At 41.2% G+C, this 60,948-nt stretch overlaps 2 protein-coding genes across 6 annotated transcripts; both read left to right on the forward strand.

Moving 5' to 3' along the window:
- The first annotated feature begins 1,365 nt into the window (after positions 1-1,365).
- Positions 1,366-28,503, forward strand: DAB2 (DAB adaptor protein 2). 5 transcript variants are annotated; one of them, XM_075739958.1, is made up of 15 exons: positions 1,366-1,533; positions 14,790-14,909; positions 16,031-16,170; positions 16,916-17,014; positions 17,332-17,463; positions 19,498-19,581; positions 19,819-19,842; positions 20,110-20,157; positions 20,339-20,401; positions 22,159-22,794; positions 23,613-23,757; positions 24,359-24,886; positions 25,370-25,461; positions 26,274-26,341; positions 27,046-28,503. In XM_075739958.1, exons 2-14 carry the CDS (start codon positions 14,816-14,818, stop codon positions 26,334-26,336), a joined length of 2,148 nt encoding a protein of 715 aa, XP_075596073.1. In that variant the 5' UTR covers positions 1,366-1,533; positions 14,790-14,815; the 3' UTR covers positions 26,337-26,341; positions 27,046-28,503. The 5 variants fall into 5 exon arrangements, with proteins under 5 accessions (XP_075596073.1, XP_075596075.1, XP_075596076.1 ...); XM_075739960.1 differs by having other exon boundaries at positions 26,277-26,341; XM_075739959.1 differs by having other exon boundaries at positions 1,399-1,533; positions 19,498-19,585; positions 19,826-19,842.
- Positions 28,504-31,230: 2,727 nt separating this feature from the next.
- On the forward strand, positions 31,231-53,341 carry C9 (complement C9). The gene is made up of 12 exons (XM_075740452.1): positions 31,231-31,336; positions 36,491-36,608; positions 37,266-37,413; positions 38,798-38,945; positions 40,997-41,135; positions 42,318-42,536; positions 45,641-45,881; positions 47,267-47,395; positions 49,798-49,976; positions 50,182-50,410; positions 51,245-51,424; positions 53,174-53,341. The coding sequence occupies exons 1-11, from the start codon at positions 31,251-31,253 to the stop codon at positions 51,403-51,405; spliced, it is 1,797 nt and encodes a 598-aa protein (XP_075596567.1). The 5' UTR covers positions 31,231-31,250; the 3' UTR covers positions 51,406-51,424; positions 53,174-53,341.
- Positions 53,342-60,948: the final 7,607 nt, after the last annotated feature.

Below are 60,948 nucleotides of genomic sequence, written 5' to 3' on the forward strand. Positions count from 1 at the left end.
CAAGACGCTTCAGTCCTGATTGTAGGTGTCTACCATAAGGTGTTCACAACAATGTACAGTGCAGTGCAAGCTGCAAAAACCGAACATTGTTAAACATAATTACAACAGTGTCCCAAGGAATTCATATCTAATCCTGCAAATACCATGCGTGTAGCCAGCAACCTGTTAATTGTAGCAAATGCCTCCTTACTTATGTGGCAAGCATTTCCTTCCATGAACACTAGGCTAGTGTATAAAAATTCATCCCTTGTGTCCTTTTTGGTTAAAATTAGCACTTTGGAAATGAAAGACAGATACAAGCGAGATGCAACTATCAGCTTTTAGTCACACTAGGCAAAGGGCTCCTACCATTTTTGCTATTCATTAAAAAAAGAGTATCACAACATCTCAAGGAAAGTATTGTATCATTTTGTAGATTTGGATGTGGATAATGACCAAACGCATCCACCAATTTTGAACCCTGAAATCCCCAGTGGTAAAATAATTTTGTATTAAATATTTCCCTCTTCCAAAAGGCTTAGAAGTATGTATCAAATGTACTAAAACTGCAGGAAAAGTCTTGCTCTTTTTTCTCTTTTTAAATTGGGTATTGCTGTAGAGAGCAATATCACAGTTTTGAACAGAACTATTTTGCACTGTTTTGAGAAAATAAATGTTAGGCTAAGTTTACAGCCTTGAGAAAAAAAAAAAAAAGTTCTGCTACAAGGACAAAAATGTGATTTTTTTTATCAGAGGCTCTTTCATACAAATTGGAAAACAACTGTACTGCACTGGGAAACAAAACATGATAGATGTTTGAATAAAGATGAGTGGGAAGTACAAAGGTCAGGCCTGGATGTTACCCAGAAATTGAATTGCACTGACCCAATATTTTAGTTCAGCTTCCCACATATTTTGGGGGGTGGGGGGTGGGGGGGGTGCGGGAGGGCGGGAGGAGGGAATGGGGTGCAGAGGGAGGTTTTGTTGGGTTTTTTATAAAAACAAGCTGTTGGTTTGGACTCAGACTTGCTAACACCATCACTGCACCCACGTTTATGCAGACACATGAGGGGACCCATTTTCTAAAAAGAGCATTTCAGGCCCATTGCTGCCTAAGAAGCATAAATACCTTTGCCCTGAGAACAGTGGGCTCCGTACGTTTCCGTGCCCCCGCAGGCTCCCCGGCTCTCCCACCCCACTCCCCTCCCGGCGTGTCCTCGGTGGGGCTCCGACCCCCTCCTGGGAGGGGGCTGTTACGGGTCCCAGATCGCCCCGCACCCGCAGCAGGGGCCGGAGTGGCGGCTCGCAAAGAGTTAAGCCTGTGAGCACCGACACGTTGAGGGGGAGTAGCCAAGACCAAGCAGCAAAAACATCATAGCACATTCCTGGGTAGTCCTCAGCTGCCAGCATCTGATTAAAACCATATCTCTCGCTGTGAGTGGCTAACTAATCTCAAGGCGAGAGTACAACTGAATATTTAACCGGGCCCCCGGTCCCAGCCAGGCTACCGGCTGCAGTCGTCGGATCATGCACGGAGCAGCACGGATCTAGCCTGTAAGTAGCTTTGCGATGCGGGGCTCGGCTCTTGCAAAGCTTACGGGGGAGGGGGGGCTGCTGTCACCGGGGAAAAAGGGGAGGGTGGGGATGGTTTTTTGGTTTTTTTTCCTCTCCCCCCTTTTTTCTCCCCCCCCAACCCTCCTTTCCCTCTTCCCCCCCGAGGACGTGACAGCCGGTGCCCGCGGTGGGGACTAACAAAGATGAGGCGCCGGGAGAAGGGCGCTCTAGCCGCGGCCGGGCTGGGGCTCAGCCTGACGGCCGCTCGCATCTCGCAGCGGCAAAAGGCGCCGGCGGGGCTGCGCCTCGCCGCCGAAAGCCGGAGAGGTCGCGGCGCTGGCCGGGCCCTGCCAGTGCTTGGAACGGCCCCGGCCTCCCAGAGGAGTCTCGGCCGCGCCGCGGGTGCGGTGGGGGGTAGCTCGGCGCTGCCCGAGCCGGACTGCGGGGGAATGCGTCCCGGCTGGGGCGGGGTGAAAGCCGCCTGCATCCTGCACCGGGCTCTGGCAGGGCCGGCGCCCTGGGGAAGCTTGGGTGCAAAGCAAAATAAATGTGTGTTTTCGTTTTTGAGGAGGGAAGTAAGAAAAAAAACAACCCAACACTAAATTTCAGATAAATTACTAATATGAAAGAATATCTCTAGTAGCAGAGAGGAGGAAAAAGTTAGGATGCTGTGAAGCAGGGATGGGGTTTTGGTTTTGTTTTAGATCCTTGCCAGGCATCCCTCTGTTTGCTGGTGAATTTCAGGATGCTGCTTGTGTCTGTGCTAAATATGTGTACTTAAGGATGTCCAGGACTAACTGGAATGAGTCTTTTACCCTGTCAGAGAAACTGACTTCTCAGCTGATGAGACTTAAAGTCTAATGATCATCATATGATGACACTTACGTTGGGGCAGTGCCTGTGCTCTGAGCAGTAACATAAAGGCAGGTGTTGCCAATACAGCTGGCCCTCCCTGTAGCAGACCTTCTACCCCTCTGATAAGCTGAGGCTGGTTACTTGAGCACTTACTATGGAAGCATGTAAATCCACTAGTAAGGTAGGATTAACCTGATTTGGGGGGGTTGGTGAGGAATTATTTTAATCTTCTCTTAATGAAAGCAGTTGCCTTTAAAATGCTGTATTTTTTGCCTCAAACTCTTCTGTAACTTCCATAAACAAGGCTGCCCAAAATGTACTAAATCTGAGAGTGGGTAGGCTTAGATTTACCCATTGTATGCTAAGGAATGGGCATAAGTATGCTTAGGGATGGGAACACCTGTGTAGATAGCAAAATAGAGATGTGGATCCAATTAGAGAAAAGTAATTATGAAGCTATGTATTCTGGCTGGCTGTGAAGACTTACCAGGCACTAGTAAATTGAAAATATGTTCTTGTGTCTGATAGTGACCTGTTAGGCAGTTATAATGCTAGCAGGTCTTTCAATCAGCTTCCATTAGGACCTTCTAGGAGGTGGGTAAGGCAGTAGATGGCTAATTGGAAAGGTGAATCAGAATCCGAAGAAAACCCTTTCAGCTGACAAGGGGATTGCCTGAGGCAGTCATCCACCCTGTTCAAAGAATCATTGCATTTGCATCCAATGCAATGTTTTTTAAGGCATAATCAAGTTTCCAAAATTCTGAGTGGTCTGAGGATGTGGTCAAGTCTAAAGCAGAAATTTCTATTAATAGTAACTCACTAGAGCTTGCATTTGGAGGAGGAGAACCAAGTGGCAGAAATGGTAAGGTGGATAACAGTGCTAAATGAGTGTTAGGTGAACCATCAGAACAGAAGCTTAACTAGCAAACCTCATGACTTGGAGTACAGGAAGGCTCAGGGTAAAGTGGAGTGAACGCCAGGTGCTCCACATCTTAAGTGAAGAGCTGGTTCTGCTGAGGGGAATCTAACTGGGTCTTGGGTGCTTGTCACAGGAGACTGGGAGAATGATGAGCACTAGTCTGATAGTCCTGTGACTTAACAATACTTCTCATTTCTTATGCTCTTACTTCAAAGAAAGCTATTGGCTGAGTACCAGAGGCCATGCTCAGCGCTATTATTTTGAAAGATCGGCCAAATGCCAAAAATCTGGCATCAGTTTCTTTTTGTGAAGGTAGAGATGGTTACCCATTCTAACATGTGCCTTCTGTGATGTTTCCAAGTATCTCTATACATCTGCAGTACACAACCCACTTTCTCACTGAGAAGAGCATTACTTGTCAGAGTCCCTGCATAACCCTGTTATCAGAAACTGCAGACCAGTAGCAGCTATGGATATACTTCTTGCTTAAGGTCTTTGTCACAAGCAGATATGGAAAGAAGCACTCTAACCAGGTGAATATAATACATGAAAAGGGTGGAAAAAAGAACTCGTAAGAGTTTTGTCTCTGTGGGAGAGCAAATAAATGCACTTAGTGTCAATGAAGGGGGAATCAGGGGCTGGTGTCTAGACAGGATGTTTAGGATAAAAACCATAGCTGGAGATATGAAGTAAATGCAAGTGCATAATATGCTGTACTCATTGAGTATTGTTGCCAAACCTACCGATCTTTCTCTCCTATTGATGCTCTTCTCTCCTGGTGAACTTTACACTGCTAGGACATTTGTGTGACCCGCTGGGTTAACACAGTTCTTGGGAATGTTTGTGGACTTTATTCAGCAAGGCTAGCAATATGTGAGTGCTACAGAAGCATAAATTTACTTAGACAATGAAGCAATAAATTCCACATCCAGAGAAAGCCAGCTTGTTCTGGAAGCAGTAGTGATGGTGGAAATCCTGCTTGCTTGCTGGCTAGATTCTGTCAAAATAAATGATGAAGAGGTAGCATGAAGGTAACTTGTAATCTGCAAGCATTTTGGAGAAAAACCTAGATCTTGCATGTAGACTAAGGGATTATTAGTGGGATCAAGACTCTACCCCCTGGGGAGGGGGAATGCTAACTCTTAATGAGCTTCTGCTGTGAAACACAACCAAGCATAAGCCACTACTCATCTACCTCAGCATGCATTCCACAGAAATACAACTTGGGGTTGTGTTAGAAGGATCAAATGGAATAAGATGTTTAAGTACCATAACTGACAAAACAGACTGACTTTAGAAACCTGATTTTTAAGGCTGTATCTGGGTTCAGGGGTCTCAGGGTTATAAAGAAGCTGGATGAAGCATAGTGGCAGGCCTAGTCAATAAACAAGAGGTACCAGTTTCAACAGGAGTAGCTTGTTTATACAAGCTGGACAGCTGAGTGCTGAACAAAGCATCCTCTCCCATCTAACTCTTGTCAGCACTGAATCATGGGGGCATAGACCATTCTGTTTTCCCCTTTTCCGAAAGGATGTGCCTTGCATATGCTATGGGGTGCTTAAGGATTAAATGTCTCAGCTGAAATGCCCTGCAGGCCTTTATTCCCACCTGTTTGTGTGATTATTTTTTTTTTTTAAAGGTTCATAGCTGGTGCATGTCACCTTAAATCTCAAAGATCAGACATTATAGGGACAATTAATGACAGACTACTGGCCTTGGAGCTGAATTTCCTGCTGCTCTGTCAGTTCATGTTGCATCCTTAAGCAGTAAGGTGAGAGGTGAAATACTTGATGAGGATTATCTCTTCAACAGAACAAGTCTGAGAGAGAGGATAATTGACCTTTACCTTGACAATCGGGAGGCTTCATGACAATGTCCCCTAGGAAGGGACAAGACAAGTTGCAAACACTAAGGATGTAGTGTTAATATTGCAACCTGTATTTCTGCCTTACAGACATCTTCTGTAATCTCTCAGAACAGGGTTATTCATCCTTTAAGGAAGGGCATGAAGGTCACTATATGAGTAAGAATGAGTTTTCTATTAGCTTAAATAGTATCTACCTGCAAACTGCTGCTAGCAGGGCTGATGGAAGATAAAATCTAGAGCAGGATAGAAGGCTGACACTTGTCCTTGCATGCTTCTGATGGATGGGGGGCATATGCATAATATATCATCAGGATCATCATAGAGATCAAAAAATTAGAGAGCCTGGTCAGGATTACTTTAGAGTCTGGATTTAGGAGCAATAATGTGAACTTCCTCTAACGTATATCACAAATATGTGTAACTACAATACCAATAGTGAAGTTACTGCAGAATAGTCATCTGTGAAACTTGACTAGCTATTTAGTAGGCCAGCTACTGAAAGAGCTGCAGTGGAGTTCTGAAAATCCTGGTTAGGTCTTTTTTTTTTAACATCTGGTATAGATCTTTCTGTACTACCTTTTTAGACTTGTGTCTTTAGTTATTCATTGCCTTTCTTGCTGCATATACAAGGGAGAGCTGGGGCCCTTGGTAATAACTAATCTTGAAGGTAAGAGTAACCTTTGTATTAAGCAGTATGCTTCATAATACCTAACTGAGGGCTGAAACTGCTATAGGAGAGCCTGCCCTCATGAGGTGCAAACAATTTCCATCAGTCTTCTAATAACATGTCACAAACATAACTTGTACCTGTTACAAGAGACAGTATGGAGTGACTCTTGTTACATAAACTTTTGTAGCAGTAGTTGTCACAAGAGGCAGGGTAGCTGTGGGCTAGGTGGAAGATTCTTCAAATACAGCTGAAATGAATGTTTAAGGACAGGTTTTGGCTGCTCATAGCATCATCAGGCTGGGAAAGCATACTGGGGTACGTGACACTAGGGTCATGACTACATGGTTTTAGCTTGGGTGAACACAAGAAAAATACAGCAAAATCCTGTTGCTCATACAGATACATCCGAACAGGTAGAGAACACTTACGGTTCAGCACAGGATATACAGAACATATGCAATCTCTCTCAGTACAGCTTGCACACACCCAAACTGTAAAGAGGGATAACTCCGCCAGCACTGGACAGTTAACAGCATGCAGCTGAAATAACCTATGATAACAGCTTCAATATGTGTCAAGTTCCTGCTCTGAGGAAGGGGGTGAAAAGCATGGCTATTGGCAAGAGTCCTTCACTACACTAACTAGCAAGAAGATCAGAAACAGTCCTGCTAGGCAGGAGGGAGTTAGGAGTACAGTTGGAAACGAAGTGTTTGAGGTGTTGTCTAGTTCAAACTAGTTTGCATCTGAGTAAACACTAGCTGCCTTGGTTAACAACTGCTTTGCTTCCAGGTTGTTTGGTATATCCAGTGAGTCGCAACAAGTAGTGACAGAAGATTGAGTGGTATGCACTGCAGGCACATGGCCTGAGATTCCTCATCTGGTGAGTAAGCAGGTGATGCTTTCCTGAGCAATAGCTAGAACGGCCAACTGAACTCTGGCTCAGGCACCACTGATCTATGAGGCTTCAGCACTGGAAACTGGAGTGAGTGGTATAGAGGAGCAGCACCTTAACATGCTGCAAAGCATGCTATCTTTCTGGAAGACTGATATGAAGAAACTTCTTGTGGATAATCTAAGTATATAATCTAATAATAAGCCTGTGTTACCAACTGAGTAGCTCTGTCCGGAAAGAGCATAGTGGGATACCTATCAATCCTTTTGTAAAAGAGGACTCTGGAGTTCAGATGCTGGTATTGCTCGTAGTAAGAGTGAAGGGGTTTCTTAATCTAAGAAATTAACTAATAGGTTGGAATGCTAAATGCTGAACAGAGATTGGAAAGGCTGATACAAAGACTTGTCGCAAGAAGCTGCGTTGTTCCTGGAACAAATCATAATTTGAGATGAACTAGTTCAGTGTCTGGACACTACCTTTGAACACTGAAGTTCCTGGCTGAAGAAAACTCTATCAAACAGACTGTGACAGTGCTAGTTCCCTTCAGCTTGAGATTAAGTCTTCAGGGAATCAGATAGCACTAGCTCATGAGAAGCATTTCATCTTCTTCCTTTAAAGTAAACAGAGGTCAATAGCTGCTAATTTATATCATTTCAAGTTGTGAGTCAGGTACAGCTTGTTTAAACTGGTCATGACTTCTCCTGAGCCCTCTGTTCTAATATTCCTGCAACAGCTGTATTTATGGCCATGACAAGTGGAAGAAAAATCCAAAATAGAGCTACTGTGATAGCTGGGTTGAAAAGTAACTGTTTATCTCATCAGAAATTATATTATCAAAAACATAGTACAATGGCAAAAAATGACAGTTCAATTGTACCACTTGAAATGAGTGACCTGTTTGGTTCCAGCTGTTAACCTTGTGATGTTCACTTGGCCATGATTCCTGTGCCTCAAGTTTGCAGAAAATACTTTGAGGAATATGGTTTTAGCAAGAACGTAGAAATTAAAACTCAAAGAGCTCAGAGGAGACTGATACACTGATATGATAAGAACAGACTGTTCTGTTCAACTGATGAAATAACAGTTGGCTGAAATGGTAAGATGTCTGGGTAGTTTCACAGGCATGATCCTGCACCAGCAATGGTACATGACAACATCTATAGCTGACATGACTAATTAGAGTACTAAGATCTTATCTACTTTGCAGTTGGTACTGGGGAAAGAGCTGCACGAAGGAGGTATTCCCTGATGTGTCCATTACCACACTTCTATCCTGTGAAGTAGATGAATGTTACCCTTTCCTGTTTCTCATTACTGGTCATGTATGATAAAGACAACTGGACTATGTGCTGTGTCCTGCAATATGTAAGTACAGTTGTAGCTTATTCCAAAAGGGTATTCCTGTTGGCAGAGGAAGCCCTTGGCATAAGGGTACATTAACACCTCAGCAAAGTATTGATCCATCTCTTAGGTGAGAGGACAGAACACCAAACAGGGCTTAAAGCAAGTTGCATGAAAATTTCCCTAAAGTAAAATCCTGTTAATTTAGAAATATTCTGGCCAACAGGCCAAGTGCCTGGCTTAACTGAGGCCATGATACCAAGCAAGTGATCTCCTAACCACAAATTATGTTTCTAACTACATACAGCCTAAACAGGACAGTTACACAGGTGGGTGCATCACTAACCTAGACAGTGGTGATTGTGGGAATGACAGATAGCTTCACTTGCCAGGCAAGGTAGGTCAACATTTCTTTCAGTTGTCTCTCTTACAATGCTAACCACAGGCCCTTGGGTTAGACTTAGCAGAATAACAGTCTGTGTTCAGTCATCTTTCTGGCAAGTGATGTTGCTCTTGCATTCCCAACTTGGCATAAACTGGAAGGGAACAGTTTCCAAGCTGTCTATGAACTCTCTTCCACCACTTGTCTTCAAGCAGGTACTTGTTATGTATAAGTGTGAATAATACATATTAGGTATAACCTACCTGTAGGTAAGGCTAGTATCTTTCATGTCTATTAGTCACCAGCTATGTGAGTTCCTAACAGACTAATTTGTTTGTTTTAATAAAGGAAATAAACTAATGGTAGTGCTTGCATCAGAACAAGCAGCTGGAATTTTCTATCTAAATCCTAGTAATCTTGTGTCATGCAGAAGTCTCATTCAGTTTGTACTTTTAGACACTGACAGATGCTTGAGCAATGGGTGTTCTAGTAATGAAACAAAACACTTAAGATAATATTTTATTTAACTTCTTAGCATGAATGATCCTGCTTAAAAGGCAAAAGTCTGAATAGCACATTCATGTTTCTGATTTATTAGTGCATGCCTAGTGCTTCTCAAGGCTACTTGGGCCACTACTGTTGCAGCAGAAACTAGGCAGAAAATGTGATATTTGTGCACATAGAGATTTGTTGTATGACTGACTTACATTTGCATCTAAAGGCTCACACAAATGCACTATTCTACTTCTAATGTGGGTAGAATGCTGCTAGTCAAGATAGTCCATTGTTAGTAAATGTATCTGGCTTTACAGCTTTGGCTCTTGCTAGCCATTATATGCATTGCTGTTTAGCCTTTAGTCTATTTCCTCAGCCTGCAAAACTGAAGTCCTGAATTCACTCAAGAGGATAGCTTGTCTATCAGCCTTCTGAAAACAGCGATTCTGTCAAGAAGTTGATGGCTGGAGATATTTCTAAGGATACATTGTGCAGGTCCTCATACAACCTTCTAACCAGAAGAACTTGACTGACTCTTCAAGAAAGTGTGGGGGAAGGGAACAACCTGTCTTGGAAGCACATGCAGTTCTTGAACTACTGTGCTTCCGGTTACTACTTCATCCTAACAGGCTATATTGCACTTGGCAGTAAAAGCTTCTCTTGTCCTCTCCTGGCCTCTCAGATTCCAATTTGAGGTTAATATTTACATGCAATGACTCTTTAAGCTGAATCATGTACTTGCAGTATGAAGGGACAAAGAAGGAGCACAGGCTGTGAAAAGGACAGTGTTAAACTACTGAGCAGATGTTTAGTTTATCCACCTTGACTCTGACTTTTTCAGTGTCCCTAACCTTTTCTCAGACAAGTTTTTGTCAACATTCAGGCAATTATCTTTGTCTGATGAGGGTAAAAAGCCTGTCTGTTGTATGACGATTATTGCCCAGTCTTTAAATCCCATGACAGACTACAGCCATAATGAAGATTCTGAATCCCTTGTGCACAGTAAAAAAAATATAACCATTAAGGATACCTACCATGTTGTCACCTCTTGCTCAAATAAGGGATAATTGTGAAAGCTTCTCTTATGGGAGACTAAATGTTGCTCAACAAAGTTGTTTGGCTTGTGCTTCAAGTCTTGCTGAGAAACGGGTATTTCAAGGATGCCTTGTCACTACCAACAGCTCTTGTTGTAGGGAGTTCAGAGAAGATACCAAGAGCATGGTATGCCCAAAGTCTTAAGAATGACTTTCCCATAGTAAATGTGTAGAAATAAAGTACAATGCTTGCATGGAGAGTTGGCTAACTTGAGACAGTAGGTAACGGCCCATACTTCAAGGCCTATGTGTGTTGAGGGCCTGAAATGGCCTTTCCCTAAGGAGTGATCAGTACTTGGTTTTTCACAGGATAGCTTTCCCTATAGCAAAGGAGGAAGATACTATTAGTGGTCTCTTAAGCTCTTTCTGGAGTAAATTGAAAAGTGGGTGAGCAAAATGTGGTGTGTATCTATAGATACAGGCAAGAATTTGGGGCATTTCTCCCAGGGTGGCAACATCCATAAATCTGCAGTCTAAGACTTCTGAAATAGTGCATTTAGCATAGTAGTTAAAATGGGCCATACAACTGCATAGTGAGTAATTAAGCTGTGGTGATAGCAATGGACTTAACTACATAGAGAAGATTCAAAAGGCATCACTTATCAGTCTGCTGACATAGCTGCTGTGGAAATGATCTTGGTTTTCGCTATGCCAATATAACTGAAGGCATGACTGTCCTTGCATAAAAGCTCATGCATATCTAGCCCTGCCATACTGCTGGCTGGCTCTTTTCAGATTAACTTAGAATTCAAGTATAATAGAACAGTTCTGGTCTCTTGTTGCCTTAGTCCCACAGTCTGAGTAAGGAAATACTAAGGGACTGAGTACTGTGAAAGGAAGGCTCCAAGCAAGGACTACAAACAGAAGATTTTAACTTCATTTTAGTTACTTGCAGGTTGAGCTCACCAGCATTTTCCAGTAAGATAAGCCAAACTTAAGTCTGACAAAGACCTTGCACAGCTTTAACTTGGGTCTAAGGCATTGAACCCAGAATTTCATGCTCCAAGCAGACTAGCAGACAAGCTAGCTCAAGCTATGAAATGTTGCTCCGCACTCCAGTGAAATTTTAAGGTAAAGCCTGGGGCAATCGTATCCTAGTCTGGTGGATTAACTAAGATGTCAAGAAGTAGTTACTTAAAATATGAACGTGTATTAAGGCAGCCTTTTTCTATCTTTGCATTCTTAGTTTCACTAATTCTCATGCTCCAGAGATATGATTCTCAAAGACAGAGTTCTCCAAAGGTATGATAAATAACTGTCATGTACAGTGAATCTCACCAGGTGATATGAGCTGTGCCAGACCTCAGCTAGGAGAGTATGTCCTGTAAACTGGCCAGAAAGCCCTCACTAACCTTCTCAAATTGCATTGCTAGCACTGAGAATGAGCTTCTCTGCAGTAAGACAGAGGGTATTTGCAAGGATTCAGCCAGACTTGTGTGTACGCCTGCCCATCTTCTTCCACCTTGGGGTTTTGTGCTGTCTGGCTCTATGCAACTAAGTGATCTGGTCCTCTGTAGGATGGAGGCAGATGGCAATAATGGAGGGATGATTAAAGTTTAGAGATAGCAACTGCCTACCTGGGTTTCTACCACTTTACAGTTGCCAAAGTGAGGTCTTGTTAGTGCATATTTGCTCCTTCCTAGGTTATTTGCTTATTCTTGCCTCTTTACTTCAGAGTGAGATACTTAACTGTGGCTGTACAACACCAGAACTGGGTGTAGTTCTACCAATTAAATTGGGGAAACAGGATCACTGACAGGCAGGACTCAGCGCCTTGAGGTGGTTGTTTCTTTTTTCCAGCATGGAGCTGGGCAGAATATCCTAAAGCTATGACTCAGCTCCTAGAGAGCATGTCTTAACTCTGTTCTTCTCCAGGCCTTTCCATTCTATTCTCTAAACAGTAACCCTCCAGATGGAGGTGGGTGGTAAACTAATGATTCAATCTTGATGCTGTCTTTTCTTCCTCTCTGTTTCTGAAGGCTTGATAGATCTGGGGAGAGGGTCATTATGCTGAAGCCTAAAGACTATCTCCACCCAAAACAATACCATCAGACAAGCTAGTCTAGTTAGTTTTAGAGCAGAATTCAGTTTGCTTCATTTTACCTGCTTAATGTGTGGTTTTCAATGGACACACTTCTTTTTAGCCTTGGTACAAGTGTCCTGAAAACTCCCTGTTGGCTGTAATAGTTTTTCCCCTTGCTCCTTTGTAAGAATGGGCACACAAACCACTCTTTCAGAGATAACACTTCCTAAATAACCATGACTTGCTATATCAACTCTTCTAACTTCTATTTCTACTCAGAACCACTTGAAATTTTCATAGCAACACCTTTGCTTCCTTGCATCAAATGTTCCCTAGCTATGGCGAGATAAGTTACTTAGAGTGGAACAGGTATAGCTGCCAGAGATTTTTCCCATATGAGCACTTTTATCTCTGTTGATTTACTTGATCAATGCAAAATGCAATTCACAATCCATATGGTCAGCAGCTAGATCTAGCTTTGCTTATATTAATAGTAAGTTCCCTAAAGGCCTCCCTTCTGTCTAAATGGAAATGGAGGCCTTCAGGGTGAAATTCTCTCTTAAAGACCTAGGAAGAACACAAATTCCTAGGTCAAGAATCAGTTAAGCATTGGCATCCATTACTCTGTTACTGGCAAGCTGGATGAGTCAGTCTGTAGCTATTGACTTAGTGATGAATTGAGGGAAGAGGGGAAGGCTTGAGTGAGAGCAAAACCCTGAAAGTAACTTCCAAGTAATGGATAAAGCATTAGCTGCAACTATGGCAAATGAGGAACAGGCTATTGAGAATTACAAGCTTCTAATGCCAGAGGATATACAATGCTTCAGCACTTGTATCTAGGTACATAGTAGGTCTCAAATGGTGTGCTGGATAAAAGGGGTGGCTTTGTCTGTGGCTGCTTGCCTGGATATAGGGGAAATTACTAGTAGAGGGTAGCCTGGCTACTTAATCATCTGAACAATCTTTTGGCTTCATTGGCGAACTGCATGAAGTTCAACAAGGCCGAGTGCAAGGTCCTGCACATGAGTTGGCACAATCCCAAACACGACTATAGGCTGGGCGAGGAACAGATTGAGAGCAGCCCTGAGGAGAAGGACTTGGGGGTATTGATTGATGAGAAGCTCAACATGAGCCGGCAGTGTGTGCTTGCAGCCCAGAAAGCCAACCATTTCCTGTGCTGCATCAAAAGCAGTGTGACCAGCAGGTCGAGGGAGGTGATCCTGCCCCTCTACTCTGCTCTGGTGAGACCCCACCTGGAGTACTGCATCCAGCTCTGGGGGCCCCAGTACAGGAGAGACATGGTGCTGTGGGAGAGAGTCCAGAGGAGGGCCACAAAGTTGATCAGAGGGCTGGAGCACCTCTCCTGTGAGGACAGGCTGAGAGAGTTGGGATTGTTCAGCCTGGAGAAGGGAAGGCTCTGGGAAGACCTTAGAGCAGCCTTCCAGTACCTGAAGGGGCCTACAGGAAATCTGGAGAGGGACTGTTTACAAGAGTATGGAGTGATAGGACAAGGGGTACTGGCCTTAAGCTGAAGGAGGGTAGGTTTAGATTAGATGTTAGAAAGAAATTCTTCCCTGTGAGGGTAGTGAGGCACTAGAACAGGTTGCCCAGAGAAGCTGTGGATGCTGCATCCCTGGAAGTGTTCAAGGCCAGGTTGGATGAGGCTTTGGACAATGTGGTGTAGTGGAGGGTGTCCCTGCCCATGGCAGTGGGGTTGGAACTAAGTGATCTTTAAGGTCGCTTCCAACCAAAACCATTCTATGATTTGCCACCCTAAAGTTCAAGGAACTAACTGCAATATCCCAGACAGAAGATTCATAGAACAGTTTTTGTAGCAGATGTGAATGTCCAGTTCTGTCTGGCTGGGTACAGATGATCTTCAGACCTCCATAAAGAAAATATGAGTCACTTTATTTGGTAAGTGTGAATAAATGCTTTGGCTGTGTAGGAAGAAAATATAGTGACTGCAGATTATTTTCTTTAATCTATCTTGTATCTCAGAGGCAGAAAGGGTCTCATGGCATAGAGGTAAGTCATACTAGTCCATAGTTCCAGTTAACTTGCAGGGTTTGGGGTCCTTTTTAATTAAAACCTAAGTTTACTTGATTACGGTTAAGACAAGGGGTTTGGGTTTAGGCTTTGTTGTGTTTCTTTTCCTGGAAAAGTCTGTCTGCAGCCTGAGGAATTTATTTGCTTTTACCTGTTGGGTGGTATAACCTCAGACTTCAGAAACATAAATAGGATCTAGTGGCTTCTCTTGGGTGTTTTGGTGTCATCTTCATGATGTTTGGAACAGATCCTAGCAAATATTTCTTGTGTTCTCTCCCATACTGTAGACATGCAGCTAGCAGTGCTAAAGGAGAATAGAGCAAAATACCTGAGGTTCTATAAATAGCTTTAAAGAGTAAAGAGCTAAAGGTTGACAGATTAAAATAGGGTGATGCAAGTACAGCCTGTGGATGTAGGTCAGTGTGATCTACTGATTAGGTATTACTGAGGTGGGAGTTCATCACCTAGTGGCCATAACTTCATGCTCCCTGTAGCCCAAGATGAACAGATGGTAAGTCAGACTTCCTATACGATCACTACTAAAACTTTCAAGCATTAGTGGGCTTCAGCATTCAATAGAACAAAACTGGACTAATATAATATTTTACCTTGAAGAAGAAATATTCTTATCTGCCTACTGACTGTTATCTGGATTTTTAAAAACTGCAGCAAGCACAGCTGACCACCATCTCATCATGTCTACTGAAGCTGATACTACTTCTATCAATAGCCAGCCTGAGCAACAGGCTCCACCAAAAGCACAACCTTCAAAGAAAGAAAAAAAGAAGGGTAAGAAATGCTGACCTCTTGAACACCTCCTCTAGTCAGTATCAATCTTTTGCATTTGCCTAAAACTAAGATCACTCTCACAGCCTAGTAAAAATAACTTTGAGGTTTCAAGCTGACTGAAATAATGAGTAAATAAGCTAGTAAAATAAATCAGAAGGTAGGCTTTTAGCTTGAGAGGTTTTTCATAGTTTTACGTTCTAAAGCTCTCAGTTCCACTTGTTAAATGAGTCATTTGCTGAGCCTGACAAGTTACCAAAATCCCAGAGAAGTGAAAACCTCCTGAGGAGGTGACCAGACACAGGACCATCCAGGTACCTGTCAATCTGAACCTGACCTCACTTCCTCCCCTCCCTCTAGGGAGGGAGTGATGTGCTGGACTCTGATACAGATTCTAGTCCAGAGAAGCTTGAAAACTCATTTAATGAGAGTTGTTGTAGATCAGAAGATAGATTTTTTTTTTAATCGATTAGGTCATGTAAATATAATTACCTCATACAGAAATACATACCTAGGTACACTCTTGGAGTATGTTAAGCATGCAGAGAAGAAAAGCAAGCAATTCTGAGTAGTGGGAATAGCAGAAATAGTAAATTAGCTAAAATCCCAACTGATTATATGGACAGGGTACCAGGACTTGTTGTAGAAATTATGGTGCTGATAAAAAGTTCTAGCACAGGAACTAGGAGATTCTTGCATGCCAAGAAGAGATCTTACTACATCAAAGCTAGGGGCTAATATCTGAAAGGCTTATTGAACATCCGGTATGGCCATGGGAAGTACCATTTCTGCTTGGCGTTTTGCTGAGCACTTATATCTACTTGGCTGTTGCCGATAAATATTTCAGTCTTTTATATGGCAAACAATTGTTCTGAAGTCCCCAAAAATATTAAGCACTGGGCTCTAGTCTTTGAACTGAGGCCAGATTCTGTGAGAGCAGCGTGACCTTAAAGGAGTAACTATCTTGCATGCACACAGTACTGGAAAGTCTAAGCATTGTTAGTCAGCTATACTCAAGGCACAGTTTCAATATGTCCTTATATGGTATATACATTTTTAAAAAGATCTCAAAACTACAACATAGACATATCTCTCTTAAAAACAAAAAACGTTTCTGTCTCCAGGGCCAGAAAAGACAGATGAATCTCTCTTGGCCAGATTCAAAGGTGATGGTGTAAGATACAAAGCTAAACTCATAGGTATTGATGATGTCCCAGAGGCAAGAGGAGACAAAATGAGTCAGGATTCCATGATGAAGCTGAAGGTAAGAGCTTGAGCTGGCATGTAAGGAACAACTTCTGGGTAGCCTTCAGAAAGCAGATCAAATAGTTGCTTTGGCACAACTTCAAATACAGCTTAATGGTAACATAACAGCACCATCCTAGATGGATGTTACTTCTAAAGCTGTAACCCCTTGTCCAAAGGACAATGTTTCTCTAATAGCTTGGGAATGCTCCTTTGGTTCTGTTGTAAGCATCCAGTGTGGACACTTACAAATATGAACTTGATAGCAAATAGTGAGCTTGGTTTTGGATGTGGAGGGAGGAACTCTGTGCAATTTCACGCTCACCTCTAAGCACAAGTTGGCATCCTGTGGCAATGGTGACACCAAGAGATATAGATAAGCCAAAGAATAAATGAGACCCTGCAGCAACAAGGATGATTACTTCTGGAGAGCAGAACGCTCACGTAAGCTTCAATGAAGCCAGGAAAGCTGCTAAGGATGCTGCTACTGCAGCACTCTTGTGAACTCAGATAAGAATTTTTAAAGCTCCAAGACATTTACAGAGGAAACACAATCTAGTTCTGAGGTATCACTTTAAACCTTGTCTGACATGTGTTACAAGAGGAATGCTGTTCTAACTGTACAGTTGCATAGGTATAAACGGACTAGTGCTAGTCTAGTCACAGCCACGGGCTCATGAGGAATATAAGGGAGCAAGTTAAAGCTCAGTCTAACAGAAGTATCACTAATACTTTATTCATCTTTTTTTTTTTTTTTTTTTTAGGGAATGGCAGTGGCAGCCCGTTCACAGGGTCAGCACAAACAGAAGATCTGGGTGAACATCTCCCTCACTGGTATCAAGATAATAGATGAGAAATCTGGGGTAAGATATGACTTATTCTCTTAATGTGGTTCTTAAAGCAAGTAAGTTACTTGGAAGCTAGACCAATCTGAACTAGATTCCTTATTGGCATCATCGGCCCCTTCCACATGTAAAAAATCGGCTTGTGAAATGGGTTGTAACGCTGAAGCCTCCTACCAGAAATATAGCCACATACTATTGTGGTTAGGCAAAGGTGGATCTATCTGAGTCTTGAACTGAAGTCTTCTAACAGTCTCAATCATTCCAACTACACAGCAAAGCAGCTATTAGGTCTCCAGCAATTTAAACCACTAGGGGCTTTTTTTCCCCAATTCTAGGTCATAGAGCATGAGCATCCAGTAAACAAAATCTCCTTTATTGCTCGGGATGTAACAGACAACCGTGCCTTTGGCTATATATGTGGAGGAGAAGGCCAGCACCAATTTTTTGCCATAAAAACTGCACAACAGGTATGGAACAGACACCCTTTTCCCCTTGCTGTTATATATGCTTGAATAATGCTGTTATATAAAAACTTAACATGTGATAAGGGTGTAGTGTTTTGCTGGTAGCCCTATGAGGTATAGGGGAATACCAGCACAGGATGGATAGACTCTCCTCATAGAGGAGGGCAGTAGGAATTGACTGTATCACCAATGGCTTTTATCTTTTTCAGCTTCTCTGTATCCAGAATAAGAACACTCAAGTAGCATTGCTTACTATGATTAACCTTGCTTAACATGTCTGTGCACCATGGAAGTCATTAATGAGATGAATGGAGCCATTATCATGGGCTTTCCTGTACAGTGGCCTGTTACTGTCAGTGAGAATGCTAAGTCTTGAGTCAAATAGCCAGAGCTTCACTTAGAATTAACAGGAATGATGTTAAAACCCTACTAGGTTAGTTCTCATGATGCTTCGTCTTGTGCAGCAGTGAAAACAGGCTTATTCAATTGCAATAGTGTTTCTGGGGCCAGTGAATGACAGGTCTGGCCCTCTTAGAGTTACTTCTGGGAAGGATTCTAATCCTTCTGTGATAGGCTTCGTCCATGCAGAAATCCTGTAGGCAGGGTTTGTCCCTCTGAAGAGAATCTTTACACAAGTAGTATTGGAAACAAGCTACTTGGAAGCTGCATAATACTCAGCAGTAATTTTTAAATGACCTGAACTTAATAAATGATAAATGTCTACAACTGAACTTATTATAATGTCTTTATAATAGTCACTGTAATGACCTGATGAGCCAAGACTTCAAAGCTAGTAATTTCTTCATACATACCACTGCCTGCTTTCCTGGAGAACCTGTTGGCAGCTTCAGACCCACTGCAGGTGGGACTGAAGGGCTCCTTCTTGGAGCATGTTACTACTTTAACAGCTGTCACACACTTTCCTAAGCCTGTGTTAGTAATTTATCAGAGTCCTGTGTTATATTGGCTTCACTGGAATTCTAGATGAAGTACAAAAGCTGTCTGTGCGTGCTCTGGAGTGGAGTTTGTTCTCTCAGAGCTTTTCACCATGGGGTGTTACTTGCCAGCGTATAAGCTTAGCCAAGCTGTAGACAGCTCTTGACTTGCTGCTAGCTGTTTTTAACACAAACTTGACTAGCTGAGGAGTAAGGACTTCTTCAGCTCTAGACTGCAGTCCTACTGTTTGTTAAAGTTGATAACTCTTGAAATGGCTTTTCCTGCAGTTGCTTGTCTAAAACCTTGATTAGGAGAGGATGATGCTTAGACATAAGCAGTGAGATGTGTTCAACAGATGCTCGGCTTGAGCCAAAAGTGGTGGCTGAACATGGGAATCTTTTGTCCTACTCTAGACACTGACATAGCTGCTATATGCCTCAAGCAAAAGTTCCAAATCAGTATAGCTGAACCTGCCACTATCATGGCAACATTCTCATTTATAGGTGTACAGGGAATGCAGTAAATTTCTAACTGTAATTTTCATCCTGATACAGATACCACTTAAAGCTGGTGTCTGCTCTACACATTTGAGGTGACAATAATCTTATCTTATGTTTGCCTTACTGATTTACTATTTGCATCCTTTTTAAAATAAATGTAGTATTAGCTGTGGAAGTTTTCTCCAGGATCAATGTTGGAGTTGGTAGAAAACAGATGGATGTAAAATGTTTTTCTTCTCCTAAGACTACCAGGGAGCTTGGATAAACTTTGCGCTTTTGAGGGGAACATGACCAGGACTTGCTAGGCACTTATGAAATCTTGCACTATAAGCTTTTTGGCAAAAAATAGCAGGCTTAGCACAAGTACAGCCACTTTCCCTGTGGGGTTAACAACAGTTCTAAGCTGGCTGTGCCCTGTTACCCTTAGATTCCGCATAAGTGCCCTTATGTTGAGACTAGGCAGTCCTTAAAACTCTTGCTTTTCCTGTTATCTCAACCTTACTGTTGCACCATTTAGATAAGTTTGGCTTGCTGCACAGCTTGCTTCAGTAGAAATCCAGGGAAAAGTAATACATGGCCTAAAATCTACATTCTTTTTCAGGCTGAGCCTCTAGTTGTTGATCTTAAGGACCTCTTCCAACTAATATATAATATGAAGAAGAAGGAAGAAGAAGACAAGAAAAAGGTGAGTAAAATTATAGGAACTGCATTAGTCTGCACAGAAATAAATGTTGCTTCATCTTTGGCTTCGCTTTTGGGCTCTTTGTAAGGCTTCACACTGAGATCTGTCTAAATCCAGGATCACTTGAAGCTATTGGTTGATAGGGGTGCCAGCAGTCTTATTACCTCATAGATCCAAAGTGAGAAGGTTTGGATAATCTATATGATGTTTAGGTACTAAAAGCCTTCTTTTCCTCTTTAGAGTGAAGAAGCCAGTAAAACTGAGGTAAGTTACTCCCACTCAGCCTCACTTGTTTAGGTATGCTGCTGCAACACAACTTTCTTTACTCTGCCAGCATTATGGAGGCAATGTCAAATGCTCAATTACATTGAAATGGGAGTAAAAGGTGCCTACAGAATTAATATTGAGTAGTAATCTCACTCATAATTCCTCTTTCTTTCCATCACTTGCTCTTTGAAGCCTGCAAGTCCTTTGCTTAAGGCAAGTTTTGATATTCTAATTACTGCTGACACTGTTATCCATCTGTTTCAGAATGATAGCGAAGCATTACCTGCTCATCAGGCTGACAAAATGAAACTGGTATGTTAAATTTTAGAACTTTATGCTGATGCCATTAAGGACTTCATAACTGACTGTCTTCACATTATGTGGGAAATGCAGTATTTATAGGTGTGTTTATAGTAGATCTGCATAATGTTTAATTCTTGCTCTTGTAAGAACTCTAACAGATATCAATTCTTTCAATATTTGTGGCTTCAAGGGAGTTGACCAGATGGACTTGTTTGGGGATATGTCAACACCTCCTGATATGAGCAGTCCCACAGTAAGTAGAATCTAGCTTAGCTGTCTTGGCTTTTGCTTTGAGAGTAAACTTAGTCCTAGTAATAAGATCTGGTTTTACTTTGTTAGTCTCGGTGCAACCAGAAACAAAGACATTTGTCTAGCTGTCATCAGTGTACTAGTGTCTTAGGGCTCCAATATCTACTTACTAACTAGAGCAGCTAATGTCATTCTTATCCAGCAGAGTTCACTTGAGACTGCATGACACCCTCCACTAGACCATGTTGCCCAAAGCCCCGTCCAACCTGGCCTTGAACACTTCCAGGGAGGGGGCATCCACAGCTTCTCTGGGCAACCTGTTCTAGTGCCTCACCACCCTCACAGGGAAGAATTTCTTCCTAACATCTAATCTAAATCGACCCTCCTTCAGCTTAACCCGTTACCTGTTGTCCTATCACTACACACCCTTGTAAACAGTCCCTCTCCAGCTTTCCTGTAGGCCCCTTCAGGTATTGGAAAGCTGCTCTAAGGTGTCCCTGGAGCCTTCTCTCTTCTTATGTTAAACAACCCCAACTCTCTCAGCCTGTCCTCATAATGGATGTGCTCCAGCCCTCTGATCATTTCTGTGTTCCTCTGGACCTGCTCAAGCAGGCCCATGTCTTTCCTGTACTGGGGACCCCAGAGCTGGATGCAGTACTCCAGGTGAGGTCTCATGACAACAGAGGGGCAGAATCACCTCCCTCAACATGCTGGCCACACTTCTTTTGATGCAGCCCAGGATGCAATTGGCTTTTCTAGGCTGAGTGTACATTGCCAGCTCATATTCAGTTTTTCATCCACCAGTACTCCAAGTGCTTATCCACAGGGCTGTTCTCAATCCACTGCCCAGCCTGTATCCACATTTGGGATTGCCCCAACCCACGTGCAGGACCTTGCGCATGGCCTTGTTGAACTTGATGAGGTTTGCACAGCCAACGTCTCTAGTCAGGTGTCTTAGAAATAGACACTAGTAGTACATGCCTCTGCTGCTGTGAGACCTACTACACTCTGCTAAAGAGCTTTAAAACTGAGGCTCATTTTAGGGACAAGTGAATCCTTAAGTCAGTCCCTCAGTGTAGACTCCTGGCCATTCTAGATGAGTAAGCCCTAGCTCAAGATGTGGCTTAATTCCACAAAAGTGTGCATAAACCTTGTTGTAGCTCACTATAACACCAAAAATCCTCCTGGTTTATTCTGGCACTGTAAGCCACCATCAGCCATGATACAACTGGTGCTGTCAATCCAGCTAGTGACCAAATTTTATCCTTCTATCACTTGCTTGGTGGAAAAATGACATGTTAATATCTTCCACTGGCAAATAGCTCTCCACTCTTACTCCAAAGCTGAGACTGCACCTTGAATTCACAGTAAGGCAATGGGATTTTACAACTTCTCAGAACAAAGAACTAGAACTCAAACAGGGGTTCTTGACTCAAGTGAAAGCCTAGGTGTAATTAGCGCAATGACTCTGCGGTCTATAGGCTGTAGAAGAAGCATCTGATATTTAAGGGATCTTAAGAGGTGCTTTTAATATGGAGTTTCTGAAACTAAGTAGCTGTGATTTTTACCACAGCCAGCAGTGCTTATCTGAATGACTTCTAAGATGAAGCTTTAGTGCAATTTCACTGTGACATTGAATACTTATTAGTATGATATATTGGATACTAGGATGTCTCCTTCTGCAGCTGTTTTCTCTGAGCTTGTGTACTATGCAGCAAGTACTACATAAAACTAACTTTATTTTTCTTTCTGAACAAATAGGAAGCTAAAGAGATTCTGTTAGTGGATCTAAATTCTGAAATTGAGACCAAACAGACTTTTACAAAAGAGGATCTCTTCTTGAATGGCATGAAAAACTCTCTTCCACAACCAAAGCCACAGCCACCCTTCTTACCTGAGAGTTCTTTCTCTACCAATCTCAGCTTCTTTCCCACACCTAATCCAGACCCTTTCAGTGATGATCCTTTTGCACAGCCAAACAAATCTGCACCACCTTCATTTGATTCTCTAAAATCTGCTCATCAGAAGAAGGAAAGCCTGAGCACCTTCACACCAGTGGGTAATGGTGCTTCAAATGGTGATATTGACTACTTTGGTAAACAGTTTGACCAGATTTCTAACAGAACTGGCAAACGAGAAGCACTAACAAGCCAGTGGCCACTTCAGAGTAAGTCACCTGCAGCAAGAGCTCCAAATGGAGTACCTGAGAGAGAACAGAATGGCTTTCTTAAAGCCCCGTCCAACCTGTTTGTGGAAGGTCCTTCTAAAGGAGTATCTCTGCAGAATGGAGTAAAGCTGGATTCTGAAAGCAATATCCAGCTCATGTCACATGAGTCTATAACAATTAGCCCACCGCCACAAAGTACCAAGCCAGGAAGAGGAAGGAGGTCTGTCAAGGTGAACAATGTTCAAGTAATTAATGGTGATATGCATGCTCTTAGAGAAGCTGGGTGAAGGAAGTATTTCTTCATACTGTGTAACTGGCTAAACAGCATCACAACACACTTACTTCTCTTCTACCTGCTGTGCTTACTCTAACCTCTCTGCAGCCATGGTACATTCTAACATTCATGAATGCTTTGTAGTAGCAATGTTCACTAAATTATATACTCTCTTCCTTAATGCTGCCATACTTCTGTAAAGGTCTGGTAAGTATGCTGCTATGTATATTGACACTTGATATAATGCCAGAACCTGTTATGATTGCTGTATGCTCATCTATTTGTGGTTTTGTAACTATGAGGTACTAGGCTAGCTTACAGAAATCTACATAGTTTCTCAGTACCTGCCTAGTGAGGGCAGTCTCAAAGATTTGCCTGATTAGACACAGGGTGGCTCTGGGTCAACTGCATTTTGTCTTGCACTCAGATGATACAAAACTCTGTTGCTGACCTTGCCACGACTGCAGGGGTCATGCAGACTGAGGAGGAATGTTTGGAGGGGTGGGGGCAGTGGGAAGCTCATAATTCAGTCACTTTAAGTCTTATTCTTCTGCTGTTGACTTGTGACTACTATATATTACTTCTACTTAATCCTATGCATCTCAGTTGGCATGAACAAAATGGTGTTTGAAACTCTTATACTTGGTCTCTAAAGGATACATCAAAGCTCTCTGCTCTAGCTGAAATAAAAGTTTGTAGCTCTGGACTAGGGGGTCTTGATCATGCTAGCATGTGTTCTGCCATGGCATCTCACAAAGCTTTTTTTCTTTCTAGACTGCATCGAATGACTTATTTAGCTCAGACTTCTTTGTGCCAACTACAGAGAGCCTTAGCTTGACCTCAGTGGCACAAACAGGACCTGTGCCACTGGACCTCTTCAAAACAAGTCCTACTACGGCACCTCCATTGGCTGGTCTAGGTTAGTTCACAAAGACTGGTCTTGTTCCAGTCTAAGATATCTAACACCAACAAAAGGGGTTCTAGTTTTCCTTTACTTCATGTGTAGAGCCATGTTCTTTAATTCATGTGCTGTCTGCCCTAAACTATTAAGTTCTGTGAAAAGAGACCTAAACTCTGCATCCTTAACTGGAACAGGTGGTTTTGGTTAACCTTTGACAGCAGATTGCTGCTTCAGGCACACAAGGTTCAAGTGAGCCAAACACAACTTGGGAGGCTAGGGTGACACTGCTGCACAGTATTAATAATCATTTACACAGAAGTAACTATATGACAAATGCACCTGTCACTTCTGTGCTAGGACTATGTATGTTCCTCCTTCTGTACGTCAACCTCAATTCTCTTCTTCCAGGGCTAAAATGGAGCAAAGTAAAAAAAAAAAAAAAATTTAACCCCTTTCTCCCTTCCCCCTGAAAAGACTTGATTTTTTTTAAGTGTAAACCAACAGATTTTTGCAAACAGTACATGAAAAGTGTTTTGCTGGTGTCCTCAGTGGAATTGATACACTCCTGCTTGAGATCTTCAGATCACTGAAGTGCTGTGTAACACCAATCTCCCCCTAGGTGGCTTGCCAGTAACTTCATCACCATGGAGTGCACAGACACCTGCCTTCACACAGGCTGCATCAGTCTTTCCTGGGTCTATGATACCTGCCCAGCCTACAGGATTTACTCAACCACTTGCCTTTGGTACTCAAGCAGTGCCAAGTTGGAACCAGCCTGCATCTTTTGGTCCAGCAGCCCCGCAGCCCTCTGGTCTCTGGGCACAGCCAGCTCAAGTTCCATCTAGTTCATGGGCACAGCCATCCAGTGCTGTAAATCCCTTCCAGAGTAGTGTGTTCCCACCTTCAACACTACCTGCTCAAATGCCATCTGTACTGCCATCTATGTCAACAACAACCAGCCCACCTCAGCCACCACCTAGAACTGCACCTCAGAAGGAGCTATCCAAGAAAGAGAGTGATGCTTTTATTGCTCTGGATCCACTTGGTGATAAAGAGATGAAGGATGTCAAGGAAATGTTCAAAGACTTCCAGCTGACAAAGCCACCTGCAGTACCAGCAAGGAGAGGAGAGCAACAAAACCTTTCAGGTGCTTCTGGAGCTTTCAGCAATTATTTTAGTAGTAAAGTAGGCATTCCTCAAAATAGCACAGCTCACGATGACATGGAAGCTAGCAAGTTTTCTGCCAAAATGAGTAGTAAAATCTTTTTTTTTTCTCTTGGATAGCTGTTCAGGGATTGGGATGTCTTTTCTGATAGAACTAAAACTGATTTAATGGTTACTGAAACAGAGTTGAAAGGTTGTCTCACCTAATGATGTTACATACTCGATCAATGTCAGTGGCTGAACACTGACACCTAGTGCCTAAACTACTTGGCTAGAATGAGGTAAACTAGGTCTGTCCAATATTAGAAGTCCCATCTAGCTTAAGTGTAGTGAGGGACAAGCAGGAGAAAATTGTGAGGTCACTCAAAGCAGCTTCCATGTGACCTTTTTTGTGTATCTAATTAAGCAAAGATGAGTACTTGATAAAGATGTTATGTGATTATAGCAGTATGTCTCTCTTCTGTAGAACCACCAAAGCCTGTTCCTCGACAAAGTGTGCTGCCAGCTGATGGTCTGTTTGAAAGTCAAGCTAAAACAGACTTTTTCAGTGCCTCATCTGTAAGTAGTAAAAACAAAGAAACAAAACCCACCCACAAATAAAAAAAAACCCAATGCACCACCAACAACCTCTCTACCTCTTTCTCCTTAAGAACAAGGGTGCCTGAGCACTGGCTTAGTTCTGGCTTTAGAGGCCATGGAACAAAACTTCTTGCATATCTGAGGCTAATAGTTAATCTAGCAGAGGGCACTTCTTGCAAGAAGGCTAACAAAGTATAATTCCATTTGGCTTGGCTCCATAGCCAGTTTCCCAACCTGCAAGCCCTAGCAGGAAGTTCTTCAGTACTGGGAGCTTCTACAAAAGACTGAAAAGTAACGTAGCTGCAGAAGTCTTCCACTTTGGTTATACTTACCTTTCTATGGAGTAGACTAAGCAGACTAAGTGTGGATGTGCAGCTCTTTTGCTGAACAAATGGGAGGCTCCCATGTTCAGTACCCTCCGGGGGAGAGAAAGTGGCTTAACCCCATCACTCCGTTTGGGAGACAGGACTTGAAGGCCTTGGACTTAAGACATTTAGGGTTTGGCTGAAACAGATCTCATCGTGCCTACACTGGCTCAGCTCCACATGACTGTTCAGTAAGCACACATGTATTTTCTGAAGGATACCTTGCCTCAGACTAGGGTAACTGCTAACACAGCTTTAGAGGCATTTTCTGTTGTTAAAGCAGTACAGTTAATATGTACTTAGCAGGGACTCCGTAGAATACTTTCTAGAATGTGTTTGCAACAGGAACTAACTGATATAGCCATTTAGAGTAAACCTGGTGAAACCTGGAAATCCAGTAACAGCCTATGATCTCTCTTTCCTTAGAAGGAATCTCAGAAACCACCTTCTGGTCCTTTTGGTGATCCTTTTGGCAACCCATTTGCATAGATCAGGTAAGTCTTCTGCTAATAAGACAACCTACTTAATTCTCTGAAATTGACTAAGAAAACCTTTGGCAAAGAGCTGGCTAAAAACTACACTAGCTTAACACTAATGCTCCTCTGAAGCATGGTAAACAGTCCCTAGAATAACACTTCTGCTAGAGTACCTCTACCCAGACTTGTAAATAGCTGCATTCTAGTTAAGCCTAGCCAGCTTCACTTTCTTAAAAATACAGATTTTATTCTTCCACAGACTTGTCTCAAGGCCACAACAGATCTAGATTTCCTGTCATTGAAGAAAGTTAACAAGTAATACGTGCTGCAAAACTCAGAGGCTGACTAAATTCCTTCAGATATCCCTTTAGGAAGGTGTTAGCACTCAGTGCACCATAGAGCTTTCTGAAGTTTGATCCCCTAAATAATTGTGGGTTTGTACTCTGGGTGAATTGGAGTAAAAATAGAATAACGGCTGTTATGAGAGCTTTTGTTACTAGAAACTCTCGTACCATTGACTACAGAACGTGAACTGTCAAACTAGCAAACCTATTCCTCTGCCACACCTCTAAGTCTTCCCCTGAAATACTGTTTGGCTTCTAACAGAAGACAAGTGTTGCTATTTATTGCTTTAGTTTTGTTCTCATTGGCTCTAAGCTAGTTAAAGCAATAAAACTGTAATTTGTAGCCACCCTAACCCTATATCCTTTTTCTCATACTAGGCATAACCAGAAAAGGACAAATGGAATAACTGGACCTCTTCTCAACATGATTTTTCTACATGTTTCACTTTGCTGTCTGCCACTCTTGCTGCTGTTCCATGATGTCTGTAATCTAAAACATGTCCAGGTGGATTGAAACACAAACCCTCAAAGAACATGCTGTGAAGACAGTAATTCGGGGCAAAGCAAATGGAGAGCTGGACTTGTACTGGAGACCCAAATTCAAATTGGTGGATGTTAACTTTACTTTAGTTCTTTGCAATCTTCCACTGAAAAGCTTAGCAACCCTAAGTCATGTGTCTTGTAAACCTGGTCACCCCAATTCCTCTTTCTGTAGCACTTACTGTCCTAAAATGTAGGAACTGAATGTGCCTTGGGAAGAAGTGTTGCCTCTGCATAAGGGAAATGAATTAGTAGCTAGAACTCCACACCTTAAACAACTAGGTCAGTTGCCTGTTAGCACAACAGCAGCCAGTTGTAAAGTTAAGTGGATACTACTCAGTTCTAATTGGTGACTGGACATATGACTTGGTCTCTGAGCCACAAAGATGTCAACTATGTGATGGCAGGGGGGAACCAATACTTGTCTATCTAACTAGTAGTAAAATTATCATTCTGCCATAGATGTGTAATAAAGGGACTGGAGTCTGTAAGAGAACTGCTGGAGTCCTGAGTACTAGAGTTCTACACTGTAGAGTCAGATAAGCTGAAATACTTCTTGCAGAACATAGAGGTAGTCATGGACATTAACTATTGTCTTGGTGCTAATATGGCTGCTTTTCAGGGAGGGAAATCTACTAGGACTTATTTTCTATTAAGGTGGCTTGGCAGACAAATGGAACAAGCAGATAGGCTTCTTGTGTAGATCTCAGTGAATGTCTCTAATGTTGCTCAGTTTGAGTTGTCACATGGTGTACTGTGGCATGTTTCCAGTATGTTAGAAAGCAAAAAGACAATCATGACTTCAATCCATGCCTAGATTCCTTGTGAAAAGATGCACCCCTTCTGTGCCATTAATGTGAGGTAGTCCTCCATCTCTTGAAAACCATACCTTTTCTGAAGAACCTCTTTACTAAAACATCTTTAAATCAGTTGGTTATGACTGACTGTTACAACTACATTCTTGGCCAGTGGTGATGGCTGATATGTTAGAGGTTTTTTCTGTTAATGCCAAGTATGAACTTGAAATACTATTGTTAAATCAAATGCCTAAGCAGTTGCTGAAATGGAGAGCTAAGTCAACTTGAATACAGCCTTAGTACCCAATTCAGCGAGTCATACGATTAGTCTTGTATATAAACTTCTCTTGCACTTTCTGTAATGCAAAAAAAAAAAAGCTATGAATTTAAGTATTTGTCTCAAACTGGAAATGTAGAAACTTATGGATGTTACACTGTTGTATCTCAAGTGATGTTACCTAATGACATTAAACAGAAGCAACTCTTCATAACAAATGAACATCAGTGTGTTTATTCTGTCTTCTGTAACTCGGTCTTGTGGTCTAGTTGACACTAGGAGTTCAGATTCTGCTGAGAATTGTTTCTCATGGGTTCTTACTCTAGCTGTCTGATAGCAAGACCTTAAGTATTGTTGTAGCTTCTTGTATTAGACTTGTTCAACAAATGCTGCCTCACAGTAAAAAATAAAGTCCCCAGCTGCCTTAGTAAACTGTTACTGGAAGCTTATCCCATTAGCTGCTCAGCCTGAGTTTGCTGCTACTAAAGATGCTTTCTTGCTCCCTTCTGCAGGACCACGGAAGCTGGGTACTTAAATTGCATTGCATTCAGAAATTTCATTAATTCAACTTGTCTATTCCAACTTTGTAGTAGATCTAAACTGATGCTGGGAAAACTAAATTAGAGCACTTACCTCATCCTCAGAACAAATTTTACAACTCCTTTAATGCTGATGGCTAAAAAGAATAAATCCATTAGAATGTTACTGTTTTAGACTAGCCTTTAGTGCTGGAGACAGACCTGTAACTGTCAACCTGATCTATCACCAAATAAATAGAAAGTCTGCTTGCTTGCTTTACTTTTAATACAGTTTGGTATGGTTAAGGGATTGAAAACCACTCATTGAAAGGGAGCTGGTATCCAGCTTGAAATATAGGTCTTATGATGCTTCACAGAGAATCACTGATTTTTTTTTTTTTTTTTTTTTTTTTTTTTTTTTGGCTGAATAGCAACATGTAATTTGGTACTCAAAGATACCATTAGAACTAAAAAAAAAAAAAGCCAAACAATTTGCCTGCCTTAGTGCTTGAGTAAGGAATATGTTTACCAGCATTTCAGTTAAGCATCTAAATGTCCATTTGCTGGTCAAGCTAAAATTAACAATCCTACTATGCTGAAGTTTTGAAACAGCTGTCAGGATGATCACTGAGATCTGGTAGCAGGATCTCGTATGAGGAAAGGCTGAGAGAGCTGGGGCTGTTTAGTCTGGAGAAGACAAGACTGAGAGGGGATCTAATCACCATTTATAAATATCTAAAGGGTGGATGTCTAGAGGAAGGGGCTAGACTCTTTTTGGTGGTGCCCAGTGACAGGACAAGGGGCAACAGGCACAAACTGGAACACAGGAAGTTCCATCTGAACATGAGCAAAAACTTCTTCACTTTGAGGGTGTCAGAGCACTGGGACAGGCTGCCCAGAGAGGTTGTGGAGTCTCCTTCTCTGAAGATACTCAAAACCCCCCTGGACGTGATCCTGTGCAACCTGCTCTGGGTGATCCTGCTTTAGCAGGGGGGTTGGACTAGATGATCTCCAGAGGTCCCTTCCAACCCCTACCAATCTGTGAATCTCTTACAATCTCTCTGCTTGCTAGTCTGCTAGCTTAGTTTGAATATCTGTTTACTCTGATTTAGTATTTGTCTTAAAGCATATGTATATAGCATCAATTGAAGAAGATACAATGAAAAAATACAATATTACAAGTGTCTCTGTCTTGCATTCTTGCTCAACAAATGAGTTAGTGCAACTGGACTCATCGAGCTGGACTGAGGCTGCATCAGATTTAAGCTCCTCACAATGAAAATATTTCAAGTTAAGGACTGAATAAGGGAAAAAATTGCCTGTCCTATTCCACACCCTCCCCTCTCCCTGCCACAAAAAGGGAGGGACAGAAAAAGTAAAGTTTTTACTTACCTGTGGCAATTTGCAATATCCTTATACCAGATGATTATTTTAAGATTATTTAAGATATATTAAGATTGCATACACGTACTTAATTCTTAACTACTAAACAGCAGGTTATTTATGAATTACTTCTGTCTTGTGACTGTGTCCAACACATGATGCCTTAAATCTGGATTACAGCAAACTACTGAATAGGAATGCCCTTCCAAAGAGCTAGCTTGTGGTTTGGGTTTTGGTGACAGAGTGAATGCTAGAAGAATTCTAGGCTCCTTCAAAACCACAAAAACGTTGTGTATTTTTCTTTCAGAGGAACTGTTTACAAGGGCATGTAGTGATAGGAGAAGCGGCAATGGCCTTAAGCTGAAGAAGGGTAGATGGAGATTAGATATAAGGAAAAACAATCTTCACCATGAGGGTGGTGAGGCACTGGCACAGGTTGCCCAGAGAGGTTGTGGATGCCCCATCCCTGGAAGTGTTCAAGGCCAGGTTGGATGGGGCTTTGGGCAACCTGGTCTAGTGGAGGGTGTCCCTGCCCATGGCAGGGGGCTTGGAACTAGGTGATCTTTGAGGTCCCTTCCAACCCAAACTGTTCTGTGATTCATATTAGCTGAGGGAGGAGGAAAAAGGGATCTTTGGACTTTATTCCTCCGATATTCCAACTAAGGATTCCAAGATGTTAGACACTGAACTAGCTCTTGTAAACAGCTCTGCTTTAGGAACTATCTGTTCCTGACATGAGTCACTGCTATGACAGCTTTTTTACTAGGCAGTTAACTGTTCTGTAATTAAATAGAAAATGTCTGTCCCATATTTAAAAGGCACTAGAAAACAAAAATGGTTTGGTTTTAATCTTGAAACTACATTATTTCCCAGTGTCCACATAGGAAAAAATGGAATTTTCAAAAAAGTGGACTTTAGAACACTTACCGTAATGCAGTTTTGGCCAGTAACTGGCATTTTTCAGTAAGCACTGCTTTTTGTTTGTTCTCTTGGTAATAAATAACAAAAGGAACAAATAAAGAAATTACAAATTCAGTCCTTGCAATTCTTGGTCTATTCAGCTACAAAATGAGAAGCATGCATGTCATCCTGCAGCTTATATTCATACTATGCATCTTAGAGATGGCTGCCTCAGTTTTGGGGGAAAGCAGAAGGTAAGTGTCCTTGGCATTCTGCATGTGTCTATACTGTTCCGTTTCTCCAATACCAGAGCATAAACCTCCAATGCAGGCATTTCTAATGGTAGTTTCCTCAGATTTTCAATGAAAAAGGAAAATAGTTCTTGCTATATTTCAAGGAGTCAAATAGAAATGGTTTATCCATTTATTTTGGATGTATGTGTCACAATAAAGGTGACTGATAGCAGTTGACGCCACTTTCTCGCAAGGAGGTGGAGCTTAGGCAACTTTTCTATTGCATGCTGAGTGTGAAAATATAATCTAATCTCAATCTGTTTCTTTCTGAAGATGCACAATTTTATGCTGACAGCACTTCTATTTATCGTTAAAGTCTCCTAGACTGCCTATTTCTAATTCTTTGGAAACATAGCCTTTGGTTTTTCACTAGAAGTATCACTAGAAGGAGAACTAAAGGCTATGTTTCCAAAGAATTAGAAATGAGAATGTCAGTACAAAGTAGTGAAAGAATGAGAGTCTCATAATAGAGATATGTATAGATTTCTATAGAATAAATTGGTATCCATCTGTTTTAAGACTTAAATTACAGTATGTGAAGCATTTCGTGATGACATGTGAAAACTATCTGAACAGCAAGTATTGCCTCTTGCACATGTGCCTAGGCCTGAAGTTGGCTGCTACTAATATTGCTTGAAATACCTGAATAGACTTTGAAGAGCCGCCTTCAAAACTATAAAGATTGCTGATTCCCTCTCTCCTTCTGTTTTAATGGTTGTTATTATTTTGGCATTCAGATCAAGTTAAAACACAGGTTTTATATACTCAGTTAGAAACAGTCCAGCCAGAAGATATGATTATTACAGAGCATCCACAGCAGGCAACATAGGCCAGCAGCTTGACTTCACATCATACCAAAGGCTGTGCAGCTTTGTGATGGTGCTAGCAATTACAGCTGGCAAAATTATGCCCTCATGTGATATCTCCAAATTCAAAAGACCTGTGCCTTCTCTCTTGGTCAGTGCTAACTGTCAAACTAAGACTTTTTCTGGAGTCATCAGTTTTGTAACTGATGAACTGAAGAGCTCTGTATTTTGAAATATGGATCAACAACACATCACCGAAGCTGTGTGGCCTGTGTACAGAATGTATTATGCAATCCAAGACAAGGTGCAAGCAATGTTGTGTACTGATTGTGAAATGGCTTTTCCTTTCCAAAGAGGACTCTTCTGTCCCTCAAACCTCCCCAATAATGGATAGCAAAGAAGGTATTTTGATTTCCACACTTGTCTCTGAAGTTCTTGCTCCCAAATGCCACCTTCAGTGGCATTCTTCAGTAGTTGAACTCCTTTTACCTCCTCTCCTATTTAAATTGTGTGACTTAGTATCTCCTGTTTCAGCATGGTTTTTCAGTAACCCTTTCCCCCCTGAGTTTAATGTGGAAGTAACAAGCCTGTCAATTTTCCTAATATCTTCGGTTTTTCTAAACAATGATGTTGAATAAAATGTTCTTTCCATATGTGTCCCTTTGAATCTCCAGCTCAGTCTGGATAGTGGATGCATTGTTGTTCATTAGACTCATTTACAATGAGCTTTTTATGATTTTTTTTTTTTCTTCTCTAACCTCAAGTAAATCCAAAACCCTAAAGCTGGATCTGCAACAAATCATGTGAACTTTGTACACTATCCTGGAGGGGGGCCAGGGGTATGTGTGCATCACTCAATGAATATTCTTGCAGAAATTGCTCAGTTGGGTTTATGTGAAAACCTGCGCCACCTGAAAGTCAGCTCAAAGACTACCATAAACTCTATTTTGCAGACAGTTGATGGCAAGATTTACATTTGTATTAGAAGTTCAACTCAGCCTTTCCTGCCTGGGATTTTTATTTTAGACTTAATGACTAAAGAACCTTTGGGAGACTTATGGATTTGTACAAGCTTGAGTCTGATCACTCCTTTAGGCACTCCTCCTAGAGACTGCTCTTCATGGTTCATTCATGCAAGGGATTTTGGCTGCATTTTTAAGACAATAATTTAAAAGTTCTGAAATGCATTTCAGTGTAAACTTCTATAGTACCTAAATACCTGATAATTGCTAGGAATAAGACATCCATCTTTAGAAATCCTATTAGGTGCCTCAACATATCTTTAAGGTCTAGTATCTAAGGGTTCCCACTCCTACTATTGTTAAGGACAACCTGTCAGTCTTCAACCCAAGATGCCAGAATAGATGTTGTTACTCAGAGGTTTACAATCCTACATCAGTAAGGAGATGGAAAGGTCATATATGCAGGCATCTTTGCAGATACAGGAAGGAACAAGCTGATTCTCATCCATTTGCCAGACCAGTAGATTTTCATTTCTTCCCTCAGTTGATGTTACTGTCATGCTGAATGGTGGAAAAATATTTAATAGAATACTGTGCAGAAACTTTTCAAAGCATTGCCTGCTTATTATGAAGTTACAGTAAATTGTAGTATTGCTGGAGTATTTGTAAGATGAGCTGATTACAGGTGAAGGAATTATTTGTGAAGAGGCTGGAGGGCTGCATCAAACTTCAAATATATTACAACTTTCCAGAATTTCATAGAACTGTGGAATACATTGAAAATTACAATGTTCTGTTCAAAGCAGGACCTTAGCTTACGTTACCCAGGGATCCTGTCAAGCAGTCTTGAATATTTCCAGTGAGGGACATTCTGACATTTCCCTGGGTAACCTATTCCAATGTTTAATTGTTCTCATGGTAAAGTTGGGTGGTTTTTTAATATATACAGATGGCATTTCCCCTGAAGCAACTTCTGCATGGTGCCTCCATCTTTTATATAACTATTTTGTAGGAAGCAGCCTTTTTCTGCAGAAGTTTCTAAGAGATGCTGTATACTTCTTTCTTTTTCTTTCTATTTTTTGAGTTATATACCTTAATCTAATACAGGGTAAGTGTCACTGCAGTGCAACTTCAGGTAGAATTATAATTTCAAAAACCTGTATCAGTTCCCAGGCTGAATATCATTCTGATGTATGTAAGCATGCATGCTTAGTCAGTATTTGAAATACACACACCTTGCAGAGTGTTTTGGGATCTGTAAATCTCAACAGCACTGGAGAAAGAAAGCTGGCCTCTAAGTGGGTATATGAAAGTAGAAGAAAAGGCTCAGATTACAAGTACCATGACAAATCTAATCACAGTCTTCCTGGGTCAGAACAAAGAGAACAGCTGATCCGTTACCCTATTCCTGATAGTGATCATTAAAAGATGCTCAAGTAGAAGTGTAAGAAAAAGCAGGTATTCAATGCCATCTTCCAAGTGCCCAATGATTTCAGCTGCTAACAAGTGGGTTATTGATTTAGGTGCTCAGAGTCCATGAATCAGTGAAAGGGAATTCTGTGTAAAAGGGACTTTTCACAAGGTTGGATCTGCATCCTCCCTCAGGTACTCTAATTCCTGGTGCCAGGCACACAGCAAAGCTTCACACTTCCCTACCAGCTAAGAGTTTGGGAGGTCCCTACTGCACGGAGAGAATTCTTAATTCTTTAGCTCACTTCTGTTCTCCATAGATATTTGGCATATTTGTGCTTTTTGCTCTTTCCTTGTTTTCATAATCCCACCTGTTAAAAGCAAGATCCTCAGCCAAGGATCCATTTACTGGAGGCCCTAGCTTGAGGTCAGGAGACTGCTGGGAAGAGAGTTGTTTAGGAGCAGCAGGCAAGACAGTGGGAGTGCGTGATACAGATACTTGCAGCAGCAGCTGTGCTGAGTGTTTACTGCTGGTGTGTGTGACAGCGGAAAGTCTGAGGCGTCGGAGCCAGTCAAGGTCAGCTGAGTGTATGATAGGTTGCACAACAACCCTGTGATTCCTGAGCTGTTTAAGATTCAATAGCTGGAAAGAGACAGGTTGATTTAGCGTCTCAATAACAACTTACTACATATGTAACCTGAACATACACTAAATGGCACCAGAAAGCTGAACCAACTGGTATATCTTCCTCGTCCAAACTGCAGATTTCTCAATCTTGTGGAATCAGGTTACATTTGTTTGTACTCCCAACATATTTGTATGAGGGAAGGGGGTCAAAGAGTTGGAGGGCAAGGCCCTGCCCACAACAAAAGCCCATACATCACCCCGCAGGAGCTGCAGGTCTGCCAACCGGATGGGCTCAGAAAAGTCCTGTTGTAGAGCAGAGGCAACAGCATTAACCTGGAGAGGTGCACAGGGAGAATTGCTTCACAGTGGGTGAATGCTCAGCGAGTAAGGCCAAATCAGAATAAATTATAGAGAATGAACCAGGCAAGTTAGACTTCAATGCTCCTCCATTCCTCTGCTTTCCAGCATTGTTACCTATGAAGATAACATCACCAGTAAACTACTGGCCTTGTTTTTTAAAATTAACAAGTCATCCTACAGTGCATCAGTTTTTAATGTCTAACTGCAGGTGCTTTAAAGAAACTCAATTTCTATAAAGTGATGGCCTTTCACTTACTGAGAGCCAGGACCTTCATGGTATTTAAAACTGAACACCAAAATGAAGAGTTGCTATAGAAAATACCGGCCTAGCTGGTGAAGTATTCAACTTGGCAAACTGAAGAATACTTAGATAGCTAAACACTTGTCTGTTTTTTCCAACTATATAAGTTAGCTTATTAGAAAATAATTCTTTTTTTTGTGAGCCTTCTTTCAACTCAGGAAAGCATTTAAACTTTTATCGAGGCTTAAGGGCAACCCCATTAAAGTTAATAAGCTAAAAAATCACAAAGAGATGTACTGAAGTGGTACATCTATTTGAGATGTGCTGCCATGCCTTTGTCTTCAGCTTTAAGCATGGGGAACACAGCCACTGCCTGAACAGGGGAACTGCAGATGTTCTCTGTGTATTATTATTTGACTCTCTTCAATAACATGACCCACCAAAAGAGCATGAGTACACACAAAGATCTAAAAAAGGGAAAAAGACCTCGCTTATTAAGTCTTCAAAGTGTTTTTAAGGTAATTTTAAACCACTGAGAATTTAAGATTAGGCAGCTGTTTATACATCTAAGTACCAAGTACTGTTATGAAAGTGAAGCAGAAAAGAGCTTGAAGATGCTTCCAAAATGTTGGTCTGTGGTCTAAATACAAATTCACACGTGATTTTAGCACACTGCCCAGGACTGTACTGGAATGCTTTGTTTGACAGGTCTTCAGAAAAAGCTTTCCATAGAGGAACAAGAGAACTGAATGCTCCATCTCCAATAGATTGCAAGCTGAGCAGCTGGAGTGCGTGGGGGCCCTGCGACCCATGCACCTATCAAAGGGTAAGCTATAGTTGGAAGTCTTTGTTCCAAAGCTACAACCAAAGGGACATCATCTGCCTGCTTTTCCGTTATGTGAAAATATCAGATTGCAACTCTTAATACTGTATGTTCATGCTTTAATGAAACCTGTAATTTCAGATATGAAGCCATAAGACTAAGAGAAGAATACCTCCAGATATACAAAACTGGTCAAGCATTCTCATTCAGAATGCTTTGTTGATAGAAATTATCCACTTTGTCCATGTGGATGTTTCTATTAAAAACATTACTTTTCAATACATTTTCCCTTTTTAAATAAAAACCAATTTTTTTAAAAAGCAGATTTTTATTTTCTTAGGGGAGTTCTTATGAGACTTAAAAAAAAAAGAAATACTTGAAAGCATACAAAATATGTATGATGCATTTCCTCCCTAGACTGAAAATAATGAAAATAGTGAAATAAACTACTGAAAAATAAGCATCTCTACATACTTGCTAAGGCATTATTATTAATTCAATGTTACTGTTTATTTTTTTACACCATGATCTGTGCCTATGGATTTTCAACCAACCAAAAATTTCACCAAAGATGCTTCTAAGTTCAGCTGGAAATCCTTCAGTTCTGGCAGTTCTCTTTTTCTCTCTAAGCAATGTTAATAGTGTTATTTATCCTTCAAGTTTCGCTCTAGACGTATTGAAAGATTCGGACAGTTTGGTGGAACACCATGCCTGGAGACCTTAGGAGATACACAAAGCTGCAAATCCAGCCAAGTCTGTCCTGAAGAACCAGAACCAGACTGTGGTACTGACTTTCAATGCAATTCTGGTAGGTTTTGTTTTCAAGTCATAGCAAGTTATGCAATAACTCAGGAAACCATATTTACTTAGTTCTGTGAAGAAATTAAATCAGTTTCCATTGAAGACAAAATACATCCACAAAAAGAGATATGCTTCAGTGCTTTTCTAGTTGAGGATGATTTCCTGAAGCAGTGCCTTATTGCTAGGATTTAAAAAGAGTCCTGCAGACAGGTGGATTGTAAAGCCACAGTGCCAAAACCACAGCATGAACAATGCTTGAGAAGGGGTACATTCCTCTCATCTCCCATTATAATTTGCGTCTAGTTTAAATTCTTCTCCTGTAATTTCTACTCCACGCTTAAAAGTTGACCATACTATGAGTGTCCTTTCTTCTAGCATAACTGCCCCATCTGCTACAGAATCACTGTGTTTTATGAAAAATCACGGGAAAAACTAGGACTGAAAGAATTTTAACAAAATGGATAAGGAGGTTTACTGACCATAGTGGTATGATAGATGCTAGCTGGAGACCATGGAAATCTAGAATACCTCTAGATCCAAAGTAAGATGTAAATTTGCAAAGTGATACATGCATGGCATATGAATGAATCTAATGTTCAAGAGTCATCATAAATCAAAATAAAATAGGAAAAGTTAATGGTAATAAAACTAGTCAAAACAGAAAAGGAAAGATGGTAAGTGAAGTTTGAGTCCCGAGCCATTGTCTCAAATGCTATGAAGTGCAAGTGAAGAAAGAAAAATTGGAAAGTATGTCTTTAACTACTAGTTCACAGCCACTGTGTGGCACTTATAGGTGAGGCAGTTGATATCAACAAGTGTTGTTTTATTATGCTAGGGCTAAATTTACCTCAAGTCTTTAAATCCTGTAGGAAAAAACCCTGTCATTGTAAAAGCTGTGATATGCAACCTTAGGAGAATTACTACTTCACTATTGCTTTTGAACACAAATCACTATAGTTTTGGACACTACAGAGTCCAAATAATACAGTCCAAATAATAGCAACAATTTAAACAATTTAGAAATAATTCTTTGTTGATGCTGAATTAATATTTTCCCTATTCTCTTAATATTAATTTTTAAAAAAAACCACTAATATTCAAAGATTAATATAGAAACAATCACAGGGAGTAACAACTTTGTGCAAATGACAGTAGTTCTCCTGTCAGTCACTTTTCTCAGCCATTCTAGTAAACTCATAAGTAAATATAGTAGTATGGTTGGGGTTTTTTCATTTGAAGGAGGCACGGTGTAGGACGTGAATTCCTTGTGACAATAATAGAAATGTATGAAGAGGAAGATCTCAGTAAAGAGTAGCTGGGGGTGTCATTTAAAGTCCATATTGGGGAAAAAAAAATAAAAGCATTCATTCAATGTTTTATTCTTTGATCAGGTCGATGTATAAAGCGACGACTTGTGTGTAATGTGGACAATGACTGTGGAGACTTTTCTGATGAAGATAACTGTGAATCCGACCCACGATCACCATGCCGTAACCATGATATCGATGTGTCTGAAGTTGGGAGGACTGCAGGGCAAGGGTATGTAAGAAAGGAAAAAGTAGTATTGGACTTTGTGAAGAGTTTAGGATTGTCTCCATAGCCAGCTGAAAACACTGGGGCACAATGACATTCCCAAAAGTGGAATCTGAATCGTGTTCACCTTTGTATTCAAAAATGTTACATAGCTTTTGGAACAACTAACTACTGTTTTATTTTGTATACTTGGGGGGGGATGAAGTATTTATACAGGCAGTGTAAATCAATCATTGTGTTACTACACAGAATCATATCTTACATGAATATACTTACAGTACTTATTATTTAAATGTAAAGCTTATAGATATATAGATAGGTTTCAAGTGATATTTCATAACAAATCAGTCATTCCCAATTACTTTACTAACATGCATGTTTAAAAGGGAGAAAATGTGTCTTGATTAGTTATACAACAGGCTGCCTTACTGCAATACTCTGCCTGCAGCTTTTTTCCAGTATTGCATTCTCTGAAGATTCTCCAGATCTTCATTGTTTACCGGAGTTTTCCTCATTAATCTAAGCTGAAAATTCATCTTTCTGTTCTCATATCCTGCAGAATTTCTTTCTTTTCAAACAAAAAGAAAGTGTGACATACTGTTTATCTGCAAATAGAGTTAGAAGGCAGCTATCCAAACTGGAACAAATTTTTTAAAAAACCCTATACTACAGCACCACCTTGTGTTTAAATGAAAAGGATGCATCCTTTTCATTTCATTTTGATAATGGCATTACTGCACAAAAGCAAAAAATGCTGTCCTTGTTGCATGGGGAAGTAGGCCAGGTACTTAAGACATCTTCAGAAGTAGGTTTTTTATTATTTCTATTATAATGCATTACTAAAATCTTCCATGAGAAAATGTAGTGTAGCTGTGCAGCACTGACACTGACAACTTTGATAAATTGATAACCACTTTCTACACTCAGATAAGTATATGTACATGTATCAGGCATAAATATTGGAAATACTGAAAAGAATCAAATCTATGAAGCAGATGGAAAGGCAAAAAATATAGAATCCTCCAAGGAGCACTTATTTTTGGAAGTATCTCTTGTAAATTGGTACTGTCCTGGTTCTGGCAAGGATAGAGTTAATGTCACCAGGAGCCAGGACAGGTGAGCCAAGCTGGCCAGGGGCTATTCCATACCCTGTGATGTCATGCTCACCATAAAAGGGGGCTAGTCGGGCAGGGGTGGGTTTGGCGTGGCTCCAGGACGGGCTGAGCATCCGGTGGGTCGGTGGTCGGATCGGTAAATTGTTCTCTGTTATCACCCATTGTTAATATTTGTTATCAGCACTGTTGATTGGTTCCCTCTCCCTTGCTGTCCCAGTAAACTGCCCTTATCCCAACCCTCGAGGCTTTGCCGTTGTTTTTCCGTTCTCCTCCCCATCCCGCCAGGGGAGGGGTGAGCAAGTGGCGTGTGGTGCTCAGCTGCCGGCTGGGGCTAAACCACGTCAGGTATGTAGATGCATGGAGCTATACAGCCAATATGCCTGCTTCTCTGGATTTGCAGTGGTGCAGATTTTGTCTACTCTGCTCCAGGGAATTCTATTACTCCACCAGGTCACACTCTGGGAAAAAGACAGCGCTAGGAGTAACTGTATATTCCTTCTACAGACTTGATGGATCTTTTACATACTTGATACTAAAGTTCCTACCAGAAAACAGACTAATATAAGTTATGAAAAAACAGGTTAAAACTACCTATAAAGAATGCTTCCTCACAAACACATTGGTCAAGAAGAAATGTTTTTTACTTCCTTTTATTCCTAAGGTTCTCACTGTGTTTGATGTTTAATATCTAGCTTTTATTTGTTTATTTCTCATGCATGGCCCTTAAAGTTCTTTATAAAAGATGTATCACTATATTACACAGATGAGAGAATCACAAGAGATGAGGTAAGCTGCTGTGGATGAACCAAGATCCAGTTCTACCGCTACAGTCTCCATCTCTTACAGAATCTGACTTTTCCAGTCATAATACTATTGTCTACAGGCTATGGGTGCTGACATCTCCTTTTTTGAAGTGTAACCTCTCCTGTATTTCTCTTGCAGAATCAATGTTTTAGGGATGCAGCCAATGGCCAGCCCATTTGACAATGACTTTTTCAATGGTCTTTGTGAAAGGGTGCGTGATGGAAACACACGAACATACTACCGCAAGCCATGGAACGTGGGTGTTCTCACTTATGAAGTAAGTCTAAGTCCTTCTGTGCAAGTTAGGATGTGTTTAACTGAACAATGAATCCTGACATCCTCTTGGAAGAGTCTGCATATCTCTTGAGTCAGGCAGCAGCTGCTTTTTAGCATCAAGCTTTTGATAAAGTCCAGAGGGAAACAGGTTATGTTATCATTTGCTTTAGCACTTAAGCTCAGTTGCACCAGATAAATTCCCACATGTTCACTACTGTACCTGTGCCTAATAAATGAAACTATCTTTCTGGAATGTTAACAATATGCGTGGATGAGATGAACAGGAAATGTACAGAAAGGAAGATACTTTTACTGGGTAGAGCAGCAATCAAACTACTTTTTCAAGGACACACAAAAGACACTGACAAAAAGGCAGGAATAATACCATGATATTCTGGTCCTGCTTGGGTTTTCTAATCAGTGATGACTTTCTCTGTCTCACTGAAAAAAAAATCTAATAGGCTTTTGAGATTCAGACAATGACTTCCAGTGATGTTTGAACACCAAAAATGTTGATGATCTTAGAAACATCAATGTCAGATGCATTTCAGAAATCATATAAGTGTTTTGCTTACCAAATGCTTTGCCTATCACTGTAAGTAGGAACTTCATAGAACAATGACAATTTAAATCAGATCCTACCCAAAGTGAGTAAATCTGACCCTGAGATCATTGCTTATATTTGATTTTGATGCATAACCATTTTCTGTTACTAAAACTCTATGTTCAGCTAAAGTATATAAAAATAAACAGCAGGTATTCTGAATTAGCTACTGTCTGCTATAAGAAAAGAAAGCAAAATCATAGTTTTGATTAATTTCAGATGTCAGGACCTATTAGCAAATCTTGTCTGCATTCTAGGAAGGAGCTGGAGACTACTACTCCTTACATGTAAAGGAACTGTTGACACACATAAATTGCTTTGACAGTGTTGTATGTTGAGATTTCACACTCACTGAAATATTATCACTGGAGTTTTGTGTTTAGTTTTGAACCACTGAACTGATCTAGATGAGGTGGTTTGGAGAGGGTATTTCCAATTGTTTTCTTTTAAAAGAAAAAAAGAGATGTAAGCAAATGTATTCCTAAGCTATGCAAAACATACCACTTTAAAGTGCTACATAGATTTTTCTATTAGGGCATTTTTGTTTTCTCATACAAACTTTTCATTATCTTTCCTAAGACAAAAGCAGACAAAACCTTCACATCTGTGTCCTACCATGATCGTGTAAAAATGGTACGAGAGGTTTACATAGAAAAACAAAAACACTTTAATGTTGACCTGTCTCTGAAATACACACCTACTGAAGGAAGTAACAAAAATGGTTCAGAAGGAAATTTCAAGTATCACTATAGCAAGAATTCAAGTTTAAGTTCTATCCTGAAAAGCTCCACAGAAAGGGTAAGTTTAATCAAGCTAAAGAGTTTAATGTAATTATTGTACAAACAGTAAAATTTACAGTGTTAGAATAACACAGTATTAATCTTTCTAAGTATTCTAGTTACCTGCTGCGTTCCTGTAATTTATTCACAAAAATTAAATACTGGCAATACTTGGGTTAAGATTTCAGACATGACCAAAGAGTAACCAAATGTAGCTTCATTTTCCTGCTGTCTACCCTTGACTAGCAACCACCCTCATCTTCAACAAGGGCTTGATCTTAGAGAGGGCCAGAGATCTCTGATCTCATCTTGATTAGAAAGCAGCTCTGACCTAGTGCAGTGTGGCCAAATTAGGTCAAGTCCTAGGATAAAAATTGCCACTGAGTAGGCCTACAGTAGGTAGGTAAACACAAAATAGACACGTAGAATAATAACTGAAAAGTCAGATCTCAGCCTTTCAGGTATGTCTGTATGTCATGGTTTTACCCCAGCGGGCAGCTGAGTACCACGCAGCCGCTCGTTCACTCCCCCCGCCCCCATCAGGATGGGGAAGAGAATTAGAAAAGTTAAAGTGAGAAAACTTGTGGGTTGAGATAAAGACAGTTTAATAGGTAAAGCAAAAGCCGCGCGCACAAGCAAAGCAAGGCAAGGAATTCATTCCCCACTTCCCATGGGCAGGCAGGTGTTCAGCCAACCCCAGGAAAGCAGGGCTCTGTCACGCGTAACAGTTACTTGGGAAGACAAACGCCATCGCTCCGAACGCTGCCGCAGCCCCCCTCTCTTCCTCCAAGATCCTTATAAAATGAGCATGATGTCATATAGTATGGAATATCCCTTTGGTCAGTTTGGGTCACCTGTCCTGTCTATGTCTCCTCCCAACTTCTCGTGCCCCCCCAGCCATCCCGCTGGCAGGGCAGTGCAAGAAGCAGAAAAGGCCTTGGCCCCGTGTAAACACTGCTCAACAGTAAGTCCATAGAACAAAACATCTCTGTATTATCAATGCTGTCTCCAGCACAAATCCAAAACGTATCCCCACACTAGCTGCTATGAAGAAAAATCAATCCTCTCAGCTGAAACCAGGACACTGTACTAATAAACTAGCCTGGGCTAAGAAGCATGGGCATTAGCACTGGCACATGATAATCCGTAATTTTACTAGCACACTGCCATGATTTTGGTCTGTGCCAGCTCTAGTGCTCTCATAAGCAATGCTGATCCTGTGGTCCCCCACAGCATGTTTGAAGGGAATGTTCCCCATAGGCAGTCTGTAGAAGGTAAGCCTATTCTGGAGTTGTACACAAGCCATACAACCCTACCTGCCATTAGAGACAGAGGAAAGACCCTATCCCATTTTATTTGCTAGTGAAGAAGTAGCCTGAGCGTCTAGTGAAGTCAAAGAGACAGAGACCACAAAAAATGATACTAGACATGCTAGACACTATGGCCTAATCCAGCAGCTGGGTGCTAGTGGAATTAACCAACCAGGTCATATACCCTGTCCCACCATGTACACAAAAGTCTGTGATTGCAATATGCCATCATGTACAAGGTATATCAACTCCCTACTGCTGAAATGCGCCACATGCAAGGAAGAATATATCTGCCTCAACTAATTCAATCTTTCACATGTTTTATCAGCCTTGTTGTCTAGGACCCCTTCAGAGCTCTGGAGATCAAATGGATATAAGGGAAAAATAAGATTACTTTTATAACTGATTAATTAAAATAATGCTGAAGAGAAAGGTGTGTACTGTAAAGAAAAGCTGACATACAGCACTGACTTTGTATTGGTATGAGTTTTCTTGGGACGGAAACGAACCATTTAAATCTCAAAACATTCATCTCCACAGACGCAAAAGATCAAGTTCTGTAGCTCAGGGTATATTACAGGCTGCTTATAGTCTAGTGGCTTGGAATATGAGTTTTGGCCTCAAATTCTTGCTCAGAGATGAGTTCAGAAAATGAGTCATCATTTGTCACTGGCAGAGGTCTATCACCATAAACTCATGTTGCTGCAGGTTAGTGGAGTGGCAGTCCATGGTCAAGAACCCTCCAAGGCTCACCTGCAAGTTAAATCCAGGATCAGCCTGGGGGATACCCCAGGGGATAACAGGAGAGTAAGGATTTTGTACATGCTGGATGGCAGGAATATTTGCACCTAGGAAAATCTCCTCCCAGAGATTTAGATGTCTGAAGATTTCTGCCAGTCCTAAGCAGTATCTGAGTCAGCAGTTTAAGATCCTTTAAATGGTGCCAGCTACTGTGATGGTCAGTTGCTAAATCCCTTTTATGTACCTCCTGTTAGACATTACTTTAAGGGAGTCACATAAGTGTTGCAGATCATAATGGGGTTTGGAAGGCATGTGTTTGCTTAGAGTCTTAAGTGCAACTATTTCACAAGATGTCATGTGTTACAGGCAGCAGCTAGATCCTACTTTAGATTGTGATATAAAACCAACTGCAGTGTAATTTATGAAAATATCAGTCACTAAACCTGGAGTTTGAATGTATGTATGGGTCAAATGCCTCAAAGGGATTTTTTCTTGATTAATTTTCATTTTATGATGTTATTTTGGTTTTCTGGTTTTAATTTTGGCTTTCTGGGTTTTATTTTGGTTTTCTGGGGTTTTTTGGAGCTGTGCCCTTCCTTCTGACAGTCTGAGAATAACAGAGAAATGATCCAAAAAAAGAGAGAACTTAGTTCTTCTCTGACTATAAGCAAAGACAAAACTTCAGCTGACCTCAGTGGGCAGCTTCTGTTATCTGATGAGCCATATGAAATTACTTTTCGATGTTATGAAAGTCAGAAAGGCACTTTCAGTACATATTGTACTTAAAGAGTACAATTGTCAAATAGATCACAAAGGGCTGGCTGAAATTACTAAAGGAAGAATTCTGCAAAACTTGAAGAACTGAAATTATCTAAATCTCTTGCTGCTCCCTCAGTTTGAATTGGAGAACTTTTAAGTAGAATTAAACAAGTTTGTCCCTGTTCCAAAACGCTAGGTTGAATACCATGTTTAAAAGTGCTGCAGTTTCTTTATAAGTAGAATAGAACAGATTTTCCTGCTGTGCTGTATACCAGAATGGCACCCTCATCTGCATTCTTCTCCCTGCATTCAGAACCAAACCTTTCTGCATGTAAAAGGAAAGATTCAGCTGGGAAGATTCCAAATGCGGAGTCGTGATGTCCGTCTCACAGATAGTTTCCTTGATGATCTAAACTTCCTGCCTGCTCAGTATGATAAGGGGGAGTATTTCAAATTCCTAGAAGATTATGGAACTCACTATGCGGTCTCTGGAACTGTAGGAGGAAAATATGAACTTGTGTACGTGCTGGATAATTACGCTATGTCTCGAATAGGTATGCATTCTGTTGGCCTTGCTATGGTATGCAGACTATCACCAAGTCTTCAGTCATGCAAAGAGATTATGAGAATAGATTTGTGTATATGCAGCACTTCTGAGAACAGTGCAGTTCAGTGTCTGCTGCTTGTGGCACACCAGTGACATTACAGAATTACATTTGTTCAGCAGAGATGAGAGTCAGTCTTTGTAACTTCCAGAATTATTTGAAGTCTGTAACTGAGAAAAAAAATTCTTAAATGAACCTCTTCAAAATATTAGTGATACTAGTTGGTGTGACATGATTCACAAGAGATCCCCAATGCCTAGAAAATCTGCCTAAACCTTAAATCCATTTTGCTAGTTGATCTCTAAGAGTACGGTGGTGGCAAAAAAAAAACCAACAAACCAAAAAACAAAACAAAAACCAACCCAAACTTCCTAGAAATCACACAGTGACTTGAGTGTGTTGAAACTGTTTTTATAGAATTTAACATTCAGACTGGAATTTTGTCTTGCTCTGGTTGAGATAGGAAAGTAGTAATTTAATCCTCCCTCATGTGCAGTTCAGATATATGTGGTTTTGTGATGGGTTAAGTGATCATTCTGGAATAAAGTTAGAAAAGGCAATTTTCGTGCTGATTTTGGAGATCAGAAAATAAGTACCTGCTGCATGCAGCACCACCAACAATATGACTATCAGATGTTCAGACTATGCAAAGGGATGTGGGGCAAAGATGTCACTTAACATATCCCAGTATTATTCTGATCAGCACCTGGAGATTGTGTGTGCTGGATTTTTTTTAAGTAAAAATCTTAAGCAAAATTCTTTCTGAACACAAAAATGAAGTTCCAGATTATATGTTTGAGTTAAATAAAAAGAAAGGAGGTGTTGGAAGCAGCAGATGATAGAGGAGGATTGGAACTTATGGGTGTAGAGTACTTGTAAAAGATTAGTGGCATTAATTAACTTTATGGGGGAGAGGAGTGGAGAAACATGTTTGAGGTTGGGAGACAGAGACTGGGAGGACTGAATAATTTAGCAATTTAGCATAGAAAGAGCAAATGATAAGCAGCTGAGAAAGATAAATCCAATAGAATATATGAAAAGAGTCATCCCTTAACAGACATCAGCTTTCAGATAGACTAAGAAAAATAGAAATCGGGTTTTGGAGGGGTTTGGTATTTTCCTAATCATTGTAGATCTCATCTGCCTCTGTGCAGGCACTTCAAGTGCAATCATCCTCACATTCATTTCATGGAAGAGGAAAAAGCAGAAGATAAATGGGAAGAAGAAAACCGTAATCATTTCAAACACCCTGAAATTTGTTCTCCAAGAATAATAATATCACATTATTTATGGTCATTCAATCCCTCTAATCACCTAATTATTTCCACTTCCAGGTGTCACTGTAGAAGATGTGAAAAAATGCCTCGGCTATCACTTAAATGCCAATATTGCATATGAAAACTTACATGCAAATGTTGATATTGATAGTGGTAAATGTGAAAAGATTCATGTGAAGGAAAACTGTAAGTATATCCTTATTTTACATTATAACTTTTGCTTAAGGAAAGATTATACCAATTACTTCCCCTTTTATACTGTGTTCAGTGTTGGGCCTCTCACTACAAGAAAGACATTGAGGTGCTGGAGCATGTCCAGAGAAGGGCAATGAAGCTTGTGAAGGGTCTGGAGCACAAGTCTGATGAGGAGCAGCTGAGGGAACTGGGGTTGTTTGGTCTGGAGAAAAGGAGGCTGAGGGGAGACCTTCTCACTCTCTACAACTACCAGAAAGGAGGCTGTAGCCAAGTGGGTGTTAGTCTCTTCTCCCAAGCAACAAGTGATATGACAAGAAGAAATGGCTTCAAGTTGCGCCAGGGGAGGTTTAGACTGCATATTAGGAAAAATTTTTTCACCAAAAGGGTTGTCAAGCACTGGAACAGGCTGCTCAAGGAAGTAGATGAGTCACAATCCCTGTGGAGGTATTTAAAACACACATTGATGTGGTGCTTAGGGACATGGTTTAGTGGTGGACTTGGCAATGTTAGGTTAACGGTTGGACTTGATGATCTTAAAGGTCTTTTCCAACAAAAATTATTCTGATGCTATGAATATAGTTATTGCTGTTAGGGAAAGGACAAATCCGGTAGACCAGTAGAAGTGAGGCTGACGTACTTCCATACTCCCACATCAAGCCAGACTGAGCTTGTGTTCCCAGTAGGCACACACACAAACACACTTATATAACACATACATACGTACATACATACACATTTTCTGGCTACACAAATCAATATATACAGAAGCACAGCACTCAGGCAAACACAACACCAGTGGCTTCATCCTGTTCTCCTCTCCATCTGAACAGGGTGAAAGTCTGTCAGAGGGAAATATCACAGAATGGTTGAAGTCGGAAGGGTTCTCTGGAGGTCATCTTGTCCAACTCCCCTGCAGAGGAGTCTACAGCAGATGCTCTCCCTAGACAGCACAACCCTCTGGTATTTTAGCCCCTCCTCAATATATATATATAGCCAATAAAAATCCTTTCAGCAGCTGACCTTAGACATTCAATTGAACCAGCAAATGGAGCGTTAGTCTCCCCAGTTGCTGTCACCCAGATACATAACACCCCAAGGACCACAGCTCCACTCCCATTGCTGGTACTGACTCCCTGATGCACACCAACACACACACACACACACACACACGGCCCTTGGCTCCTCTTCTCTCTAGTTACCTCACACAGATACACACTCACATGCAAACAGGTCTCAGTCAAGCCCAGGACCTTAGGATCTGTCCAGTATTTGGCCAGGAACCCCTGGTCACTCCAGTAGCTAGCTTCTCCAGTTGTCTCACTCTAGAGAAATGCTCATATCTAGGCCAGACTAACAGCTACGTTAATACTTGGCTCCCAAGCCACTTACCCTATTCACCTGCTAGTCTGGCTTGATATTTCCTAGTGATCACACAGTGACATATGTATCCTCACTCGCTCCAGTTATTGGCACCACAAACACCAGGTCCCTATCAGCCATTGTCCAACTCTGGTTGCTGTGCATACACACAGAATAGAGTCCTCTCACACAGGAAAACAGTTAGAAATGGAATTTATTGGTTAGCCAGGACACACTGTAAAGATCAATGACAGTACATGGCAGACAAGCCTTTATCTCTTTATTTTCCCATGCTTGTCCCTTGATCCCCCCTTACCTCTTCAATGACACTCCCCTAGATATACTCCCCTTAATACTAAGTATTTAAACTTTTGCAATCCCAAAATGCTCTTTTTTACATCCAGAGAGCCTTTTCATTGACTCAGCTTGTGGCTGACTTATCCTCAGCCCCATCCTATGGAGCTAATGGCTCCGCTGTGACAGGCCTGGGAAGAGTCAAGGCAGGGGCTCCCTTTCTCTGATTAGGTTATCTGTGTTCCCCTGCCCGTCATCGTTCCTCTCTACTCCTTTGTGTGTCTGCAGATGACTATTTTATCACATGACCTAAGAATTGCAAAAGGCAAGCAGATTTACTACTGAGCACAGAAGAGACAATTATTCTCTTGTATTTTAGTTATGAAGCAGAAGCTCCTACTATTCCAATTGCTGCCCTTTTCTGGTTGAGCTCAGGTGATACAGTAGCATTACTCATATTATGTTTGGCTTGTTATCAAATGGCTATGATCTCCATAATGTCTTTCATTTTGTCCTACCCCTTCTTCTCCTTTTAGATATAGGGTTTTCTAATTTAATTGCAAAATAGAAGATTTCCTCCCACATAAGAGCAAAGAAAGTTTGAATTCACCACAACCAGTGAGTGAAGGGTTCTTGTCTCTAAGGTGATTTTATAGAGATGGACTAGTTGAGCTAAAAGGACAACTGTTCTTCAAGATGCGTAAGTGTTAGTCTTTCTTCTTCATCCTCTCTTTCTGCAGCAGAACTTAAGGATGATGCTATCATTGATGATGTCATTTCCTTAGTTGATGGAGGAAAGATTGACTTTTCAGTTAAAATAAAAGAAATGTTGCTGCGAGGATCCAAAATGGTTGATGTAGAGGATTACATACAGTGGGCTAAGTCTTTGGTTGATGCTCCAGTAGTGATACAGCAACGGGTAAGTACAACTTCTTCAAAGCCACGGCTCTTACAGTTTGAAAGTTTTTGTTCTAAAATGGAGGTGAGACTCCAAGTTTATCATGAACTTTTAGTTATTTTCTTCATCTTGACAGTTTCCTAGATGCTTACTGTCATGATGGGTGTATCAAAAGGATTCAGAACTTTGGAAAAGTCTGTTATGCATGGGCTTTTTTCTTCTGCAGCCTTCTCCAATACATACACTTGTTCCAGTTAAGATGAGAAACGCGTATTTAAAGAGACAAAACTTGGAAAGAGCAGTTGAAGACTACATTACCGAATACAGTGTGTGCAAATGTGAACCCTGCAAAAATGGAGGCACCCTTGTGCTGGTAGATGGAGCCTGTACATGCATGTGCTCAAGCTACTTTAAGGGAATTGCTTGTCAGATTCCCAAATCTACATTAGTTAAAGGTTGGTGAATACTCCAGACAGACTAAAATGAGCATATTTGTTATTGTGAACAATATCCTGACAAAATGAGCCTTCATAAGGACAGAAGGATATCATAGTACTCCCTTATACCTACTGCTGTCAAATGTCATGGATATATGGCGTGGAAGTTAAAGTTACTGGCTTCTTGCCAAAAAGAGGGCGCTCTAGTCTTCATTGTCCCATGGGCATTGTTGTGTCTTGGAATGATATCCCAAGTTCATTTAAGTAAACAGGAGAATTATTGAAGCATGATGCAGTAACAGTAAAACTGATTTCAGGCAAAAGCAATCTCACCACGTCATAAGCTATTTTGTTTTTTGCAGTTTCCTGCAAAAGCACTGTGTTTTCAAACACATGATCACATTTCATAATTATGGTGCTAGCTTAATATTAGATTGATCCAAAAAGGGGAAGAGGAAGATGAATGCAGTTCCACAACTGATGATGCAAAAAATTTATTGTGCACTAAATTCATTCTCTGTGGCCAAGTTTTTAAAGCACAGGTGTCCAAAATGGGCCTTAGAACTTGATACTCAGGCAGCCTCCTAAGGTGACAAAAAAGTTGAAACACCTGGGCTCTTAAGCAGTGCCACTGGCAAGGGCATTTTCAAAAGCCAAATCTGCGTGATGGGTTGTACACTGGAGGCTGCAATGATCTGCAGAGTCGCCATAACTGACAATGTAAGAATTTAATCATGGTCTCCCTTTTCGACCCTCAAAAGTGCCAAGTAAAAAGCCCTAATTAATCTTTCTGTCACTGCACAGAAGACAGAGAGATGCTGGACTAATCCTAGTATGGTGTCTTAATACCAGTTGCCACAGATGGAGGCTGGAGCTGTTGGAGTGCCTGGTCCACCTGCATCAATGGAGAAAGCACTCGAACTCGCCAGTGTAATAATCCTACACCAGAAGCTGATGGCAGACCATGCCAGGGAGAAAGCATTGAAAAACGGCCCTGCGGAGAAGCAAAATAGTTGTGCTGCTCAAAAACAGGTAAGCAGCCTCTCTAAGTACTAATGTGTTATTTCTATTTAGAGTAAATGGTCAGCCAATATTTGGGGCATTTCAGTGATACAGTTGAAGAAGTGATGGCTAAATCCACTTACAAGTTTCATTTAAATCTGTGACTTGATATAGCTTTTAAAAACAGCCACCTTGTAGCTCAAATTTGTGAATGTTTAGATTTGTATTTGAATGTCTTGACAAGCAATGTTATATCACAAAACTTCAAGAGTAAAATGGACTTCTGGTTAAGAACAGACTAAAAATCCAACTCTTAAAATCCAGTCTCCATCAAAAAACTTACATCTTAGGGAGAGGGAAAGAGACATATTTTCCAGAAACAAAATAAAAAGACAGTTTGGGAGTCTGAATTCTATTACTTGGTAAGTAGAGTGCTTAAATCAAACAAAGCTACTGTTACAGCAGTTTTGAAACTTTTAGCCTGGAAAAAAAATAGTTTAAGAAAATGTTTAGCTACATGGGTTTGCCAGGTTTTTTTTATTTTTAATATAATACTGCAAAGTACTGTATTTGAGGATGGCAAGGTGGTCTCAACTTTCTTCAGCTGCTGAGAACAAGAAGCTTGCATGCCATGCAGTAAGAGTTCTCAGGCCCAGGAGGAAGAGTTTGGGTTTTATGCTTGACATGCTGCCATGTTCCTTCTCTTCTGGGAGACCACAAGAAGAAAAGAAGTGGCAAGATAGGGAAAGGATTTTGAATGTTTCCCCACTGAAACATCCTGATGGCAAGTCTCACAACATGACCTCTACCTGAATGTTAAATATGTATCAGAAGATTTATTCTATGCCTGCCCTCTCTCAGCTTCAGTAGTTCATCTACATCTAATATTCTACTTGTGAAGCACCCTGAAGAAAGCATGGCCAGCAGGATATAGCAGCACTCATGGGCCATCTAGCCCTACATTGGAGACTTACAAACTGCTTCCTACAGCACTGCATCTCCAGGCTAGCAAGTGGCAGATTCAAAACAAACTGAAGATTGGTCCTTCACACCATAGGCGTACCCAATAAATATGTTTATTAAATAAATATGGGCATACCCAGTAAATACATACTTTAAAAACCTCAGCACAAACTAATGAAAGGTTCTCAAACATGTAGATAATTATGCTTGCTCAAGAAGTCGCTGAAGCACCAATTTTGGCAGGATGGGAAAGTATTCTGTGGAAGCATTTCTATGTGTTTCGTTACTTGTGGACATTCCCTAGATCAGTGCTATCTCCCTCTTGTTAAATACAGGGTAACAAGTTAGCCTTTGCTTGATCCAGTAAAGCTGGTCTTATCTAAAAAAAAAAATTAAAAAAAATCATAAGCAGCTTAATTTTATTCCTGCACTATATCATTGACATGTTTGTATTCAGCCATGACAGCAAATACCATGATTATTCATGGTACATACATAGTCAAATATGTTTCCTCAAGTATGGCACAATAAAAACTGTTTTAAAAAAATTAACCTAACTTTGGTTCCTGATACATCAGACATGTTAAGTACTCACTCCTCCAGCAGAAGTCAAATACTTAAGTCTTCTGAAAATCACAGTACGTGTTTTGATTCGTTCTTCATTAGAATTATTTTATATTACAGTCATATTTGAGACACTGTGAAATCATGTTCTTGGTAAGCCATGAGAGTACTATTTCACTTAAACATTGACCAATATGTATGTCGTAGCTACTATCTTCTATCACTTCTTTACTATTTATTCTCCTTTTTTAGAGAACAATAATGGATTCCAAACCAATTCTACAAATCACAGCTTCTGTTGGCCAGCTAGCTACGCAAGAGCAATGGAACGCCATGATTTAAAAGCACTTTGCAGCTTAAATAATTGCTAATCAAAACAAAGTAATAAACCAATAAACATCATAGAAGAGATGAGCTGAAGCAGTGGGTGTGGTCCATCTTTTATTTGTCTGGGGCCATCATCACAGCACGAATTATCTATCTTTGTTAGCCAATGGCATAATGGTGTCCCCTTGACAATGTTTTTTTTCATAATTGTTTGTGGTATGTTTTCAAACTGATTTTAAAGAATTCAAAACCAGCATGAATATCAGAATAATGTATATAACATCAGCTGATTGATGGTATGTGGTTAGTAAAGAACCTGGAAGAGTCATTATCTTCAGCAAAATGCCCTTGTGGACTTATTTCCAATGCCACACCTTACATCTAATTCATGCCCTGAATCATCAATATGTTTATGAAGACACGCAGATTTACTAGAGTTATTACTCTTGCTCCTCCAAACAGTAGAGGATAGGCCTGAGGAAACCTACCAGTCTGAGATTTAACCCTCAGTGTGACCAGACATGCTGACCAAGCATCTTTCCAGTACAGTTAGTATTCTCTGTCTCACAGATTTCTTTCCTAACATCAGAATCTACCCTCTCCTGTAATTAAGTCTCTTTCACTAATTGCTCAAGTAGCATAGGAAACCTTACTGATCTCTTTCTTCCTCTATCCTCTTTGGAAAATCCTTATTGAAAATGAATGAATATAAATGAATATAAATTTTTGACTAATTCCCACTTTAAATGTACTCACAACCTATTTCTACCCATTTGATTTCAATCTTTTATTTTTTTAATAGATAATCATTCTTCTTTGATACTTACAGACCTTGTCATAGCCTCTTTCATCTCCACTTTATTAAGTCAGACAAGGCAAGCTCTTTTAGTGTTCTTTCAGAAGCCAAGAAGTACTTCTACTCATACTAGAAGACTTCACTTGTACCTGTGTCACTTTAAATTCATGGTCACTCAACACAGTTGACTAGAACTGCACACAATGCTCTAAATGAGCTCTTATCAGTGCTCTGCACAAATTATTTTCCTGCATCGCCTAAAAATCACTTGCCTACTGTGCACTCAAATCACATGTGCTTTTCACATGTGTATGTCATGTTAGTGACTCATAGCTACTGTCTCCCTGGCTCAAAGCAAAAATTCTTGTTCTTAGCTTTAAGTATATGATTTTGTTATTAAACTTTGGTTTACTTCTATCACTCCAATAGACAAAGTCTTCTCATTCTTCTTGTGTAATGACCTGATTCTCCTCAGTGTTAGTAGCACCACTCAGTTTAGTACAACTTCAGATGACGTCAGTATAGACCCAACTCTTGCACCAGACTCCTGACCCAAGTAATGAGCAGGATCAGTCCCATGACCTATGCCTGCAGAACACTGCTAGTAATCCCAGACAGATAAACTTGGGAATTCCCCTTTCACTTCTAAACTGATGTTGCTTTAGCCAGCTACTTATCTACCTTGCAGTCTTTTTGACAGGTCACAGCCTCTCCTGATTCTTATTACTTAAAATTCAATAAAGGACATTATATTATATACTCTGCTCAAATCTAGATAGACCAGAGAAGTCTGCTGCCTCCTGGGGGCCAGTGTTAAGGACATCACTAGGAAACTCCCCAGTCTTGTACACCCCTCTGACTATTACCCACTGCTGCTCCTCCATGTGGGTGAGGATGAAGCAGAGACACATACCACGAAAGCGATCAAAAGGGACTTCAGGCTCTTAGGGCAGTCACTGAAGGATTGGGGAACACAGGTAATATTCTCCTCCCTCCTTCCAGTTAAGGGCAGCAATGGTGGGTGGAACAGGTGGACACAGTCCATAAATGCATGGCTCCATGGCTGGTGCCAACGCCACAACTTTGGGTTCTTTGACAATGGGATGGCCTACACAGCACTGGGCCTGATGAACCCTGGTGGGATTCATCTCTCACAAAGGGGCAAGAGGATCTTTGCCCAGGAACTAGCGAGGCTCATCGACAGAGCTTTAAACTAGGCTCGAAGTGGGAGGGGGATAACATCGGGCTTGCCAGCGACATCTTATGGGATGATGTGCCCAGGTTGGAGGGACGGGGCACTGGCGAGGGCCCTCAGCCTACTGCTCAGAGACGTGCTGGGGGCCCTCAGCCTACTGCTCAGAGACGTGCTGGATGCACTACAGCACACTCGAAGCCTAGAGGAGACGAGCCGGGGCCTCCAGATGCAACAAGAACCAATGGGGTAACACTGGGAAGATACACCAAAAGAATCCCAGCCACCCCAGCCAATAAGTCAGCCTCATCAGGGGCACAACTGAAATGCCTCTACACGAACACACAGAGCATGGGGAATAAACAAGGGGAGGGAGACATGTGTGTGCCTGCAAGGCTATGACCTTACTGGCATTACAGAGATGTGGTGGGATAGCTCCTATGACTGAAGTGTTGGGATGGAAGGGTACAGGCTCTTTAGGAAGGACAGGCAGGGGAGATGAGATGGGGGCATTGCCCTCTATGTCAATGACCAGCTGGAGTGCATGGAGCTCCACCTGGGGATGCATGAAGAGCCCACTGAGAGCCTATGGGTGAGGATTAAAGGGAGGGCTAGGGCAGGGGACATCATAGCAGGGGTTTGCTACAGGCCACCTGACCAGGGAGACCAAAAAGATGAAGCCCTCTATAGGCAGATAGGAGCAGCCTCACACTCACAAGCCCTGGTCCTTATGGGGGACTTCAGTGATCCCGACATCTGCTGGAGAGACAATGCACCTGAGCGCAAGCAGTCCAGGAAGTTCCTGGAATGTGTTGATGACAACTTTCTCCTCCAAGTGACAGAGGAGCCCATGAGGAGAGGTGCCATGCTGGACCTTATTCTCACCAATAAGGAGGGCCTGGTGGGGGATGTCAAGCTCAAGGGCAGCCTTGGCTGCAGTGACCACGAAATGGTGGAATTCAGGACCGTCAGGGCAGTGAGGAGGGCGTGCAGCAAGCTCACTACCCTGGACTTCAGGAGAGCAGACTTTGGCCTCTTCAGGGATCTGTTTGGTAGAATACCATGGGACAAACCCCTGGAAAGAAGAGGGGCCCAAGACAGCTGGCTAATATTCAAGGGTCACCTCCTCCGAGCTCAGGAGCGATGCATCCCAACAAAGAGAAAGTCAAGCAAAAACACCAAGAGGCCCCCATGGATGAACAAGGAGCTCCTGGGCAAAGTCAAACACACAAAAAAGGAAGCCTACAGAGGGTGGAAGCAAGGGCAGGTAGCCTGGGAGGAATACGGAGAAACTGTCTGAGCAGCCAGGGAGCAGGTTAGGACAGCCAAAGCCCTGATAGAAATTAGTCAGGCCAGGGATGTCAAGGACAACAAGAAAAGCTTCTATAGGTATGTTAGTGAGAAAAGGAGGATGAGGGAAAATGTGGGTCCCCTCTGGAATGAAATGGGTGACCTGGTTACCCAGGACATGGAAAAGGCTGAGGTACATTTGCCTCAGTCTTCACTGGCAAATGCTTCAGCCACACTGCCCAGGTCACAGAAGGCAAAGGCAGGGACTGGGAGAATGGAGAACCAGCTACTGCAGGAGAAGATCAGGTTCAAGAATATCTGAGGAACCTGAAGGTGCACCAGTCCATGAGACCTGATGAGATGCATCTGCGGAACTGGTGGATGAAGTGGCCAGGCCACTCTCCATCATATTTGAAAAGTCCTGGCAGTCTGGCAAAGTTCCCACTGACTGGAAGAGGGGAAACATAACCCCCCATTTCTAAGAAGGGTAAAAAGGAAGACGCAGGGAACTACAGGCCAGTCAGTCTCAACTCCATGCCTGGCAAGATTATGGAGCAGAGCCTCCTGGAGACTATGCTCTGGCACATGGAAAATAAGGAGGTGATTGGTGACAGCCAACGTGGCTTCAGTAAGGGCAAATCGTGCCTGACAAATTTGGTGGCCTTCTATGATGGGGTTACAGCATTGGTGGACAAGGGAAGAGTAACTGACATCATCTACCTGGGCTTGTGCAAGGCATTTGACACATGTCAATGTGTCCCACATGACATCCTTATCTCTAAATTGGAGAGACATGGATTCGATGGATGGACCAGTCGGTGGATAAGGAATTGGCTGGATGGTCATACTCAAAGAGTTGTGGTCAACGGCTCAATGTCCAAGTGGAGAACAGCAACAAGTGGCGTTCCTCAGGGGTCGGTACTGGGACCGGCACCGTTTAACATCCTTGTCAGCGACATGGACAGTGGGATCGAGTGCACCCTCTGCAAGTTTGCCAACAACACCAAGCTGTGTGGTGTGGTCAACACACTGGAGGGAAGGGATGCCATCCAGAGGGACCTTGACAGGCTGGAGAGGTGGGCCTGTGCAAACCGCATGAAGTTCAAAAAGGCCAAGTGCAAGGTCCTGCATGTGGGTCAGGGCAATCCCAAGCACAACTACAGGCTGGGCGGGGAATGGATTGAAAGCAGCCCCGAGGAGAAGGACTTGGGGGTGATTGATGGGAAGCTCAACATGACCCAGTAATGTGTGCTTGCAGCCCAGAAAGCCAACCGTGTCCTGGGCTGCATCAAAAGAGGTGTGACCAGCAGGTTGAGGGAGGTGATCCTGCCCCTCTACTCTGCTCTTGTGAGACCCCCACCTGGAGTACTGCGTCCAGCTCTGGGGGCCCCAGTACAGGAGAGACATGGAGCTGTTGGAGAGAGTCCAGAAGAGGGCCACGAAGCTGATCAGAGGGCTGGAGCACCTTTCCTGTGAGGTCAGGCTGAGAGAGTTGGGATTGTTCAGCCTGGAGAAAAGAAGGCTCCGGGGAGATCTAATTGCAGCCTTCCAGTACCTGAAGGGGCCTACAGGAAAGCTGGTGAGGGACTGTTTATCAGGGAGTGTAGTGACAGGACAAGGGGTAATGGGTTTAAGCTGAAGGAGGGTCGGTTTAGATTAGATGTTAGAAAGAAATTCTTTACTGTTAGAGTGGTGAGGCACTGGAACAGGTTTCCCAGAGAGGTTGTCAATGCCCCATCCCTGGAAGTGTTGAAGGCCAGATTGGATGGGGCTTTGGGCAACATGGTCTAGTGGAGGGTGTCCCTGGCCATGGCAGGGGGGTTGGAACTAGATGATCTTTGAGGTCCCTTCCAACCCAAACCATTCTGTGATTCGATGATTCTATGAATTGTACTACCTTTGCCTAAAATGCCAGTTAAACTTTGAAAAACAGATAATAAGTTATTCAGACAGAATCTATCTTTAATGAAACCTACCTTAACTGCAGCTACTTATACTTACTATTTTCTCTTTCAAATTGTTTTTTCAAATCTCTTCTTAGAGTTACATAATGCTGTGCTTAAGCAAATAAGCTTATAGCTGCCCTAGTAATTGTCTGCTTCTTAGAAAATAGGTAATACGTCTGCTAATTACCACTATAGGTATCTGTAGTGGTATTTGCTATTATCTGTATAAATATTTATATATTGCATTGAAAGTTTAATTGAAAACTAGTGGCAGTGGTTTGGGACTTACAGCAATGCAGCAATCCTTTCAGTGTTCTAGTACTGAGATTATGGGGAAATCCTGATTTCGTCACAGAATGCAGTTTAAATCTTGCTTGTGACACAGATAAGGTATTTTCTGCTACTTTACTGTCATTTTTATTTGTCCCCCACTACTTCATACAGAGAAGCTCGCTTATTGAAAACTCAGTTGATTTTTTGTTTAGTAGTTGGACATAACCCAAAATATATCAGTGCCCGTCCACCTGCTGTGCATTTAGCATACACTTCACTCCTCTTCTTCCTTCCTTCATCTCTTTTCATTAAGCCTTCTGTTTATAGCTTTTTTTGCTAGATCCAGCTCAGTGAGGTTTATGGGCACATGCCCTTTCTTCCTTCAGTTTTTGTGTGTAGGAAATCTGCAGCAGTGCAGAACTTTAATATCCTGATGGACCAAGAGAAGCCTATTGTTGTGATAGCATCAGCTATGAAGAAGAGCTGCTGTTAATTGGCAGAAATATAGTTCAGCTTATTAGAAGAAGAAAATTATTTCAGATTTTAAACATCCATGAAAATCTGAGCCAGAAGACAATGTGCATGGGGCTGGTAGTGAAGCCTGAATACATGAAAATTCAGGGACCCCGAGTATGAAAAATAAAACCAAAATATATTTGCCTTTTTAATTCAGACAAAGATTAGTGAAAACATAACTATATCATTTTCTCATCAGCATAGACATGTTTTTCATTACAATCTTGGAGGTCATAAAAGGAATGAATGCTCATTCACTGTCGTTTGTCCTTCATAGTGGTGCAGTATCCCAAACAAATGCTGTTAAAAATTCTGTTAGGTCTCTGATAATATGCAAAACAAGGATTTTGCTGATATCTTTTCCTGTGAAAGCTGGATAGACCACATACACTTTAAAAAACGGAAGTGCACAGTGAAGGACAAAGAACACTTTTGACTCTCTAGTACAGTACTCTTTAGCAGACTTGTGGAGACAGAGAGCCCAAAACTATGGTAAGTACAGAGCTCGATTCATTTACTTTTTATTATACGGATGCATAAGATTCAGTACTAAAACTGCACTGGATATGACTGTAAAACCTTAAATAAATTTCTAATAGTTTTCAATTCAGTTCCTTGCAGCTGACTTCCTGCTTTTGAGGGCATGAAGAAACTTTTTAATTTTTTTTAGCTCCTTCATCATGTGAACTGGTTTGTATGTGCCTTACTGATTCTGGTGTTCAAAATTAAGGAAGAGAAAACAGCTTCTTTCAAGTCTAAGCCAACAAATTTGTTTGTGTATCTACAGGAATTCCACAGTTAAATGTCAATGTGACACCAAGCAAGAAATGGTAATGGGTCAAACCTTTTAATTAGAATTCCAGAAAGCAATTGCACTTATTTTGATTCAGAAGTACCTTGTAACACACACAAAAAGGAAAAAATCCCACTCAAGATTTATGTATTTATGTGTAAATCTTCAGTATAGTTGGAGGTTTTTTTAAATAAATCTGTAGAATTTGTTTCCTTAAAAAGATAGTTTCTTTAAAATTCCAAACTCTGCATATGTATTTGGTTTTGTAAGTATTTTATTAATAAACCAAATTAATATTTCAAGAGAAGTGATTTTACACATAAATGTTGAAAAGCGTGAAATCTGAATAGTTTTTCAGGCCATCTTTGCTCTGGAAAACAGTTTAGAACTCCTGGAGTAGCTTGTATACTTTTATCATGGTATATATGCCCAAATAAAGCAATCTTTCCTTGAAGGTAGTATTACTAAAGATGTATTTATTATTTGAAGCTGTCAATTTTGTTCAAGAGAAATAATATATCTCATGAAACTAGAAAAAAGATATCTCATGAAACTTAGAGAGGAAGCCAAGCTAAAGAATTCAGTATCTTCATAGGGAAAAAAGTCTAACTTTGACCATTGCAAGTAGCACTTGAAAAACAGTAACGTAAAATAGGATTGAATGCAGAATACAGCTCACATTTGACAATGCTTCACAAAGTTCAGAGAGTTTTCGTTGAGTTTGTCTCTGTTTTACACAATGATCAAATTCTTCCTGAATCTGAAGCAACGGCCTCAAAGTGGTTACATAAGTAATATTTTTTTATATTTAAAATATAAACCAGATATTTCTTATTCTATTTATTTCTGTTGTAATGAATCCCACTGTGTAGAATCAGGTACTAAAGAGCAAAA

Source organism: Balearica regulorum, chromosome Z (genome assembly GCF_011004875.1).
Source record: "Balearica regulorum gibbericeps isolate bBalReg1 chromosome Z, bBalReg1.pri, whole genome shotgun sequence".
NCBI lineage: Eukaryota > Metazoa > Chordata > Aves > Gruiformes > Gruidae > Balearica > Balearica regulorum.

Excerpts from the sequence above, each read along its gene's own strand:
- DAB2 (XM_075739958.1), top strand. The coding sequence starts at position 14,816 with ATGTCTACTGAAGCTGATACTACTTCTATCAATAGCCAGCCTGAGCAA. Across the intron at positions 14,910-16,030 it reads AAAGAAAGAAAAAAAGAAGG|GGCCAGAAAAGACAGATGAA; the intron begins GTAAGAAATGCT and ends TTCTGTCTCCAG. Across the intron at positions 17,015-17,331 it reads TAATAGATGAGAAATCTGGG|GTCATAGAGCATGAGCATCC; the intron begins GTAAGATATGAC and ends CCCCAATTCTAG.
- C9 (XM_075740452.1), top strand. The coding sequence starts at position 31,251 with ATGAGAAGCATGCATGTCATCCTGCAGCTTATATTCATACTATGCATC. Across the intron at positions 36,609-37,265 it reads ACCCATGCACCTATCAAAGG|TTTCGCTCTAGACGTATTGA; the intron begins GTAAGCTATAGT and ends TTATCCTTCAAG. Across the intron at positions 37,414-38,797 it reads TGACTTTCAATGCAATTCTG|GTCGATGTATAAAGCGACGA; the intron begins GTAGGTTTTGTT and ends TTCTTTGATCAG.